We start from the raw sequence: 72,089 nt of genomic DNA, 5'->3' as shown, positions 1-72,089 counted from the left end.
AATTCTAAAGGAGATCATCCCTGGGTGTTCTTTGGAAGGAATGATGCTAAAGCTGAAACTCCAATACTTTGGCCACCTGATGTGAAGAGTTGACTCATTGAAAAGACTGATGCTGGGAGGGTTTGGGGGCAGGAGGAGAAGGGGAAGACAGAGGATGAGATGGCTGGATGGCATCACTGACTCGATGGACATGAGTTTGGGTGAACTCCAGGAGTTGGTGATGGACAAGGAGGCCTGGTGTGCTGCGATTCATGGGGTCTCAAAGAGTCGGATATGGCAGAGCTACTGAACTGAACTGAATTGAAACAATCTTTTGGGTTTCTCTGGTAGATTACTGGTAAAGAATCCACAGCCAGTTCAGGAGATGTGGGTTTGATCACTGGGTTGGGAAGATCTCCTGGAGAAGGAAATGGGTACCCACTCAGTATTCTTGCCTAGGAAGTCCCATGGAGAGAGGAGCCTGGAGGGCTATGGTCCAAGGAACAGCAAAAGAGTCGCACATTACTTAGCCACTGAACAAAAAAAACAAATATCTATTCAGTTAGTTCAGTTCAGTTGCTCAGTCATATCTGACTCTTTGCAACCCCATGAATCGCAGCACACCAGGCCTCCTTGTCCATCACCAACTCCTGGAGTTCACCCAAACTCATGTCCATCGAGTCAGTGATGCCATCCAGCCATCTCATCCTCTGTCTTCCCCTTCTCTTCCTGCCCCAAATCCCTCCCAGCATCAGAGTTTTTTCCAATGAATCAACTTTTCACATGAAGTGGCCAAAGTATTGGAGTTTCAGCTTTAGCATCATTCCTTCCAAAGAAATCCCAGGGCTGATATCCTTCAGAATGGACTGGTTGGATCTCCTTGCAGTCCAAAGGACTCTCAAGAGTCTTCCCCAACACCACAGTTCAAAAGCATCAATTCTTCAGCGTTCAGCCTTCTTCACAGTCCAACTCTCACATCCATACCTGACCACAGAATAAACCATAGCCCTGACTGGACGGACCTTTGTTGGCAAAGTAATGTCTCTGCTTTTGAATATGCTATCAGGTTGGACATAACTTTCCTTCCAAGGAGTAAGCGTTTTTAAATTTCATGGCTGCAGTCACCATCTGTAGTGATTTTGGAGCCCAGAAAAATAAACTCTGACATTGTTTCCACTGTTTCCCCATCTATTTCCCATGAAGTGATGGGACCAGATGCCATGATCTTCGTTTTCTGAATGTTGAGCTTTAAGCCAACTTTTTCACTCTCCTCTTTCACTTTCATCAAGAGGCTTTTGAGTTCCTCTTCACTTTCTGCCATAAGGGTGGTGTCATCTTCGTATCTGAGGTTATTGATATTTCTCCTGGCAAATTTGATTCCAGCTTGTGTTTCTTCCAGTCCAGCATTTCTCATGATGTACTCTGCATATAAGTTAAATAAACAGGGTGACAATATACAACCTTGATGTACTCCTTTTCCTATTTGGAACAAGTGTGTTGTTCCATGTCCAGTTCTAACTGTTGCTTCCTGACCTGCATACAAATTTCTCAAGAGGCAGATAAGGTGGTCTGGTATTCCCACCTCTTTCAGAATTTTCCACAGTTTATTGTGATCCACACAGTCAAAGGCTTTGGCATAGTCAATAAGGCAGAAATAGATGTTTTTCTGGAACTCTCTTGCTTTTCCCATGATCAAGCGGATGTTGGCAATTTGATCTCTAGTTCCTCTGCCTTTTCTAAAACCAGCTTGAACAACTGGAAGTTCATGGTTCACATATTGTTGAAGCCTGGCTTGGAGAATTTTGAGCATTACTTTACTAGCGTGTGAGATGAGTGCAATTGTGCAGTAGTTTGAGCATTCTTTGGCATTGCCTTTCTTTAGGATTGAAATGAAAACTGACCTTTTCCAGTCCTGTGGCCACTGCTGAGTTTTCCAAATTTTCTGGCATATTGACTGCAGCACTTTCTCAGCATTGTCTTTCAGGATTTGAAATATCTCAACTGGAATTCCATCATCTTCACTAGCTTTGTTGGTAGTGATGCTTTCTAAGGCCCACTTGACTTCACATTCCAGGATGTCTGGCTCTAGGTCAGTGATCACACCATCGTGTTTATCTGAGACATGAAGATCTTTTTTGTACAGTTCTGTGTATTCTTGCCACCTCTTCTTGATATCTTCTGCTTCTGTTAGGTCCATACCTTTTCTGTCCTTTATTGAGCCCATCTTTGCATGAAATGTTCCCTTGGTATCTCTAATTTTGTTGAAGAGATCTCTAGTCTTTCCCATTCTGTTGTTTTCCTCTATTTCTTTGCATTGATCACTGAGGAAGTCTTTCTTGTCTCTTCTTGCTATTCTTTGGAACTCTGCATTCAGATGCTTATATCTTTGCTTTTCTTCTTTGCTTTTTGCTTCTCTTCTTTTCACAGCTATTTGTAAGGCCTCCCCAGACAGCCATTTTACTTTTTTGCATTTCTTTTCCATGGCGATGGTCTTGATCCCTGTCTCCTGTACAATGTCATGAACCTCTGTCCATAGTTCATCAGGCACTCTATCTATCAGATCTAGGCCCTTAAATATATTTGTCACTTGTTCTGTATAATCATAAGGGATTTGCTTTAGGTCATACCTGAATGGTCTAGTGGTTTTCCCTACTTTCTTCAATTTAAGTCTGAATTTGGTAATAAGGTGTTCATGACCTGAGCCACAGTCACTTCTGTGACTGGTTTTTGCTGACTGTATAGGGCTTCTCCATCTTTGGCTGCAAAGAATATAATCAATCGGATTTTGGTGTTGACCATCTGGTGATGTCCATGTGTAGAGTCTTCTCTTATGCTGTTGGAAGAGGGTGTTTGCTATGACCAGTGCATTTTCTTGGCAAAACTTGATTACCTTTGCCTTGCTTCATTCTATATTCCAAGGCCAAATTTGCCTGTTACTCCAAAACAAATATCTATGTCAGCCCCCAAATATGCATTATATATCCAGATTTTTCAGTCTTCAAGATAGATGGTATCATGATTATTTTATGAGAGTTTAATTATTCAATTTTCACATTGTTAATCTTTCATTTAGAATACACAATATGGAATACTTCCATTTATTTATAATTCAGTTCAATCACACAGTCATGTCCAACTGTTGGCAGTCCATGGACTGCAGTATGCCAGACCTCCCTGTCCATCACCAACTCCTGGAGTTTTCCCAAACTCATATCCATTGACTTGGTGAAGTCATCCAACCATCTCATCCTCTGCCATCCCCTTATTCTCCTGCCTTCAATCTTTTCCTGCATCAGGGTCTTTCCAAATGAGTCAGCTCTTCCCATCAGGTGGCCAAGGTATTGGGGTTTCAGCTTCAACATCAGTCCTTTCAATGAACTAATTTCCTTTAGGATGGACTGGTTGGATCTCCTTGCAGTCCAAGGCACTCTCAAGAGTCTTCTCCAAACTATAGTTGAAAAGCATCAATTCCTAAACACTCAGCTTTCTTTATAGTTCAACTCTCACATCCATACTTGAGTACTGGAAAAACCATGGCCTTGACTAGATGGACCTTTGTTGGGAAAATAATGTCTCTGCTTTTGAATATGCTGTCTAGGTTGGTCAAAACTTTCCTTCCAAGGGGTAAGCGTTTTTTTTTCTTTCTTTTTTTTTTTTTCATGGCTGCAGTCACCATCTGCAATGATTCTGGAGTCCCCCAAAATAACATCCCTCACTGTTTCCACTGTTTCTCCATCTATTTGCCATGAAGTGATGGGACCGTATACCATGATCTTAGTTTTCTGAATGTTGAGCTTTAAGCCAACTTTTTAACTCTCCACTTTCATCAAGAGGCTCTTTAGTTCTACTTCACTTTCTGCCATAAGGGTCGTGTCATCTGCATATCTGAGGTTATTGATATTTTTCCCAGCAATCTTCATTCCAGCTTGGGCTTCTACCAGCCCAGTGTTTCTCATGATGTACTCTGCATATAAGTTAAATAAGCAGGGTGGCAATGTACAGCCTTGATGTACTCCTTTTCCTATTTGGAACCAGTCTGTTGTTTCATGTCCAGATCTAACTGTTGCTTCCTGACCTGCATACAGATATATCAAGAGGCAGATCAGGTGGTATTCCCATCTCTTGAAGAATTTTCCACAGTTTGTGGTGATTCACACAGTCAAAGGCTTTGGCATAGTCAATAAAGCAGAAATAGATGTTTTTTCTGAAGCTCACTTGCTTTTTCAATGATCCAACAGATGTTGGCAATTTGTCTCTGGCTCCTCTGCCTTCTTTAAAACCAGCTTGAACATCAGGAAGTTCATGGTTCACATATTGCTGAAGCCTGGCTTGGAGAATTGTGAACATTACTTTGCTAGTGTGTGAGATGAGTGCAATTGTGCGGTAGTTTGAGCATTCTTTGGAATTGCCTTTCTTTTGGATTAGAATGAAAACTGACCTTTTCCAGGCCTGTGTCCACTGCTGAGTTTTCCAAATTTGTTGGCATATTGAGTGCAGCACTTTCACAGCATCATCTTTTAGGACTTGAAATAGCTCAACTGGAATTCCATCACCTCCACTATCTTTGTTCATAGTGATGCTTCCTAAGGCCCACTTGACTTCACATTCCAGGATGTCTAGCTCAAGGTGAGTGATCACACCATCGTGATTATTTGGGTCATGAAGATCTTTTCTGTACAGTTTTTCTGTGTTTTCTTGCCACCTTTTCTTAATATCTTCTGCTTCTGTTAGGTCCATATCATTTCTGCCCTTTTTTGAGTCCATCTTTGCAGGAAATGTTCCCTTGGTATCTCTAATTTTCTTGAAGATATCTCTAGTCTTTCCCATTCTATTGTTTTTCCTCTATTTCTTTGCACTGATCACTGAGGAAGGCTTTCCTATCTCTCTTTGCTGTTCTTTGGAACTCTGCATTCAAATGGGTATCTCTTTTCTTTTCTTCTTTGCTTTTGGCTTCTCTTCTTTTCACAGCTATTTGTAAGGCCTCCGCAGACAGCCATTTTACTTTTTGGCATTTCTTTTCCTTGGGAATGGTCTTGCTCCCTGTGTCTTATACAACGTCATGAACCTCCATCCATAGTTCTTCAGGCACTCTGTCTATCAGATCTAGTCCCTTAAATATATTTCTCACTTGTTCTGTATAATCATAAGGGATTTGTTTTAGGTCATACCTGAATGGTCTAGTGGTTTCCCTACTTTCTTCAATTTAAGTCTGAATTTGGCAATTAGGAGTTCATGATCTGAGCCACAATCAGCTCCTGGGATTTTTTTTTTTTTTTTTTTCTGACTGTATAGAACTTCTCCATCTTTGGCTGCAAATAGTATAATCAATCTGATTACAGTGTTGACCATTTGGTGATGTCCTTGTGTAGAGTCTTCTCTTGTGTTGTTGTAAGAGAGTGTTTGCTAAGACTAGTGCATTCTCTTGGCAGAACTCTGTTAGCCTTTGCCCTGCTTCATTTTGTACTCCAAGCCCAAATTTGCCTGTTACTCCAGGTGTTTCTTGGCTTCCTCCTTTTGCATTCCAGTGCCCTATAATGAAAACGACATCTTTTGGGCGAGTTAATTCTAGAAGGTCTTGTAGGTTTCATAGAACCATTCACCTTCAGTTTCTTCAGCATTACTGGTCAGTGCATAGACTTGGATTACCGTGATATTGAATGGTTTGCCCTGGAAACGAACAGAGATCATTCTGTCGATTTTGAGATTGCATCGAAGTACTGCATTTCAGACTCTTTTGTTGACTATCACAGAAAAATAACCAATCTAATTACATGGACCACAGCCTTGTCTAACTCAATGAAACTATGAGCCATGCCATGTAGGGCCACCCAAGATGGATGGGTCATGGTGGAGAGTTCTGATAAAATGTGGTCCACTTGAGAAGGGAATGACAAACCACTTCAGAATTCCTGCCTTGAGAACCTCATGAACAGTATGAAAAGGAAAAAAGATAGGACACTGAAAAATGAACTCCCCAGGGCAGTAGGTGTCCAATATGCTACTAGAGATCAGTGGAGAAATGACTCCCAAAAGAATGAAGAGATGGAGCCAAAGCAAAAGCAACACCCAGTTGTGGATGTGACTGGTGATAGAAGGAAGGTCTGATGCTGTAAAGAACAATATTGCATAGGAACCTGGAATGTTAGGTCCATAAATCAAGGCAAATTGGAAGTGATCAAACAGGTCATGGCAAGAGTGAACATCGACATTTTAGGAATCAGTGAACTAAAATGGACTGGAATGGGTGAATTTAACTCAGATGACCATTCTAATTATTTTATGCTAATTAAATTTTGGTTTTAAGATGTAAAGAATAATGAAATAAAATAGTTCAACATTGTGATTAACACCAAATATGCACATGAGAAAAAGCAAAAGCATAGTCTGCGCATAATCCTATACAAAAAACATATATATATTTCTCTTCTATTCTTTTAAATTTATTAATAACTGGTACATCTCATGTTGTTGTTGTTGTTCAGCCACTCAGTCATGTCTGACTCTTTGCAACCCCATGGACTGGAGCATGCCGGCTTCCTTGTCCTTCACTATTTCCCGGAGTTTCCTCATAACCATGTCCACTGAGTCAATGATGCCATCCAACCATCTCATCCTTTGTTGCCCCTTTCTCCTCCTGCCCTCAATCTTCCCAGCATCAGGGACTTTTTCAGTGAGTTGGCTGTTCCCATGAGATGGCCACAGTATTGAAGCTTAAATGTGAACGTTAGTCTTTCCAATGAATATTCAGGGTCAACTTCTATAGGATTGACTGGTTTGATCTCCTTGCTATCCAAGGTAATCTAAAGTAGCTTCACCAGCACCACAGTTGAAAAGCATCAATTCTTTGAAACTCACCCTTCTTTATGGTCCAACTCTAACATTCATATGTGACAACTGAGAAAACCTCAGCTTTGAGTAGACAGACATTGTTGGCAAAGTAGTATATCTGCTTTTTAATATGCTGTCTAAGTTGATCATACCTTTTCTTCCAAATAGCAAGGGTCTTTAATTTCATGGCTGTAGTCACCATCCACAGTGATTGTGGATCCCAAGAAAATAAAGTCTGTCACAGTTTCTATTTTTTTTTCCATCTATTTGCCATGAGATGATGGGACAGCATCATCAAAAAAGCAAAAGAGTCCCAGAAAAACATCTATTTCTGATTTATTGAATATGCCAAAGCCTTTGACTGTGTGAATCACCACAAACTGTGGAAAATTCTGAAAGAGATGGGAATACCATACCACCTGACCTGCCTCTTGAGAAACCTATATGCAGGTCAGGAAGCAACAGTTAGAACTGGACATGGAACAACAGACTGGTTCCAAATAGGCAAAGGAGTATGTCAAGGCTGTGTATTGTCACCCTGCTTATTTAACTTATATGCAGAGTACATCATGAGAAACACTGGGATGGAGGAAGCACAAGCTGGAATCAAGATTTCTGGGAGAAATATCAATAACCTCAGATATGCAGATGACACCACCCTTATGGCAGAAAATGAGGAAGAACTAGAAAGCCTCTTGATGAAAGTGAAAGGAGAGTGAAAAAGTTGGCTTAAACCTCAACATTCAGAAAACTAAGATAATGGAATCCTGTCCCTTCACCTCATGGCAAATAGATGGGGAAAGAGTTAAAACAGTGTCAGACTTTATTTTATTGAGCTCCAAAATCACTGCAGATGGTGATTTCAGCCATGAAATTAAAAGACGCTTGCTCCTTGGAAGGAAAGTTATGACCAACCTAGAGAGCATATTAAAAAGCAGAGACATTACTTTGCCAGCAAAGGTCTGTCTAGTCAAGGCTATGGTTTTTCCAGTAGTCATGTATGGATGTGAGATTTGGACTGTGAAGAAAGCTGAGCACTGAAGAATTGATGCTTTTGAACTGTGGTGTTGGAAAAGACTCTTGAGAGTCCCTTGGACTGCAAGGAGATCCAACCAGTTCATCCTAAAGAAAATCAGTCCTGGGTATTTATTGGAAGGACTGATGTTGAAGCTGAAACTCCAATACTTCAGCTACCTGATGAGAAGAGCTGACTCATTTGAAAAGACCCTGATGCTGGGAAAGATTGAGGGCAGGAGGAGAAGGGGACGACAGAGGATGAGATGGTTGGATGGCATCAGCAATTCGATGGACATGGGTTTGGGTGGTCTCTGGGAGTTGGTCATAGATAAGGAGGCCTGGAATGCTGCAGTTCATGGGGCGCAAAGAGTTGGACACAACTGAGCTACTGAACTGAACTGAACTGATGGGACAGGATGCCATGATCTTAGTTTTCTGAATGTTGAGTGTTAAGCCAACTTGTTCACTCTCCTCTTGCACCTTCATCAAGAGGCTCTTTAGTTCCTTTTCAGTTTCTGCCATATGGGTTGTTTTCAACTGAATATTTGAGATTATTTATATTTTTCCCGGCAATCTTGATTCCAGCTGAACTTCAACCTGCCCAGCATTTCATGGGATGTACTTTGCATAGAAGTCAAATCTAAGCAGGGTGACAATATGCAGCCTTGATGTACTCCTTTCCTTATTTGGAACCAGTCCATTGTCCCATGTCCAGTTCTAATCGTCACTTATTGACCTCCATACAGGTTCCTCAGGAGGCAGGTAAGGTGGTACAGTAGTCCCATCTCTTTGAGAATTTTCTATTTTGTTGTGATCCATGCAGTCAAAAGCTTAATATAGTCTATGAAGCAGTAGATGTTTTTCTGAAGTTGCTTAGCTTTTTCTGTGATCCAGTGGATCACAATTGGATCTCTGATTCCTGTACCTTTTTAAAATCCAATTTGCACATCTGGAAGTTCTTGCATCACATACTTTTGAAGCCTAGCTTGAAGCGTTTTGAGCATTTCCTTTCTAGCATGTGAAATTAATGCAACTATGTGGTAGTTTGAACATTTTTTTCATTGCCCTTCCTTGCGATTAGAATGAAAACTGACCTTTGTCAGTCCTGAGACGACTGCTGCATTTTCCAGATTCACTAAAATATTGAGTACAGCACTTTAACAGCATCATCTTTTAGCATTTGACATAGCTCAGCTGGAATTCCATCACCTCCACTAGCTTTGTTTATAGTGATGCTTCCTAAGCACACTTGACTTCACACTACAGGATGTCTGCCTTTAGGTGAGTGATCACACCATCGTGGTTATCTGGTTCATTAATATCTTTCTTATATAATCCTTCTGTGTATTCTTGCCACCTCTTCTTAATATCTTCTGCTATGTCCATACTATTTCTGTCATTTATTGTGCACAACTTTGCATGAAATGTTCCCTTGGTATCTCTAAATTTCTTGAAGAGATCTCTAGTCTTTCCCATTCTATTCTTTTCCTCTATTTTTTTTTTTTTTGCATTTTCATTTAAGAAAGCTTTCTTATCTCTCCTTGCTATTCTTTAGAACTCTGCATTTAGATGGTATATCTTTCCTTTTCTCTTTTGCCTTTTGCTTCTCTTCTTTTTCAGCTTAACTTATAAGGCCTCCTCAGACAATCATTTTACCTTTCTTTTTCTTGTGAATGGTTTTGTTCACCACCTCCTCTACAATGTTCTGAACCTCTACCCATAGTTCTTCATGCATTTCGCCTATCAGATCTAATCCTTTGAATCCATTTATTATTTCCACTGCAAAATCATAAGAAATTTGATTTAGGTCATACCTAAATGGCTTAGAGGTTTTCCCTACTTTCTGCGATTTAAGTTTGAATTTTGCAACAAGGAGTTTACAGTCTGAGCCACAGTCAATTCCCACTCTTGTTTTTGCTAACTGGATAGAGCTCTCCATCTTTGGCTGAAAAGAGTGTAGTCAGTCTGAATTTGTTATTGACCATCTGGTGATGTCTATGTGAAAAGTCACCTCTTGTGCTGTTGCAAGTGGGTGTCTTGTATGACCAGTACGTTCTCGTGGCAAAACTCTGTGAGACTTGGCCCTGCTTCATTTTGTACTCCAAGATCAAACTTGCCTGTTACTCCAAGTATCTCTTGACTTCCTACATTTGCATTCTAATCCCCTATGATGAAAACGTCATCTTTCTTTGGTGTTAGTTCTAGAAGGTCTTGTAGGTCTTCATAGAACTATTCATCTCATGGAGGCCTCCACATTACAATTCAAACAGACTTCAAAAGCCCACTGAGGACATCCCAGAGCCTGGTCACTTGAGGCTAGGAGCATTTCTGATGACCACATAACCTGCAAAGAAACCCTAAGGATTTGGTTTTCTAATGGGGATTTATTAAGGGAACTGTAGGTTATCAAGTAAATTAAACAAACTCATCTTCATAAATATATGAATCAGGAGATACTAACAAAAATCCTGTGGGACCATTTATTATATTGTTCTTTGTTTTGTTTTCCTAGAAGCATGCAAGATAAATTGTCCTTTATTCTGTGCATAAGCATTATTTTTGTAGCATTCACGAGTTACTACATTGGGAATAATTAGTAGAAGCTATTATCTTCCTAATTAATTAATGCAAAAAATGTGCTACAATGTGCTGTAAAGGCACTTACAAATCCTTGCATACATTTAAATTTTTCAAATGCTCTCTAAAGGACAAATTTTTTATATGATTTATATTCCTCTAAATTATGTAAAGTATTTTACAATAGTTTAATGACATTAAAATGCTAATTAATGATACTTAACAGAAATCAAGGGCTTTCATACGATGGGCTCAAAGTGGTAGGAAACTAGCTAACTTATTAGAGCATTATAACTCTAATTTAAAATGGTATTTTTAAACATAACTTGGGAAGAGTTAGGCATGATGAATGTAAAATAAAATTGCTAAAGTTTTATATCACTAAGAATGAAAGTTTCAGAAAAATAGAGGAAAGAGAAGTATCATTTACCTGTTATTCAAACACCCAAAACAAGGTTTTTTTTGATGTCTCTGATACTTAATTACCATTTTGTTTTGATAAAATATGATGTGTTTGAAAGAGAGATTTTCTATGACGTCACAATGAAATAACAGTTACAAGTAACATTCAAAGTATCTGCCATCAGCAATTTTTCACTTATTTTCTAAAAATTAACCTTTTCAATAAAACCATGACAATTGAAGCTAACTATGAGTATAAATATCCATAACAATAGATAATTGGATATATATATATATGATATCAATATTAAAAATGCAAGTGTGTTGTAATAATAGACAATTGACTTAGGGTAAGAAGAAATGATTTAAACTGCTTATCAATTCTATGACTTTAAGTAAGAAATATAATGTCTCTGTTCTTTGAGTTCATCATCTTCACAGTACTATAAAGATTAGCTGAGTTTGAATGCAGATATGTTGACTAATGATATACCATGGGTAAAATCAATTTGGGCATTGCAAATAGCTACACAAAGTAAAATATTTTACTTATTATTTTTAAGAGACTGTATGAACTTATAAGTGTTATTAGATTATAGCTAAATAAACTTGACCATTAAAAAGTGTATTGAGATTATTTTTTGAAAGGAGTTTTAGGTTGATAGAATGACTGGGAAGAAGTTACAGTGATTTCCCATATAGCATTTCCCCCTCACATGCATAGTATTAGTAGCTCAGTCTAATAGCCTTGTAGGCTCCTCTGTCCATGGGATTCTCTAGGCAAAAATACTGGAGTGGGTTGCCATTTCCTTCTCCAGGGGACCTTCCCAACTGTACATAAAGGAGATTTCATTAATGTGCATTAGAGGATACCCCAGGTTAACCTGTTAGAGAAAACTGTCTCTTGAGTCTTTTAAATTCTATACCAATTCTGTACCTCTGGGTGGCCAATCGTTTGTTTCTTTATTTAGGTTTTAAGGTGAATGACCTGGGGCTATTTGTTTCCATCAGCCCGATTGCGAATCAAAAGGCACAGATGAAATGTTTATTTTTCTTGCTATCCTCAGAACAGACTGCTGCAAAGCTACTCTATGATTCTTATTCTTTTCAGCTTACAATGCAAATAGCTTATGGATAGCCTCTTTCATTACTTATATCCCCCAGCAGGGGGGTACCTTTGTTACAACTGATACATTATCCATTATTCACAACATTCAGTTCAGTTAGTTCAGTTTAGTCACTTGGTCGTGTCCGACATTTGCAACCTCATGAATTGCAGCACGCCAGGCCTCCCTGTCCATCACCAACTCTGGAGTTCACTCAGACTCACGTCCATCGAGTCAGTGATACCATTCAGCTATCTCATCCTCTGTCGTCCCCTTCTCCTCCTGCTCCCAATCCGTCGCAGCATCAGAGTCTTTTCCAATGAGTCAACTCTTCGCATGAGGTGGCCAAAGTACTGGAGTTTCAGCTTTAGCATCATTCCTTCCAAAGAAATCCCAGGGCTGATCTCCTTCAGAATGGACTGGTTGGATCTCCTTGCAGTCCAAGGAACTCTCAAGAGTCTTCTCCAACACCACAGTTCAAAAGCATCAATTCTTTGGCACTCAGCCTTCTTCACAGTCCAACTCTTACATCCATACATGACCACAGGAAAAACCATAGAATATATATTTATATTTATATATATTCATATATTTAATATTGTTGCTGTTTAGTCACTAAGTCGTGTTTGACTCTTTGTGACCCCATGGATTGTAGCCTGCTGTGCCTTCTGTCCATGGGATTTCCCAGGCAAGAATACTGGAGTAGGTTGTCATTTCCTTCTCCACGGGATCTTTCTGACCCAGGTATTAATTGCATCTTTTGCATTTGCAGGCAGATTCTTTACCACTGAGCCACCTAGGAAGCCCATATTTAAGATAATATGTTAAATCTTTTTTTTTAATTTAAAATTAAAATTTAAGTAGCATATCAAGTTTTTCTAAAAGTTATTATGTAAAGTATTTGGAAGGAATGCTGTCATGATCACAAGTATCAATAGCTTCTAGAAATAGTTCTGTTTCCCTAGCCACTTCTTACCCTCTCCATGGAAACTGTTAGGATATCTCCTTAAAAACTTGTTTCACTTCTCTCTCTACCTTTTCCTCATCAGTGATGTTTCTTCCTATTTCACAGAGAAAACAGATGTCTTGTGTACCTAAAACATCCTTCCACTAACCTACTGCTGGAGATGTTGTCCTAAATTGAAAAATCATTATGTAAATGACTCTGATTAAAATCTTTGAATTGTGACTCTTTATAGGTATAGGATTGTTGCATGTGCTGTGGATGGAATCATGCAAAACATGTTCCAACTACCTTGCTTGTCTTTATTGAAGAAGCTGTGTCATTGAATGTTAAGATACCATCTCTTTCTCAGGTAAATAGCAATGTAATGTTTTTCTGCCCATGAGATATAGGAAAATCCCTGGGTAGAAACAATGCCTCCTCTCTTCTAAATTGAAGAGCAGAGTTTTGGATAGAGGAAATGTTTTCAATCTGTCTCCCATAGGTTTTAAAGTGTCCCTGGCATTGTGTTGATGTACTTCTATGCTATATCACACTACTGTCACATGAACTTTAGAAAGTTGAGATACTCTTACTTCAGTTTTACACTTGAGAAAATATAAATTTGAAAAGAAGTTAGCAACTGGCTCAAGGACACTCAATTAATAAGTAACAAATTTGGCAACACATACTCATAACAATATGACTCTAAAATTCATATATATATAGATATTCTTCAAGTTGATGATGGTTTACTAGTCATTTCATGACTTGTCCCTTTATACACCCCTCAGTATTCTTCTGACAGCTCTCACTCTTATATCCTTTTTCTTAAATTAATTAATTTATTTTAATTGGATGCTAATTACTTTACAATATTGTAGTGGTTTTTTGCCATACATTGACATGAATCAGCCATGGGTGTACAGGTGTTCCCCATCCTGAACCCCCCTCTAACCTCCCTCCCCATCCCTTTCCTCAGGGTCATCTCATTCTCTTACATTCTTAACATCTCTCTCTCCTCTATTTTTAAACAGTATTTGCATATCTCTCCTTTCCTTTAATAAACCTACACTCTCTTATTTTTTGATTTGCAGATAATGATTGTTCTTCCTCACCTCTTCCCTTTCCATCTGGTAAATATCCTGTTGTGTTGCAAAGTGCCTTTACAGTTGCTTTTAAATAGATTGGCCCCAAATTTTTCATTTCCTTTCCAAAGTGCTGTATTGATAGCACTATTTAATTGAAAGTGAAAGTGAGTCATCCAGTCGTGTCCAATTCTTTGTGACCCTATGGACTGTATAGATAATAAAAGTACTATAACACTTAACACTGTCACACTGTTCGAGATAAAATTTCTTTTAATACACTGACATCCAAAGCAAGTCAATGGGATATATCTAGAGTAATTGTCTTTCTCAAGAACATCATATATCTAGGTCTAAATCAATATAAATAGAGATAAGTAGAGAGATACATAGATACATATTACTCTGTGTGTATATATATGTGATATATATATATGTGTGTGTGTGTATATAGTGTTATCTATATAACAGCTCTGTAAAACTTGAACTACATAGTTTGTAGGAACTAGAAAATTAAAAATAAACTACATAAATTATATGAATCTTTAATATTTATAAGTTAAAGGCAAACAAAAGTGAAAGCCAGCATGGCTTAAAGTTAAAAATACAATTAAAACTTTTATCATAGTACTTCATTTAACCAAACAGAAAGTCTAAATAAAATGGGTTAATCATGGCTTTAAAAACACCTTTACAAAACCAAAATTTAAAAAAAAATTAATTCCAGAGTTTTTATACTTTTTAAATTTAAACATTAATTAACATGAAGAAAATTTGTTTTTATATCCCCTAGAGTCAAGGTTAAGTTGAATTTCACCACCCAAATCATTATTTTTTAATGAAATGAGTAAAAGTATTATAGTATTTTTACATGCAGAAATTCATTTCTATATTAAGCTGATTAAAAACTAAGTGGGCCACATAAAAATACTTTTATGCAAAGGATTAGAGTATTTGGGGATATTAAAATCATGTTAATTATAAAGTTAGGATTTCAGTTAGCTAAAAATGTTTTACATTTATACAAAATTTAATAATTTTACTAGTATCACATATGTTACTTGACATGTCACTCTATGAAATTTAAGACATGGTGTGATTTAGGTGTATCACATGCTTTATGTAAACATTACATGCCTCATAGAGACACTAGAAAGTAGTTTTGATGTACTTTTGTATCATGGTCCCTATAATACATCCTCAAGGAAATTATGAAAGTCATCATATTTTAGCAATAATAAAAGATGAAGCTTAATGACAAAAAGTATCTTTATTAGAAGCCTATGTGAAGAAAAATAACTATTTTGTAACTTTAATACAGGATAATTTGGTATCACTTAGCCTGGTGGGCTGCCGTCTCTGGGGTCACACAGAGTCGGACACGACTGAAGCGACTTAGCAGCAGCAGCAGCAGCAGGGGGAAAAAAAGCTGAGTGCTAAAAAATTTATGCTTTTGAACCATGGTGTTGGAGGAGACTCTTGAGAGTCCTTTGGACTGCAAGGAGATCCAACCAGTCCATCCTAAAGGAGATCAGTCCTGGGTGTTCATTGTAAGGACTGATGTTGAAGCTGAAACTCCAATACTTTGGCCACCTGATGTGAAGAGCTGACTCATTTGAAAAGACTGTGATGCTGGGAAAGATTGAGGGCACAAGGAGAAGGGACAACAGAGGATGAGATGATTGGATGGCGTCACAGACTCAATGGACATGAGTTTGAGTAAACTCTGGAAGTTGGTGATGGACAGGGAGGCCTGGCATGCTCCAGTCCATAGGGTTGCAAAGAGTTGGACATGACTGAGCAACTGAACTTAACTGAACTGAACAAACAACTTGGAAACACAATTACATATAGGCCTCATATGAAGATAATCAGTTGTGGAACTGCGACCTGATTTCATTCCCTTCCTAAATCAAGTTAGAACATTGGAAAGTAGCTTCAGCTTAATAGTTTAAAAATTATACTGACAATATTACAAAAACTTATTTTCAAATCTGTAATAACCATGCTTCATAATAAGAACTGGCCCTTTATGACTGGCATGGAATACAGAAAGCATATATATATATATATATATGAATTTCATAATAAAAACTGGCCCTTTATGACTGGCATGGAATACAGAAAGCATATATATATATATGTATGTATATATGAATTTCATCATATATGAATATCATCATAAATTTCATCAAACTATATTTTTCTGTTTGGCTTCATTTTTGATGTTTTAAAAGTATTTTGATTTTACTTTTTATTTAAAAAATATTTTCTCTACTGAATTCCAAACTACTTCTCATTTTACAAAAAAGAAACCTAAGAAACAGAGAAATTAAACAAAAGGGCATAATAGTAATGATGTTTATGTTTTAGCTGTGATTAAATATAATTTCTTACACCTTTGAGTTTTTTTAAGCTTTCACATACTGTGCTGTTTTTATTACAAAAAGTTTCACTTATTTTGCTCAGTAACCACCCTATTGCTTTGTTTCAGTAAAAATCATTTTTTGTCCATGCACCTGTATTCTCTGTCCAGTGGAAGAATTTAACATACAATAGCTATCTTTCAATATTATGGAATATGAACTAAATACTGTGGTATGTTTAATTTTTTCATGTTCATAAAATCCAAGGATGCTAAACAAATATGTGGAGATTATTTAAATTGTTTTATTAGTAAACATTTGAAGATTTTCTAGTTACTAGTTATGTATTATTAACTGAAAATTAATCAAGATGCCAGGCATTTTTCATAACAGCCTATGTCAGCTCTTCTGCACGTCCTACTAGTATAAGTATATATTGAGCGCTACCAACTGTTAAAACATTTAATGTATTTTTTGCATTATATATTAACAGACTCCTTTATTAATAATAAGTATTTGTTTTCAAAATAGAAAATTCCCCCAAATATAGATTGTTTTATCAGAAATAAATCTTCACTTTGGATAATAGATCAAAATTAAATTTGAAGATTAAATTCAATAACAGTTTCATCTATATTTTTCTTTTATTCATTTACATATATCATGGAATTTTTCTTTATGTTTTTACTGTATGCCTCCTTGGTTTCCCTAAAGAAAAAAACAGAGTAAATATTCTAAATGAAGAAGTAAACTAACAGGAAATCAATGTTTATGGTATACAGAGAATATAAGTGGCTCATTTTGTTTTAATTTTATTTTATTTAACTTTACAATATTGTATTGGTTTTGCCATATAGCAAAATGAATCTGCCACAGGTATACATGTGTTCCCCATCCTGAACCCTCCTCCTTCTCCCTCCCCATACCATCCCTCTGGGTCGTCCCCAGTGCACCAGCCCCAAGTATCCAGTATCGTGCATCAAACCTGGACTGGCAACTCATTCCATATATGATATTATATGTATTTCAATGCCATTCTCCCAAATCATCCCACCCTCTCCCTCTCCCACAGAGTCCAAAAGACTGTTCTATACATCAGTGTCTCTTTTGCTGTCTTGTATACAGGGTTATTGTTACCATCTTTCTGAATTCCATATATATGCATTAGTATACTGTATTGGTGTTTTTCTTTCTGGCTTACTCACTCTGTATAATAGGCTCCAGTTTCATCCACCTCATTATAACTGATTCAAATGTATTCTTTTTAATGGCTGAGTAATACTCCATTGTGTATATGTACCACTGCTTTCTTATCCATTCATCTGCTGATGGACATCTAGGTTGCTTCCATGTCCTGGCTATTATAAACAGTGCTGTGATGAACATTGGGGTACACATGTCTCTTTCCCTTCTGGTTTCCTCAGTGTGTATGCCCAGCAGTGGGATTGCTAGATCATAAGGCAGTTCTATTTCCAGTTTTTTAAGGAATCTCCACACTCTTTTCCATAGTGGCTGTACTAGTTTGCATTCCCACCAACAGTGTAAGAGGGTTCCCTTTTCTCCACACCCTCTCCAGCATTTATTGCTTGTAGACTTTTAGATCACAGCCATTCTGACTGGCCTGAAATGGTACCTTATATTGGTTTTGATTTGCATTTCTCTGATAATGAGTGATGTTGAGTATCTTTTCATGTGTTTGTTAGCCATCTGTATGTCTTCTTTGGAGAAATGTCTGTTTAGTTCTTTGGCCCATTTTTTGATCGGGTCATCTATTTTTCTGGAATTGAGCTGTAGGAGTTGCTTGTATATTTTTGAGATTAGTTGTTTGTCTGTTGCTTCATTTGCTATTATTTTCTCCCATTCTGAAGGCTGTCTTTTAACGTAAGACCAGAAACTATAAAACTCCTAGAGGAGAACAGACAAAACACTCTCTGACATACATCACAGCAGGATCCTCTATGACCCACCTCCCAGAATATTGGAAATAAGAGCAAAAATAAACAAATGGGACCTAATTAAACTTAAAGGCTTCTGCACAACAAAGGAAACTATAAGCAAGGTGAAAAGACAGCCTTCAGAAGTGGCTCATTTTAAATCAGGTGCCCAAAGTATTGGAGCTTCAGCTTCAGCATCAGTCCTTCCAATTAATATTTAGGACTGATTTCCTTTATGATTGCCTTGTTTGATCTCCTTGATGTTGGAGGGATTCTCAAGAGTTTTCTCCAACACCACAGCTCAAAAACATCAATTCTTTGGTGCTCAACTTTCTTTATGGTCCAGCTCTCACATCATATGTGACTACTGGAAAAACCATAGCTTTGACTTTAGGAATCTTTGTCGGTAAAGTAATGTCTTTGCTTTTTAATATGCTGTATAGATTGATCATAGCTTTCTTCAAAGGAGCAAGCATCTTTTAATTTCATGGCTACTGTCACCATCAGCAGTGATTTGGGGCCCCAAGAAAATAAAGTCTGTCAGTTTCCATTGTTTCCCCGTCTATTTGCCATGAAGTGGTGGGACCAGATGCTATGATCTTCATTTTTTGAATGTTGGGTTTTAAGTCTTTTTTTTTTTTTTATTTAATTTTATTTTTAAACTTTACATAATTGTATTAGTTTTGCCAAATATCAAAATGAATCAGCCACTGGTATACATGTGTTTTAAGTCTTTAAAATTGCACCCAAAATACAAATTAGTGACTTTGGGGGAAAAGTTTTAATATATAAATATTTTTACACTCATTGATTGATTACACAAGTTGCTATCAATCCAAAACCAATTGCAATCTTTTAATGATATGGTGAAAAAAATGAACCACAGATATGTGTGAGTTTTAGTAGTTTTCAAATTCAGTTGACTCAGTATAATTAATCATTTCAAGTTTCTGCAGGTTTACAGGTTTGAAGTCAGAAAATAACTAGAAAGAATTCAGAGTCTTAAAGCAGGCAAAGAATAAATCATTTGGTCCAGAATTTGTGATATTTTTAGGAATTATATATTTAATCTGTTATTAATGTTTAAATGAATATATTACTATCTATATTTTATGCATACATTTAAGTAAGGAGAAAATACGGTCACAGACATGTTTCTTATTCTGAAAATATTTGGTGTTTGGATGAAAATAAGTGCTTCATAAATTAAGTTTGGAGAGGTAAAATTGAGATATTTTTATTTACTCTAGTTTTCCTTTGGGTGTTTGTCCTTTATACAGAACCCAATATAGTAAAGTAGTTATTTAAAGAAAATAAGCAAGTACCTTTACCTGAGTAACAAATAATTTTTGATAGTAGTTTTAGTAAGGATATAAGAATTCTGATATATTGGATATCATAAGAAATATTGTCTTAGAACTCTAATTTCCCATTTCTGAGAAATCATGTTTGTTATTTTAACTTTTAATAGAGTGATTGAGTTAATTAAATTCCTAGGTTTCTGATGGGCTGCTATTGGTACACTCAGTTTTGCCCTTATTCAGCTCTAAGACTTCATTTCTTCCATCTACTTCCTTTCCTTTTCTTTCAAAAGTAGCTAATTTAATGTAATACATCTTTGCAAATGTGCATATGTGCATTTTTAATATAAAAGGGCTATTTCCTCAAGCAGGTAGGTATGAGGGATTTTTTTTTTAATTTAAAATATTGACTGCTCTTTTAAAATTCTTCCAAATTTGTGAAATAAATAAACTTATATAATGTAAAATATTTAGCCCATTTTCTAAGCTTGTTAGGAAATAGGATAATTTTTTTAAATATTGTGGTAATACATTTTTCTAAGGAATTTTGAAATCCATTTTCTGAAGAATTATGTCTTAGAGTGATGTTGTCTAATAAAACCTTCTCTAATAATTGACATTTCTATAATATGTGCTAGCCATACACGTGCATGTGAAATGTTACTTGTGCAACTGAAAAAGTGAATTTTTACTTAATTTAATTTTAATTTTCATAGTCATAGTTGAATAGAACAGACATAATATACGTTGCTTAAGATACGTGTATATATTATTCACATTTAATTTCTGATAGATGGATTACAAAGGAAGAAGGACATAATGTAAAATATTAATTTTATGTCAGATGTCCAGCAGGATGTTGTGTATTGTGATAATAAACTAATCAGTAAGAGGAAGAGCTTGATATAAATTAATACTTGGCTAATTTTTCTTTGGACTATATTCAGTAATACATTTTCAATCAAATATATTATATACTGCTTCATAGTCTATTAACCTGTGAACTGTTCAATATTCTTCATGTTTGGCCAAGAAAACATTCCTACACATACATATGCAAACAATACACTGACTACAAAATGTGTTTATAAAATGCTTGAAAATGTTGGCAATTCTCAGTTAGAGAAAGGTAAGCCTTAATTTTCATACCAGAAAAACTAGAAATGTCTATGCAAAGGATCAGATTAATTCAATAGAATATTTTTACCTCCTGGAAGAAACTGGAAAAGTCTTTTCTGAACACCCTAAATCTTATGCCAAGTGTGCCAACTGGCACACTTCTGAACAAACACCAACATGGTTGATTTTGAGAAACACACTATCAACTGATTAGTTACAAAAAAGTTGAAAAATAATTTGGCCTTTTTGTATTTGGGGATTAGTTATCAACATGTTTTTTCTTTTGTAAACACAAAGTTTTGAATGTTCTTTATAGAAAACCCGAAAAAGCAAAATAGCAGAAAAAAAAAAAAAAAATCACACGTACTTGTGTATATGAAATTTTCCTCTCCTTGTTTCAGGCTAAAGCATATAAAAACTGAATATTAAAGGTAAATTATTCTGACCCAGGATTAGATGGGTTAAGCATAATTCTTTTGCTATGTAGTCTTATGAGACATCATTTAGCATTATTAAATTTGCTGTGAGCCTGTTTAAAGAACTACTTTTGTAAGTGGTTCAGGAATCTACAAATGGAAAAATGGCTACACAGTAAATTAGCACTGGAATTCAGGTTCTCACTGGCTGAAATTTGGCACTAGTACTGGCATTTCTGGCAATTCTAATGAAATTTTTGTAATCTAAAATAAATTGATAAACTGCCATAAAATCACTTTCTAATATCTCACGGATGGCTCTGCATGCCTTGTTGAAAGTGAAAGTCACTCAGTTGCGTTGGACTCTTTGGGACCCCGTGGACTATACAGTCCATGGAATTCTCTAGGCCAGAAGTGGGTAACCTTTCTCTTCTCCAGGGGATCTTCCCAACCCATGGATCAAACCCAGGTCTCCCTCATTGCAGGCATATACTTTATCAGCTGAGACACAAGCCCAAGAATACTGGAGTGGGTAGCCTATCCCTTCTCCAGCAGATCTTCCTGACCCAGGAGTCAAACTGGGGTCTCCTGCATTGCACGCGGATTCTTTACCAACTGAGCTATCAAGGAAGTGTGCATGTCTTGTTAGTGAAGACATGTAGACTCCAATTTTCTTATAGTCCTGATAAAAATATTATTTGCCATTCAAATATTAAGTTATCCTACCTATTTATATACCCTTGTTTACCAATCTCTCAGTGCATTTTTTGAAGTATTTGAGCAAATTACTGAAACAAAGTTAAAAACATCTTCTCTAAGCAAATCTTCTTCAGAGGTTCTCATCAATGAATGGTAATGGGAAAGGGGTGGGGTGCATCTCGACTTACTTGGTTAAAGTGAGAATTTTAAGTTTTTCCCTTTTGAGTATCAAATGTATTCATTCATCATTTCTTTATCTAACACTTGATTAAGTCATTCAGAAAACTAAGATCATGGCATCTGGTCCCATCACTTCATGGCAAATAGATGGGGCAACAGTGGAAACAGTGTCAGACTTTATTTTTTGGACTCCAAAAACACTGCAGATGGTGATTGCAGCCATGAAATTAAAAGACGCTTACTCCTTGGAAGGAAAGTTATGACCAACCTAGATAGCATATTCAAAAGCAGAGACATTACTTTGCCAGCAAAGGTTCGTCTAGTCAAGGCTATGGTTTTTCCTGTAGTCATGTATGGATGTGAGAGTTGGACTGTGAAGACGGCTGAGCGCCAAAGAATTGATGCTTTTGAACTGTGGTGTTGGAGAAGACTCTTGAGAGTCCCTTGGACTGCAAGGAGATCCAACCAGTCCATTCTGAAGGAGATCAGCCCTGGGATTTCTTTGGAAGGAATGATGCTAAAGCTGAAACTCCAATACTTTGGCCACCTGATGCGAAGAGTTGACTCATTGGAAAAGACTCTGATGCTGGGAGGGATTGGGGGCAAGAGGAGAAGGAGACGACAAAGAATGTGATGGCTGGATGGCAACACTGACTCGATGGACGTGAGTCTCAGTGAACTCCGGATTTGGTGATTGACAGGGAGGCCTGGCGTGCTGCGATTCATGGGGTTGCAAAGAGTCGGACACGACTGAGCGACTGATCTGATCTGATCTATGGTAAGAACCAACAGGTTAGGCAAAATATTACACTCACATATATACTCTACCAAGTGTAAAATGTTAATTGATAGCTAGTGGGAAATTGTTATATCTCAGGTTGCTCAGCTTGGTGTTTGGTGTTGACCTAGAGGGGTGGGATGGGGGAATGTGAGGGAAGCTCAAGAGGGAAGGGATATATGTATACATAGAGCTGATTCACTTAGTTGTACAGCAGAAACTAACAACATTGTAAAGCAATTATTCTCCAATTAATAAAACAAAAGATTTGGAAGGTGTTCTTGGGCTACAGATGAGTAGAGCATGGAGACAGTTGATTTAAAAGTTTGCTACTGTTTAGCTTTGTGAAATTGACAAGAAAAGGGATTTCCCTGCTGAAGGTGGTTTCCTATAAAGATCTGATTACAGTAGAAGGAAGAACATAAGGGGTTTGGATTGGAGTATAAACAATGATATGGTGAACAGATGCAATGAACAGTAACCAAAGCATTGATTCACACTATTCTCCTCCCTTATCTCTTTCTCTCTCTTTTTTCTTTTGCTCCCTACAAAAAGTTTCCTCCAAAGCTATCAGGCACATTTACTCCTTTGCAGTGGCTTATTTGTTTTCCATTTATTCTCTGTTCTTATATAGCTGGTGCCGGGGACCAGCCCCGGCTGATCCAGGGTATTCGAAGCGGGGATGGCGTCGGCGAGGATCAGGAAACAACTGCTTAATTAAACGTTAATTAAGGATATAAAGAGTAATAGAATGAGGATAGCTCAGTGAAGAAATTCAGTGGAGAAAAGAGGCTGAAATAAGGATAGCTCAGTGAGGAAATTCAGTGGAGAAAAGAGGCTGAATAATTCAGCCAGAAGGTGAGAGAAAGAACGACATGGTGAGACCAAGTTTCGGTGAACAAGGCCCGTACTTTATTTTCCAAAGTAGTTTTTATACCTTAAGTTATGCATAGAGGATAATGGGGGAAGGGGTAGAGTCAGGCAGCAAACCAGGCTTTCTTCCTGCAAACTTAGCATATGCAAAAGTTAGGTGATTTGCATCATCTTCTGGCCCGGAGGCCTGTTAACAATTTAAGACCCTTTCTTCAGAAAACTTATTTTTCTCTAAAGGTGATTGGTCAGGAGCCACCCTCCAAAAGCATTAGATAAAGTTGCATTCCTACAGCGCAAAGGTGTGGTGGGCTATAACAAGAAAAAGAATTAACTCAAGGGTCCCAGGTTACAAACATTAAAGCTACTACTTACACCAATTATATTAATCAATACACTGCCAGGGACACAGCAGGTAAGGGATATGGAGACTTAGCAGCAAACATTGGCCCAACAAGTGAAAATCCCTTCACCAATACAATTTCTAATCAATCTTTTAACTACTCAAAGGAATCTGTGTTTACACAGTTTAGAACATCTCCTGCCTCTCACAGTTGGGAGGCTCTGAACAATCACATGTGGCCGGAAAAACCTATTCAGGCAGGCTAGAGGATTTCCAAAGGAGTTTGTAGGTTAAACACTGTCACACCCAGGAATTATTAACTGGAGCTGTAAGCTAACTCTTTTTTCAGAGAGGTAGTGGGGGACAGCCCCCCGTAAAGTCAGAGGTGTAGGTGAAAGCACAAAGCAGAAAGTAGGCAGACTCTGGTTTTGGGGGTAGATTGCTCGAGAATTTCCAGGGAGACTCCTGAGGCTTGATCCCGCCTTTGCGTATGCCAAGCCTCCTTCCTCATGACCTTTGCCAGGGGCGGAGCTCGCTCCCCGCAGCTGGAACAATAATGAATTAAAAATAAACACAATTTGCAAGAATCTTTTTTTTTTACTTCGTTAACAATACCAGTATAACACAATTCTTCTGAGACACAAAGATCCCAACAGCAATAATATTCCCTTCTCAGAAAGTCTAACTGATGTTTGCAATTGCATGTTTGTTCTGATCTCTTTCTATCATGAAGACATAGCATCATATTATAGTTTTTAAGATGGCCACTGCATACCATTATCAAGGTAGCCAGTTACATTCTCTTACACCTTTTTCATTTTGTGGGAACATTTCACTAATTTGCCACATTTTATTTTAATATCTATATGAGTTATGATCTGCACACCCCTGGAGAAAGAAATGGCAACCCACTCTAGTATTGTTGCCTGGAGAATCCCCATGGACAGAGGAGCCTGGTGGGCTATACTCCATGGGGTTGCAAAGAGTCGGACACAATTCAAAATTGTTTTCCCTCTTTATTTGTAGATAAGGAAATTTCTGAAATTAAAAAGAAACTTTTAAAAGCAAAGCTCACTGTAAATACATGACATTAAATCTAGCATTTGCTTCTACCAATTTCTTGTTTCCAGAAGTCTCTAGGGAAGAATTAGTATTTATTAGCTATTACAGAAAATAATTTTTTGAATATTTAAATAACACATATCACATTTATTTTGTGTATATCAAGTCTAAATTTAGAGAGTTAGAATGATCAGCATGCCATAAAATAGTAATTATCAAAAAATGTTCCCTGAGTCTAAAGTCAGTGAATTTTTCAATATATTTCAATCAGCTGATTTGGATTTGTCAATTTTAGTACAGATATAGGAGATTTATAGTCATATTGGTTTAAGGTGTGGCTCAACCACAGGAATTTATATTAAGAGGTAATGTATGAGTTTCCCTCACATTCTATTATTGTTGGAAAATATTTAAGAAGGAAATAACCAAAAGTGAATAATAATTTTATACTATACATTTTCAGAGTAGAATTAGGTAACTTGATGAGCAGAAAGTAGCAGAGAAAATGTTTAATGTTAATTATAGCTACAAAATAAAGATACTTTGTGTTATTGCTTGGTAAGAATTTCATTCACTAAAGCTTTCCAAAATAGAATAATTCCCAGTAAAATGAGGTTTCGTGATATTGGAAGAAGCATACTGGGAAATTATTGTGTGAAAATATTAAAAGATAGACTTCAAAGTGGGCAGCTTGGAAATCAAACCATTCAGCTTAGAAATCAATTTAAGGAGATCTTGCTTAAATAGATTGATATGCCAAATCATCTCTCATTAAGGATAGGATAGTATATTCCCAGAAATTTGAGGTGATGTTCTTGGCTATGAATCATTAGGATCCCAAAGTAATTCATCTCTTACTTTGAATTAGTTTTATATTTCAGTGATGGAGAAATCTCTTTCTAAAGTTAAACCATTGTATTTTGGAGGCAGTTCTATAAAGATATGATCCAAGGGCATCTGCCATTTTTTTTTTTTTTTCCTTGTAGCTTCCACTTTATGATCTTAATTCTGTCCTCTAAGTAAATAAAGGCTAATTTCAAACCCACACTCTCGGTATCAAAACTCATCAAAATTTGGAAATTCCAAGGATCCTGTAAAAGTCCTGATAATTTTAAGCCATTTTATTACAGTCCTTCCAAATTATTTCTTCTTCAGTTTGGATATCCTTAGATCTTTCAACTACTATTTTAAAATCTCTTTTCCATTTTGGATATACTACTCTGAATAGATCTCAGTTTTTCTCTAAGAAGAGTTGCTGCATCTGTAATTTAAACCTATATCCATGGATTTGCATGTTCTTAGAGAGAGACTATTTTCTTCCTATCATAAATTATCTAAGTCTACATAGAAAGTGTTAACATTTACCTGTTTATTTACCCACTCCCAAGTCCCCATCAGAAGCAGTCATAGGAATTACATTGGTAAGGAACAAGTAAGTTATCACATAAGGTTAAGGGACTCAAACCATAAAGTAGTGGTAATAAATGACAGAAAGAAAGCACATGAAATATTAAGAACTATGAATTATAACTCAGGATACCCATGTTTTATTCTAAGCTCTGTCACAAAAGTATGTGACCTTGGGCAAGTCATTTAACTTTCCAGCCTCTATAAAATGAGGTTTAGAAACATCAGTGATTCTTATTCAAATAAATACTGGTGAATCCCTGTGGGCAATGAAACATATTAATACTAAATGGAAATTGTTTGCATTAGTGCCTCTTCATGAAAGTGAAAGAGGAGAGTGAAAAAGTTGACTTAAAGCTCAACATTCAGAAAACGAAGATCATGGCATCTGGTCCCATCACTTCATGGGAAATAGATGGGGAAACAGGGGAAACAGTGTCAGACTTTATTTTCTGGGGCTCCAAAATCACTGCAGATGGTGACTGCAGCCATGAAATTAAAAGACGCTCATTCCTTGGGGGAAAGTTATGACCAACCTAGATAGCATACTGAAAAGCAGAGACATTACTTTGCCAACAAAGGTTCGTCTAGTCAAGGCTATGGTTTTTTCAGTGGTCATGTGTGGATGTGAGAGTTGGACTATAATGAAAGCTGAGTGCCGAAGAATTGATGCTTTTGAATTGTGGTGTTGGAGAAGACTCTTGAGAGTCCCTTGGATGGCAAGGAGATCCAACCAGTCCATTCTAAAGGAGATCAGCCTTGGGTGTTCTTTGGAAGGAATGATGCTAAAGCTGTAACTCCAGTACTTTGGCCACCTCATGCGAAGAGCTAACTCATTGGAAAAGACTCTGATGCTGGGAGGGATTGGGGGAAAGAGAAAAGGGGGATGACAGAGGATGAGATGGCTAGATGGATGGCATTACAGACTTGATGGATGTGAGTTTGAGTGAACTCCGGGAGTTGGTGATGGACAGGGAAGCCTGGCGTGCTGTGATTCATGGGGTCGCAAAGAGTCAGACACGACTGAGCAACTGAACTGAACTGAACAGAACTGAGAGCACTGCGATGGGAAATACTGGATTGGATAATCTTTAAACCCTTAACAATCCTGGCTTTTATTTAGAATTTTCTTTTCCAGATTCCTCATCAAACATTTTTAACCTACATTTCCCTGAACACCAGTATCTGGTGATAGATTAGTATGTATTTTTCATATATTGATTTCAGTTAAAAAATAATTTTGTTATGCTTCACATGCTCTACCCACCTCTTGGAATTTAGATGATAAGGAAACCTCATCGCTACTATTCTCAGTGGTGGTGTGCTCACACAGTTGTTTACATAACGTCATCACACAGGACACCATGTGTTTTGACTTCATCCTTTCTGTGTAGTCAGACCAATCAAGATGGCTGTTCACCAGCTCTCTTGCTCCATCCGCTGCCCGACCAGTGCCTACTTCAGCTAAATGCTAAGCACAAGACGGACTTTTCTGCATAATTGCCCCAGACCCAGGCTGGTGCTTATTCTAATCAAAGGGGCAGTGAGCTGCCCCAGCCTCTGCTGGTTTCCCTGGTAACTAAAGAGCTCACGTGACATTAATTCCCCTCTAACTGGTAACCTCCCCCTACCCACTGACCCAGGGAGTGAAGGTGACTACTGCATCCTGCCTGCAGTCCACAGCGCACAGTCGGGTGTCGCTCTAGGACTCTGTTTCAGATGTGTGAGAGTGAAAGTCGTTCAGTCGTGTCTGACTCTCTGCAACCCATGGACTATACAGTCCACCCCAGGCCAGAATACTGGAGTGGGTAGCCTTTCCCTTCGCCAGGGGTTCTTCCCAACCCAGGGATCGAACTCAGGTCTCCCGCATTACAGGAAGATTTTTTACCAGCTGAGCCACCAGGGAAGCCCAAGAATACTGGCGTGGGTAGCCTATCCCTTCTCCAGCGGATCTTCCTGACCCAGGAATCCAACCAAGTTCTCCCTCATTGCAGGCGGATTCTTTACCAACTGAGCTATCAGGGAAACTTAAGATGTGTAAGTTCCCCCATTCTTTAAACCATTGATGTCTGTGTTGCTGACTCTGAGGCTCTTTTTCAGTCTCAAATCGGGGCCAGTACAGGCCTTGTAGGTCTGCAGGGTGCAGCCTAACAATTGGCGTAGCAGTCAGGACGCCAAGGGAAGCCCCACGAGTGTAGAGAGGTGGGGAAATACAGGCTGGGAATGGAAAATTGCAGGTTCTGTCCGCTAGTGAGTGGGGCCCCAAAGTTTTAGGGGTGATCCCGAAAGTTGTGGGGGAAATCCTGGGATGGCTATCTACAAGTGTGGGAAGTCTGGGGTGCCCTGTGGTGGCTGGCCTTGGTTAACGGAGGCTGCCAGGAGACCTGGAGAACAGTGGCTTCTAATGGCTCTGCTATTGTGTCAAAGAGAGCCTTCTGTTAAGTGGTTAAGCTAGCTTTCTAGAAGGAATTGGTATTTCTTTTGTGCCTTTGAGATGTGAATGAGCTGGCTTCTCTGGAACTTTAATCTGTGATTTCTAAGAGTAAAGGAGGAAAAAAAAAAAAAAGGAGCTTTTAAATAAACTTTATAGAAACAATTATGTCTGTCTAAAAGAGTCTGTCCAGATTTTGGTAACTTGAAGTTAAATGAAGAGAATTCATGACTATCTGGATCATTTCAAATAGGATACAGTACTGAAATATTGAGGCTTCCTTGATGGCTCAGTGGTAAAGCATCCACCTGTAATGCAGAAGACAAAGGATTGGGAAGTTCCCCTGGAGAAGGAAATGGCAATGCACTTCTTGCTTGAAGAATGCCATGGACATAGGAGCCTGAAGGGCTACAGTCCATGGGGCTGAAAAGAGTCATGTTTGAGAACTAAGACTGAGAACTAAGCTCACACACATGTTGAAATATTAATTGCTGAGCGGGGTCTCACTTTACCTGCCTATGCCTGCTTAGGACAGAACAAGCCTGAAGCATTATGTTTTTCAATCAGGAAATGCACAACTACTTGCTCCTTGGTTTTTGCCTAGGATTAAGGTTTTCAAGAGGTAGGATTTTAATACATCATAGTTCTTGTAACCAATTGTTATTGTTGTTTTTAATCAATTATGTTGTGATCCGATGTTTAACCATGCCTTTTTAAGTCTTTCTGTCATTGAAAGAAAGCTATTGTACTCAGGGGCTTCCCTGGTAGCTGAGCCAGTAAAGAATCCGCCAGCAATGCAGGAGACCCCTGTTCAATTTCTGGGTTGGGAAGATCCCCTGGAGGAGGGCATGGCAACCCACTCCAGTATTCTTGCCTGGACAATCCCCATGGACCGAGGAGCCTGGTGAACTACAGTCCATAGGGTCACAAAGATTCTGGCATGACTAAGCAACTAAGCACAGCACAGCATTGAACTCAGAGGCTTTTACAAAAGAGCTTCATCTATAAGAAGATTCTTAGAAAGGACATTCTGACAATAACAAAGTTAACACAAGGATTAGTTACTGAGTGAACCAGTGACTATGGTTGTCATCTTTATGGGTTTTTTTCTGAAATGCGACTGGTTTTGATCTGGGTTCTCCAGGTATAGAGAAGCCCATCCTCTTAAGTTGGTTTTGATTTATAGCAGTTTGGTAAACTCTACCTGTGAATAGAATTGAAGCATTTTCTTTTGCTTTCTCTCTGGTCCCTCTAGAAATTGGAGACTCTTGGGTTCTGAGCAACTTTATCAGGGGATTGGAAAAGACTGTCTCCTGGCATATGCCGGCATCTCAATATTTTGGGGACTTCTAGAAGAGAAAAACCACCAAGGTAGAGCCTTATGGAATGCCTTTGGCCTGGCTTTCCTGGCCTTGAGGCCTTTCGGGTATTCAGTCTGAGACCCCTGAGGACTTACCCCTCAGCTAGTTTGGAGGCATGTACATGGTCAATCCACTGGACCTGTTTTGCAAGCAAATTAGTTTTGATTGGCTGTGTTTGGTGGATTCAAGAGAATAATATTATGTTTCGATGGGTGTTAAATTCTAGTTCATTAATTGAGGTCTATATGTATTTGTTAGCGATACTTTTGTCCAGGAAAAGAAAATTATCTAGTGAAGTTATCACAGAGTGTAACTACTCATGGTATGTGACATTGCTTGCTTTAAGTTGCGACTAAAAGCGCATGTACAATGCTTGGGTGACAATTGGGTATAAGTGATAAAATGTGTGGCCTATAGTGTATCGCCCTTTACCATATCTGTCAGTAAACATAACTGACTGCCACTGAGCCCCCTGGGCTCTGCTGTGTGGAGTGGAATAGGCTGGCTTCCCAGTACACAAGTCCAGCTCATGGAATTAACTTTTTTTGTCTGTTTGCTTGGAAAGACCTAATGGGTCCAACCCTAAAGGCACCCAACATAACGTGGGGCGGCAGACCTGTACTGTGACTGCTGACTCCTGGCTAGGCCACCGGAGTGCTTCTTTTAAAGCCAAGCCTCCCTCACCCAGCGGGAGTAGCACTGGGTTTGTGAAAACCTGGAGTGGCCTTACCTTCCTTAAAAGAGACAGGGCACTGCTGCTATTGATTCCCTTCCCACTGACCCAGCAAGTGCTTGGCTCTAAAATTTGCCCACATCCTGGCAAATAACTGTTCTGAGCAAACTACGTGTCTTACCCTTGATACCCTTTGGCTGCTGTTCTCTGTGTCTGTGGTATCTGGTTGCAGTGCCCCCTTTCACCTGACCCCAGAGGTATGGAGGAGGGGCGGACCGAAGTTGTCAGGGTTGTGCAGGGTATGTAGGGGTGGGGTGTATGATCAGGCCACTCAACATGGCTGTCCTCAGCTTCTCTGTATGTTTCCTGCCTGACCAGCACCTGCTTCACCTAAACCCCAAGTGCATGACTGGTCTTCCTACATATTTGCCCCAGGCCCCAGCCGGTGATATGTGTGGGCTCAGTAGTTCAGTCGTGTCTGACTTTTTGTGGCCCCATGCAGCCCACCAGGCTCTTCTGTCCATGGAATTCTCCAGTCTAGAATACTGGAGTGGGTTTCCATTTCCTCCTCCAGGGGAATCCTCTAAACCCAGGGATCGAACCTGTGTCTCCTGAGTCTCCGGCATGGGCAGGTGGATTCTTTACCACTAGCACCGCCTGGGAAGACCCCAGCTGGTGATTGTTTTTATCAAACGGGCAGTGAGAAGCATGACCTTCTGCTGGTTCCTCTGGTAACTAGTGAGCCCACCTGACATCAATTCCCTGTAACTGGGTAATCTCCCCTGCCTGCAGGGAGTGCAGATGGGCATCCTGTCCCACCCACTGCCCATAGCATACAGTGGGGCATCGCTCTAGGACCCCACTCAGATGTGTAAGCTCCCCCCATCCACTAAAGCAGCAGTCCCCAAACTTTTTGGCACCAGGGACCTGTTTCATGGAAGACAATTTCTTCATGGGTGGGGGTGAGGGAAGGTTTCAGGATGATTCAAGCACATTTTATATATTGTGCCCTTTGTTTCTAACATAAAGCTACTGCTGATCTGACAGGAGGTACAAGGTTCCCAACCCAGAGCTTGGGGACCCTGCATTAAATGACTAATGTCTCTGTTGCTAAATCTGGGTAAGTGCAGCCTTGTAGGCCTGTGGGGGTACAGCCCAACAACTGTATTACCAAACCACTGAGAATAAAATGATGGTAGTGCATACATTAATCTAAGTAAACAATTTCAGTGCTTCCAGTGTTGGAAGACTTAAAAAGAAGATTAAAAAAAAATAAAACACATTCTCTGTATTTACACAGTGGAATAATGTGTCTGGGGTGTCTGGAATAACTATAGACACAGACAAAAATACAAAAGAGAGCACTAAGGAGTGTGTGCTAAGTGTCCGATGATTGAGGGGTAGATCAGTAAATCCAGAGATAGATTTTAAAGATATAGTGATTTTTCAACTGAAAAATAAGTGGTTTAGAAAAATTTCACATGTACTGTCAGTGTTCAGTCACTCAGTGACTCTTTAAAGCCCAATTGACTGCAGTTCATCAGGCTTTTCTGTCCTTCACTATCTCCTGGAGTTTGCCCAAATTCATGTCCACTGAGTTACGATCCCATCCAGACATCTCATCTTCTGTTGCCCCCTTCTCCTTCTGCCCTTAGTCTTTCCCAGCATCAAGGTCTTTTCGAATGAGTGGGACCTTTGCATCAAGGGGCGAAAGTATTGGAGCTTCAGCATCAGTCCTTCCAATGAATATTCAGGGTTGATTTCCTTTAGGATTGACTGGTTTGATCTATTTGCTGCCAAAAAGACTCTCAAACGTCTTCTCCGCCACCGCAGTTCAAAAGCATCAATTCTTTGATGCTCACCTTTCTTTATGGTCTAACTCTCCTATCCATACACAACTACTGGAAAAACTATAGCTTTGACTATATGGGCCTTTGTTGGCACAGTGATGTCTCTGCTTGTTAATACACTGTCTAGGTTTAAGCATCTTTTAATTCCATGTATGATAATAGTTAAACCATGTAAGAATGGTTAAGAGAGTCATTGTGAAAGCATTCCAGGTGGAAAAAAAAAATTATAAAAGAAAAAAAACTCATGGATTGTTTTGTTATTAGATTCTGGGGTTTTTGTTTGGGTTTTTTTGTTTGTTTTTCCTTTTTTTTTTTTTTTCCATCCAGAGGCTTCCTCTGGGCTTTGCTGCTGCTGCTGCTAAGTGGCATGAGTTGTGTCCGCCTCTGTGTGACCCCATAGACGGCAGCCCACCAGGCTCCTCTGTCCCTGGGGTTCTCCAGGCAAGAATACTGGAGTGGGTTGCCATTTCCTTCTCCTCCTCTGGGCTTTAAGCACTCTCATTCTCCTGAAGTCAAATGTTTTATATTCACATTACAGAGTCTCTTACAGGCAGAAGAGACTGTATAAGGTAGCAAGGTGTGTTGGTCCTTAGGAACAAAATAGTTGTGAAAGGCCTTATAAATAGATCTTATAAAGTTACATAGGAGAGTCTGTCTCTTCTACAAAATAAACTTTTCACTGAAACCTCCAAGTTGGGTTCCTCATTCTTCTAAATCTTCCTAACTTCAAATTTAGGGCTTAATTTCATTGTATTATTTCCCCTACTTCCCTAATCTTGTCATTTCTCCCCCTCAGGGACATTTTAGACTAACTGATGAATCAGTAAACCTTTGCTTCTGCTTTCTCCATGATCCAGGGAATGTTGACAATTTGCAATAGTGTTCTTTACAGCATTGGACTTTACTTTCACCATCAGGCACATCCACAAGTGAGTTTTGTTTCTGTTTGGCCCAGCCACTTCATTCTTTCTAGAGCTATTACTAATTGCCCTCTTCTCTGCCCCAGTACATGTTGGACACCTTCTGACCTGGGGGGCTTATCTTCCAGTGTCATATATTTTTGCCTTTTCATGCTGTTTATGCAGGTACTCATGGCAGGAATACTGGAGTGGTTTACCATTCTTTTCTCCAATGGACCATGTTTTGTCAGAACTTGTCACTATGACCTGTCCATCTTGGGTAGCCCTACACAGCATGGATCGTGGCTTCACTGAGTTATGCAAGACTGTTCCCCATGTCAAAGCTGTACAGACAACATTTGATCTGTGTTTTCCCAGTCTCTCTTCTTGAATTATAGAAATGATTAGCCAAAACATAGTGGACATTTTCACTTGCTATATGCAAACAAATCAAATTTAGAATATCTAAAATAGAGCCATCATCATACCTTCCAAGCTTCTTCTCTTTTAGTTCTAGGTATCTCGTAAAACAGTAACAACCAATACTCATTTTCTCAAGCCAGAAATCTGAGAGTTGTTTTGTTGCCTCCTACTGCTAATTATCATTAAGTCATATTTGCTTTACCCCTTTCTGTAAACCACTTTCCATTCCACTGCTACTCTGCTGGTCCATAACACAATCATCTATTTTCTGGATGATTGCAAATTGGTTCCTCCTGGTTAATCTCCAGTCTACTCTTTCTATTTATAATGTGTTCTTCAAACGGCACCTTGACTTACATTTTTTAAATGAATATATGATTATGTCCTTTCTCCTTACCAAGTTCTTTAGAAGCTTCCCATTCTCTTCTGGCTAAAAGTAAAAAGTCCTGAATACTGCTTGCAATGCCCTGTGTGATTTGTTCTCTGCTCACTATTCTATTTTTATCTCCTGTCAGGTAGAAAATGGCCTCACACATTTATGATCGATTTTGAAATAAATGCATGTTCCCAGCTAGAGCGAGTTCAGTAATTTTATTTGAAGGAATTTTGCTCATTCCTGGAATGAATACTTTTTAACTTTTAGTCATTGAAAATGAGTTCGGCAAAGATAGCTAAGGAATGACTTCATTTCTAAAACATCACCTCAGCATGACATTTCTCTAAGATGGAATATAATAATTTATTCCACTTATGACAAATGTTTTTTTAAAGATATTCATCACCGTAAAGGACATTCTAAATGGGTCCTTGTTTTGAAGAATGCTATTTAGCTTCAGACTCTTTACTTAATCCATATTTAAAAGGAGCTCAAAACATGAACTCAAATACAATTCAATCACCAAAAAAAGGGAATTGGACAAAATTGGTTAATTGGTTAATATATGCTTGGAAATTTGTTTAGGTAGAAAAAATGTCCCACGTACTCAGTGTAAATTTAGAAATGAATGCATAGTCCTGACATGTAAGAAGAAATTAAAAAAAAAAAACAAAAACAACTTAAGTTTTGTAAATGTAAGGCATTAACATAGATGGATTAATTTAATTCCAATAATTATGCACTTACTAACTTCTTTAATATTTACTTCTTTGTGGAAAAGTTATTTTATTATTTTACCTACAGTATTTAAACTATCATATAAGGCATTTGCTAATAATATGCAATAGTATGTAAACTAAGAAGTGTACATCAAGAACTTTATTTTTTAATTTTTAATTCTTTTTAAAACGTTTTTATTTTATATTTCAGTATGGTTAATTAACAATGTTGTGTTAATCTCAGGTGTACAGCAAAGTGATTTAATTATACATATATTATATATCTATTCTTTTTCAAATTCTTACCCCTTTTAGGTTATTACAGAATATTGAGCAGAGTTCCCTGTGCTATACAGTAGGTCCTTGTTGGCTATTTGTTTTATATATTTTTAAAATTAATTTTATTGGTGTATTATGGCATCTAGTCTCATAACTCCATGGCAAATAGAAGAGAAAAAAGGATAAACTGACAGATTTTATTTCCTTGGCCTCCAAAATCACTACAGACAGTGACTGCAGCCACAAAATTAAAAGATGTTTGTTTTTTGGAAGGAAAGCTATGGCAAACTTAGGGTATTAAAAAGCAGAGCCTTCATTTTGCTGACAAAGGTCTATATAGTCACAGCTATAGATTTTCCAGTCATCATGTATGCATGTGAAAGTTGGACCATAAAGAAGCCTGAGCACTTAAGAATTGATGCCAAAGAACTGGTGCTGGAGAAGACTCTTGAAAGTCCTTGGGACTGCAAAGAGATCAAATCAGTAAATCCTAAAGGAAATCAACTTCATCATCAGTGATGATGAAGCTCCAATAACTTGGCCACCTGATGCAAAGCATTGACTGATTGGAGAATACTCTGATTCTGGGAAAGATTGAGGACCAGAGGCGAAGCGGGTAATAGAGGATGAGATGGTTGGATGGTATCAGTGACTCATAGCATCAATGGACATGAGTTTGAGCAAACTCTGGGAGATAGTGAAGGACAGGGAAACCTGGATCTCTACAGCCCATGGGGTCCCAAAGAGTCGGACACAACTTGGCAACTGAACAACCATTGGAGTATAGTTGATTTACAGTAGTGTGTTAGCTTCTGCTGTACAACAAGGTGAATCACTTACACATATACCCTACCCACTCTTTTAGATTCTTTTCCTATATAAACCTTTACAGAATATTAAGTCATGTTCCTTGTTCTGTACAGATGGTTCTTATTAGTAATCTATTGTATGTATAGCAGTGCATGTTTCAATCCCAGTCTCCTAATTTACCCATTCTCCTCCTTCCTCCTTATGTGTGTTAGTCACTCAGTTGTGTCTGACTCTTTGCAACCCCATGGAGTGTGGCCCACCAGCCTCCTCCATCCATGGGATTTTCCAGGCAAGAATACTGGGGTGGGATACCATTTCCTTCTCCAGGGGATATTCTTGACCCAGGGATTGAACCTGAGTCTCCTGTATTGCAGGCAGACTTTACCATCTGTGCAACCAGGGAAGCCCTTCCTCCTTATAATCATAAGTTTGTTTGTTTGTTTTTTTCTACATTTGTCACTGTTTTTTCCATAAATGAGTTCATTTGTACAATTTTTTTAGATTTCACATGTAAGTGATATCATATATTTATTCTTCTCTATCTCACTTCACTCATTATGACAATCTCTGGGTCTATCCATGTCCCTACAAAGGGCAGTATTTCCTCCTTTTCCATGACTTAGTAATACTCCATTGTATATATGTACCACATCTTTTTTTATCCATTCCTCTGTTGATGGACATTTAGGTTGCTTCCATGTCCTGGCTATTGCAAATAGTACTGCACTAGGGTGCATGTATCTTTTCAAATTATGGTTTTCTCTGGCTATATTCCCAGGATTGGGATTGTAGTACCATATGGGAGCTCTTTTTTCAGTTTTTTAAGGAACCTCAGTAATGTACTCCATAGTGGCTATACCACTGTGACATATGATATGACCTAACTTGTGTATTAAAAATATCATAGTGGCTGTACCAATTTGCATCCCCACCAACATTGTAGGAAGGCTCACTTTTCTTCACTTCCTCTCCAGCATTTCTTATTTGCTGGAGAATCAAAAAAAAAACAAAAAGCAAAAAAAAATTTTTGATGATCACTATTCTGACTGATGTGAAATGATACCTCATTGTAGTTTTAATTTGCATTTCTCTAATAATTTGTGGAGTTGGGAGTCTTTTTATGTGGCTTTAGTCATCTATATATCTTCTTTGGAGAAATGTCTATTCAGATCTTCCAATGTTTTAAAGGAATTTGGTTGTTGTTGTTACTGAACTGCATGAGCTATTTATATATTTTGGAGATGAATACCTTGTCAGTTGGTTGCATTGTTGCAAATATTTTCTCCCATTCTGTGGGCTGTCTTTTCATTTTATTTATGACTTCCTTTGCTCTGCAAAAGTTTTTAAGTATAATTAGGTCCCATTGGTTTATTTTTGTTTCATTTTCATTACTCTAGGAGGTGAATCAATAAAGATCTTGCTAAAATTTATGTGAGAGGGCTTCTTTCTATGTTTTCCTCTAAGTGTTTTATAGTACCTAGTCCTATGTTTTGGTCTTTAATTCACTGTTTATTTTTGTGTGTGGTGTTCAAGCTTCCATTGTGGCTCAGCTGGTAAAGAATCTGCCTGCAATGCAGGAGATATGGGTTCGATCTCTAGGTTGGAAAGATCCCCTGAGAAGGGAAAGGCTACCCACTCCAGTATTCTAGCTTAGAGAATTCCATTGACTGTATAGTCCACAGGATTGCAAAGAGTTAGATACGACTGAGTGAATTTCACATGGTGTTCTAATTGAATTCTTTATATGTAGCTGTCCAATTTTCCTAGCACCACCACTTACTGAAGGCAGTGTCATTTCTCCACTGTATATTCTTTCCTCCTTTTTATAGATTAGGTGACCATAGGTTCATGGATTTACCTCTGGGCTTTCTATCCTATTCTGTTGATCTAGATTTCTTCTTTTTGTGCCAGTACCATACAGTTGTGATTACTGTAGCTTTATAGTACAGTCTGAAGTCAGAGCAAGTGATTCCTTTAATTAAGAAAAAAAAAACTCTAAAAAATTAAGGAAAGATATCAAAAAGAGATAAGTCATAAGTGCTTAGAGGAAATTAAAATCATATTCACCATAGGTGGTGCATGGGCTTCCCTGGTGGCTCAGACAATGAGGCATCTGCCTGCAATGTGGGAGACCTGGGTTTAATCCCTGGGTTGGGAAGATCCCCTGTAGGAGGGGATGGAAACCCACTCAGTTTTTTGTGCCTGGAGAATCCTTAAGGACAGAGGAGCCTGGCAGGCTGCAGTCCATGGGGTCGCAAAGAGTCAGACACAACTGAGTGATTCAGCACACAGCACATAGGTGGTGCATAGTTTCAGGAGAGTAGATGTTATGGGGGACATTTGTTTCAAGACAGTGGTAGCTATGTGGACAAAAAGCCATATAATTGATTTCTGTAATGAATGGAACTTTTGTTGTTGTTCAGTCTCCCAGTCACGTCCAACTCCTTGAGACCCCATGGACTACAGCACACCAGGCTTCCCTATCCCTCACCATCTCCTAGAGTTTGCCCAAGTTCATATTCATTGCATCGGTGATGATGTCCAGGCATCTCATCCTCTGACACCTCTTCACCTTCTGCCCTCAATCTTTCCCAGCATTGGGGACTTTTCCAATGAGTTGTCTATTCATGTCTGATGATCTAAACACTGAAACTTCACCTTTAGTATCAGTCCTTGCAGTCAGTATTCAGGGTTGATCTCCCTTAAGATGGACTGGTTTAATCTCCTTGCTGTCCAAGGGAATTTCAGGAGTCTTCTCCAGCACCACGGTTCGAAGGCATCAATTCTTTGGCATTCTGTCTTATTTACAGTCCAGCCATCACAACCATACATGACCACTGGGAAAACCATAGCCTTGCTATACAGACTCTTGTCAGCAAAATAGTGTCTGTTTTTTCAACGCACTGTCTAGGTTTGTCATCGCTTTCCTGCCAAGAAGCAAGCATCTTCTAATTTCATGGCTGCAGTCACCGTCCATAGTGACTTTGACACCCAAGAAGAGGAAATCTGTCACTGTTTTCACCTTTTCCCCCTCTATTTGCATGCAGTAATGGGGCCGGATCGCCATGATCTTAGGTTTTTATTTTTTTTTTACTCTTAAAAGTGTTCTGGTTTTCTTTTTTTTTTTTTTTAATTTTATTTTATTTTTAAACTTTACATAATGGTATTAATATTAAGTCTTAAGCCGGCACTTTCACTCTCCTCCTTTACCCTCATCAAGAGTCTCTTTAGTTCCTCTTTGCTGTCTGTCATTAGAGTGGTATCATCCACATATCTGAGGTTGTTGATGTCTTTCCGCATTGACGTATGGAAGTAGGCCTTTCCAAATGACGACTTTCCAGGCTAACAGCTAAAGGAGGATGATGAAATGAATGTGAAGTTTTGGTTTAGAAAATATGGAAAAGCTCCTAATTAGAACTCATATATTGTATGAGCCTTTTGACCTGTCTCCACTTGGATCAGCTATATGTCTAACTGGATAAAACTCCAGCAGTTCTCTCCCATATGAAATGGTTTATAGATGGATGCCTCTTGCTAAGGAAGGAGAAACAAAGGAGAAACAATCAGTCCTTGATTTTCATCCTTGGAATTAATCTTATGTTTAAATAAAAATTTCTCTTCTTTTGAACTATCATTATGTCTCATATCTGTTCATGGCAATCAAAATAAGTAATACTTATGATTATTTCAAATATTTGATTTCTTTAGTGTCTTTGTGAAATAGATTTTCTTTGGAAGTTTTCACTAAATAAAGTGTATGTGATTCCAAAGTTTAAGAAAGCAGTATGTTTGAATTGCAAAGTCAATATTTCCTCCAATTATTTAATCAAGAAAAATGCCTGTAAATTACTTTTGAGTAATAAGCCATTTGTTTTTTTAGTGTCCTTAATGTATGTTTGTGTTTTTTTTAATGCATTTGCTAATTTTAGGTTTTTATTTTAATGGCAAAAATAAATGGTTTAATTAAAATGTTAAATTCTTTTTAACTGTCTCTAATTTTTTTCTCATTGTTATAAAATATATCCTATTTATTAATACATTGTAATGTATAATAGTTTATCTTCATTGAAAATTGCACACAAGGTATATAATAAAAACAAACATATTTACAATATATACCAAGCACTCTGCTAAGTACCTGACATATATTAACTCCTGTAATTCTAGTGATAATCATTCAAGATAGAACCTAGTTACAGTAGCCCCCATAGGGAGATGAGTAAACTGAAGACCAGAGATCATGTGCCTGGCCCAAGGTCACTCAGCTGCATGTTAGCAAAACTGGAATTTGAGATTATGCATTTAGGCCTCAGAGTCTTCACTCTTAATTACCATTCTCTCAATCCCCACTACCCACCCCAAGCCCGCCCCTCACCTTTCTAGTTCACTCTGCAGAAATGCTTCTTTAACAAGTCCTTAATTATAACATAGCTTGCCACCTACCCAAGGCTCATGGTTTAGATAATACAAGCATCGCTGAGTAGCTCCAGAAGTAACTTAAGGTTTAATTTATGACAATATGAGTAACTCCTTATTAATATCCAGGAAGTACTGACCAGTTTGCAAGGTAATCCAAGTGAATATGTCACTAGAAAATTTCCCTACAAGTTTGAAAATAAATGGGCTGAAACTGTATGTAGTCATGTCTCTAATACTATAAAAAAAATCTTTTTACTTCCTCTTCAGTTTCATTCATTAGCTTTTTGTTTGTATTTTAGTGATCACATAGTAAACGATTATTTTTAGGAAGGCAGTAGCTACAATTAAGAATATTATAGAGGACATAGAGACCAAAGAAAAAGATTGCACATCTTCAGATTATGATTATATTCAATAGGTTTTTAGTACCATGTATTTGTAGATGGTTCAGAAAATCTTTTTCTTCTTTGGTTTACTATTTGTATTGAAGTATAGTTGATTTAAAATATTTAAAGTGTACAACATAGTTCTCCAATATTATTGATTAATACAATCTATAAATAAATCAAATATTCATTTAAATTTATTACAAAATAATGACATTCTTGTGATGTACAACATATCCTTGTAGCTTATTTATTTTATAATAAATAAGTAGCTTATACCTCTTAATCCCCTTCCTCTGTCTTGCCCAACCCGCCTTCCCACTGGTAACCACTAGTGTGTTCCCTGTATCTATGTAGACATAGACACAGACATAAAATTTAAATAGACATAAAATTTATGTCTATTTTTGTTATATTCATCTGCGTGTTTTAATTTTTAGATTCTACCTATAAGTGATAACACAGTATTTGCCTTTCTCTTTCTGATTTGTTTTATTAAACAGAATACCGTCTGAGTCCATTGATGTTGTTTTAAATGGCAAAATTTCTTTCTTCGTTTATGGCTGAGTAATATTCGGTTTTGTGTATGTGCATGTATATATAGATATATACAAAACACCCAGAATTGCCACAGCACTCGAGAAAAAAAGAACAAAACTATAGGTATCACATTCCTTGACTTCACAAGATTCTACAAAGCTCAGTAATCAAAATAGCATTATATATATGGATATATGTACATATATATCACACACCATTCATTTATTTGTGGATTCTTAGATTGCTTCCTTATACTGGCTACTGTAAGTAATGCTGCTATTAACATTGGGGTCCATGTTTAAGCTAGTGTTTTCATTTTCTTCCAATATATACCCAGATGTGGAACTGCTAGATAATATGGTAGCTCTATTTTTAATTTTATGAGGAACCACCGTACTATACCAACTTACATTTCCACCAACACTGTGCTAGGGTTCCCTTTCCTCCACATCCTCTTCAACATTTGATACTTTCAGACTTTATGATAGTAGTCATTATGGTAGGCATGAGATTATGTCTTATTGTGGTTTTGATTTTCATTTCTCTGATGACTAGCAATTTTGAAAATATATTCATGTGCCTGTTGGTCATCTATATACCTTGTTTGAAAAAAAAAAGTTTATTCAGATTCTTTGCCCATTTTTAAAAATTGGGGTTTGTTTGTTCTGATACTGAGCTGTACTAGCTGATTATATATTTTGTGTATTAACCCCTCATTGGTTGTATCATTTGCAAATAGTGTCTCCCAAAAAACACTAAGCTGTCTTTTCATTTTGGAAACATTTCCCTTTGCTGTGTGAAAAGTTTTGTTTAATTGGTCCCATTTGGCTTTTGTTTTGGTTTGTTCGCTTTTGTTTCTTTTGCTTTGGGAACAGATGCAAAAATATATTGCTATGATTTATATGAAAGTGTTCTGACTGTTATTTTCTAAGATTTTTATGATTTTAGATCTTACATTCAAGTCTTTAATCTAATTTGAGTTTATTGTATATACTGTGATAAAATGTTCTAATGTCATTTTTTACATATAGTTTTTCAATTTACCCAGAAACACTTATTGAGGTTACTGCCTTTTCTCTATTTTATATTCTTGACTACTTATTCGCAGGTTAATTGACCATAAATTCAGGTGTTTATTCCTAGGCTCTCTGTTCTGTTTCACTGATTTATGTCCAATTTTTGTGATGGTATGAGACTGTTTTGATTACTTTTGCATTGTAATATTCTGTGACATCAAGGACTGTGATATCTCCAGTTTTGTTCTTTTTTTTCCTCAAAGTTGATTTAGTAATTCTAAGTCTTTTGTGGTTCCATGTAAAATTTAGGATTATTTATTCTAGTTCTGTGTAAAACGTCATGGGTAATGACATTCAATTCAATCCCTATCAAAAAAGGGGACTGCACTAAATCTATAGATTGCTTTGAGTAGCATAGACATTTTAACAATAATTCTTCCAATTCATGAACTTAAGATATTGTGCTATTTCCTTGTTTCATCTTAAACTCCCTCATCAGTGTTTTATAATGTTCAGAGTATAGGTTTTTACCTTCTTGGTTAAATTTATTTCTAAGAATTCTATTCTATTTCATGCAATTTTCATGCAACCCAAAAAATGGATTGTTTTCTTGGTTTCCTTTTGATAGTTCATGATTAGTGTATAGAAAAAAGCAATACATTTCTTTATATTAATTGTATATCCTGCAACTTGAGTGAATTTATTAATTCTGAGAATTTTCTTGGTAGAGAAGTTAGAGTTATCTTTATATAGTATCATGACATCTACATATAGTGACAGATTCAATTCTTCCCTTCTGATTTGAATGGCTTTTACTTCTTTTTCTTGGCTGAATGCTGTGACTAGGATTTGCAACACTAAGTCAGATAGAAGTGCTGGGAGTAATGGTATTATTCCTGATTTTTGAAGAAAACCTGAATTTTTTCCATGGTTGAATATGATGTTAGCTGTAGGTTTGTTATAAACCACCTTTATCATGTTGAGACATGTCCCCTCTATACTAATTTTGATGAGAGATTTTATGGAATCAGTGTTGGACTTTTGTCAAATGCTTTTCCTTTGTCTATTGAAATGATTATATGATTTTAATTCTTTTTTATGAATGAGGTATATCACATTGATCTATGGATATTGAACAATACTTGCATCCCTGAAATAGATTCCACATGATCATGAATTCAGTTTGCTAATATTTTATTTAAGGTTATTGTGTCTATTTTCATCAGAGGTATCGGTCTGTAATTTTCTTTTGTTATTGTATCTTTGTCTGGCTTAACTATCAGGGTAATGCTGGCCCTGTAGAGTCAACTTGATTCCATACACTTCAATTTTTTGAAATAGTTTGAGAAGTATAGATTTTAGCTCTTTTTTATATGTTTGGTAGACATCCTCTAAGAAGCTATCTGGTCCTGGACTTTTGTTTGGAGTTTTTTGATTCCTAACTCAATTTCTCCACCAGTGATCAGCATGTTCAGATTGTCTATTTCTGCCTGATTCAGTCTTACACAGTATCATTCCTTGCCAGTAGTGGGGAGCTGCATCACAGAGCAAGGAGGGCTGTTGCAGGCACTTGGTGGGTCTGGGCAGGCCGTGGTGGGCTCAGCCTCATAGTCCAAGACCACTTCCGATACGCTGCTTGAGAAACATAAGAGGCTGGAGCAGGGGACTGACTAAGCAGAAATACATTTCAGAGAGGTTTTGGAAAACAGCCTTGAGTCCTGCTCAGTTTCAGTCTATTTTCTCTGCCTTGTTTCAGGAGTTAGCAAGTGTGTGCGTATCTTTCACAGACAGAGTCTAGGTTACTTATAGCCATCCTATTAGTCCCACTGGTTTTCTAACCAGCTAAGGGAATCATCTTACTGGTGTTGGACCCTAGGGCTGGAGTGTCCAGTGTATGGTTCAAACTGATCACTCCCCCGGGGGGGATCTCCACCCGTGTAATTCTCCTCTTATTCCATAGCCCCTCCCATGGGCACAATCCTGACACCATGTTTCTCTTCTCTTCATACCACATTCTGTGTGAATATTTCTTACAGTCCTACTTGTATAAAAGTTTTTCTGCCAGTCTGAAGTTAGTTTTCAGCAGGAGTCTCTCCATATGTAGATGTGTTTTTGATGCGTTCATGGGGGAGGTGAGCTCCAGGTTCTCCTATTCCACCTTCTTGATCTGAATCCCTTGATTTGGTTTGGTTTCTCCTTAAAAGAAATGACTTAATTAAGTTCTGTTCAAACCTTACTTTTCAAATGGATATATATATATATATATATATACACATAGTATGTATATGTGTGCATGTGTGTATATATATATATACACATATATACATGTATATATGTGTATATAACACTCTTGTGATACTGTGATTTACAATAAATATATATTTAGTTTTTGTTCGTGGTTTCTGACTCAGGGCTCCAAAAACTCGGGATTTCCTCAGAGTTGAGAGTGATAAAGCTGTCTTTTGTTACATTCGTAAGGTGACTTTGAGAAAGCACTTTAAGTGGGTGCTGATTGCTGCTGGAACCAACCTCATAACTTAATTAGAGGATTGGAAATTTTAGTCCCATCCCCCCCACCACCTGGGGAGGAGACTGGGGGAGAAGGTGGGAGTTAGGTCATTGGCTATTAGCAAAAGATTTATTGACTATCCCTGCATAATGAAGCCTCCATAAGACCCAAAGGACATGGTATGAAGGTTTTTCATGGTAGTGAACAGGTGGAGTTCTGGGGAGAGAGGCATGTTTGGAGAGGACATGGATGTTCTGAGTCCTTTCCCCATAATTTTCCCTTTGCATTCCTTCCATCTGGCTATTCCCAAGTTATAACTCTTTGTAATGAATCGGTAATCTAGTAAGTAAAATGTTTTTTCTGAGTTGTGTGCCATTCTAGCAAACTTAACCCAAGTAGGATGTCATGGGAACCTCTGATTTATAATCAGTCAGAAGCATGGAACCAAGAACAAAGATGGCAGAGTAGAAGGATCTGTGCTCATCTCCTGTGAGAACACCAAGATCACAACTAACTGCTGAACAGCCATCCACAGGAAAATGTTGGATTCCACCCCCACCCCCGCCTGCTGCAAAAGATACCCAACATCCAGGGCAAAGGAGAAGCCCCAACAAGATTGTAGGAGGGGAAACATTGCATTTAGCATCATACCTCAGACTGGCCAGAGACTCTTGGAGGGCACAAACAAAACCTTGTGTGCACTGGGACTGAGGAAAAAGAGCAATGACCCCCATAAGAGACTGAGCCAGACCCCGCTTTGAGTGTTTGAGTGTCTCCTGTGGAGGCACAGGTCAGCAGTGACCTGCCACAGGGACAGGGGTTCTGGCTGCAACAGACTTGGAAGACGCAGCATAAGTCCTCTTGGAGGAGGTCACCATTAGCTCCACTACAGAGCCACTGAGTAGACGACCCACAAACTGGAGAACAATTATACCAAAGAAGTTCTTGCACTGTTGCAAAATTCTAGGGCCCACAACAGATTTCACAACCTGGGGATCAGTCAGAAGGACTGAGAACCCACAAGGAAACAGACTCATCAAGGGTACAATAAAACCTTGTACATACAGGACCCAGGAGAAAGGAGCAGTGACCCCACAAGAGACTGAGCCAGATTTGCCTATGAGTGCCTGGGAATCTCCTGCAAAGGTGTGGGTCAAAAGTGGCTTGCCATGGGGTCAGGGGCATAACTACAACAGTCCTAGGAGCCGCAGCATGCTGGCATAAGTCCTTTTGAAGGAGGTATTATTACCATTACTGCCATTACCCCTACCATAGTTTGGCCAAACTATGGTCAAACTCCAGGAAAGGAACACAGCCTCTTCCATCAGCAGAAAATTGGATTAAGGATTTACTGATCGTGGCCCTGCCCACCCCCCCCCCCTCCCCAGAGCAGATCAAGACCCAGTTTTACCCACATCCAGTCCCACCCACCAGAAAGCTTCCACAAGCCTCTTATCCTTATCCTTCAGAGGGCAGACAGAATGAAAATCACCATCACAGAAAATTAGCCAAACTGATCACATGGGTCACAACCTTGTCTCACTCAATGAAACTATGGGTCATGTCATGTAGGGCCATCCAAGACGGACAGGTCTTGGTGGAGAGTTCTGACAATATATGGTCCCCAGAGAAAGGAATGACAAACCACTTCAGCATCCTTGCCTTGCTGCTACTGCTGCTAAGTCACTTCAGTCATGTCCAACTCTGTGCGACCCCATAGATGACAGCCCATCAGGCTCTCCTGTCCCTGGGATTCTCCAGGCAAGAACACTGGAGTGGGTTGCCATTTCCTTCTCCAATGCATGAAAGTGAAAAGTGAAAGTGAAGGCGCTCAGTCGTGTCCGACTCTGTGCGACCCCATGGACTGCAGCCTATCAGGCTCCTCCACCCATGGGATTTTCCAGGCAAGAGTACTGGAGTGGGGTGCCATTGTCTTCTCTGTCCTTGCCTTGAGAACCCCACAAATCCTTGAGAACCCCACAAACAGTATGAAAAGGCAAAAAGATATGACACTGAAAGATGGACTCCCCAGGTTGGTAGGTGCCCAATATGCTACTGGAAAAGAGCAGAGAAATACTTCAGAAGGGATGAAAAGACTGAGCCAAAGCAGAAACAGTGCCCAGGTGTGTATGTGTCTGGTGGTGAAAGTAAAGTCTGATGCAGTAAAGAACAATACTGCATAGGAACCTGGAATGTTAGGTCTATGAATCAAGGTAAATTGGAAGTGGTCAAAATTCCCCAAGCCAGTCTTCAACAGTATGTGAACTGAGAACTTCCAGATGTGCTGGCTGGATTTAGAAAAGGCAGAGGAACCAGAGATCAAATTGCCAACATCCATTGGATCATAGAAAAAATAAGAGAATTCAAAAGAAATATCTACTTCTGCTTCATTGAATACACTATAGCCTTTGACTGTGTGGATCACAATGAACTGTGGAAAATTCTTCAAGAGATGGGAACACCAGACCACCTTATCTGCCTCCTGAGAAAACCTGTATGCAGATCAAGAAGCAACAGTTAGAAGCAGGCATGGAACAAAGGACTGGTTCAAAATTGGGAAAGGAGTACATCAAGGCTGTCTATTTTCACCCTGCTTACTTAAGATATATCCTGAGCACATCATGCAAAATTTCAGGCTGGATGAAGCTCAAGCTAGAATCAAGATTGCCAAGAGAAATAGCAATAAATTCAGATATGCAGATAACATCACCTTTATGGCAGAAAGTGAAGAGGAACTAAAGAGCCTCTTGATGAAAGTGAAATTTCGAAAGATGGTAACAATAACCCTGTATACAAGACAGCAAAAGAGACACTGATGTATAGAACAGTCTTTTAGACTCTATGGGAGAGGGAGAGGGTGGGATGATTTGGGAGAATGACATTGAAACATGTATAGTATCATATATGAAATGAGTCGCCAGTCCAGGTTTGATGCACAATACTGGATGCTTGGGGCTGGTGCACTGGGACGACCCAGAGGGATGGTACAGGGAGGGAGGAGGGAGGAGGGTTCAGGATGGGGAACACATGTATACCTGTGGCGGATTCATGCTGATATATGGCAAAACCAATACAATATTGTAAAGTTAAAAAATAAAATAAAATTAAAAAAAAAAGAAAGTGAAAGAGGAGAGTGAAAAAGCCAGATTAAGATTCAACATTCAGGTTTTGGTATTAGGGTGATGGTGGCCTCATAGAATGAGTTTGGAAGTTTACCTTCCTCTGCAATTTTCTGGAAGAGTTTGAGCAGGATAGGTATTAGCTCTTCTCTAAATTTTTGGTAGAATTCAGCTGTGAAGCCGTCTGGACCTGGGCTTTTGTTTGCTGGAAGATTTCTGATTACAGTTTCAATTTCCGTGCTTGTGATGGGTCTGTTAAGATTTTCTATTTCTTCCTGGTCCAGTTTTGGAAAGTTGTACTTTTCTAAGAATTTGTCCATTTCTTCCACGTTGTCCATTTTATTGGCATATAATTGTTGATAGTAGTCTCTTATGATCCTTTGCATTTCTGTGTTGTCTGTTGTAATCTCTCCATTTTCATTTCTAATTTTATTGATTTGATTTTTCTCCCTTTGTTTCTTGATGAGTCTGGCTAATGGTTTGTCAATTTTATTTATCCTTTCAAAGAACCAGCTTTTGGCTTTGTTGATTTTTGATATGGTCTCTTTTGTTTCTTTTGCATTTATTTCTGCCCTAATTTTTAAGATTTCTTTCCTTCTACTAACCCTGGGGTTCTTCATTTCTTCCTTTTCTAGTTGCTTTAGGTGTAGGGTTAGGTTATTTATTTGACTTTTTTCTTGTTTCTTTAGGTATGCCTGTATTGCTATCAACTTTCCCCTTAGGACTGCTTTTACCGTGTCCCACAGGTTTTGAGTTGTTGTGTTTTCATTTTCATTAGTTTCTATGCAAATTTTGATTTCTTTTTTGATTTCTTCTGTGATTTGTTGGTTATTCAGCAGCGTGTTGTTCAGCCTCCATATGTTGGAATTTTTAATAGTTTTTCTCCTGTAATTGAGATCTAATCTTACTGCATTGTGGTCAGAAAAGATGCTTGGAATGATTTCTATAACACATGAAAAGATGCTCAACATCACTCATTATCAGAGAAATGCAAATCAAAACCATTATGAGGTACCATTTCACGCCAGTCAGAATGGCTGCGATCCAAAAGTCTACAAGCAATAAATGCTGGAGAGGGTGTGGAGAAAAGGAAACCCTCTTACACTGTTGGTGGGAATGCAAACTAGTACAGCCACTATGGAGAACATTGTGGAGATTCCTTAAAAAACTGGAAATAGAACTGCCTTATGATCCAGCAATCCCACTGCTGGGCATACACACTGAGGAAACCAGAAGGGAAAGAGACATGTGTACCCCAATGTTCATCGCAGCACTGTTTATAATAGCCAGGACATGGAAGCAACCTAGAAGCCCATCAGCAGATGAATGGATAAGAAAGCAGTGGTACATATATACAATGGAGTATTACTCAGCCATTAAAAAGAAAACATTTGAATCAGTTCTAATGAGATGGATGAAACTGGAACCTATTATACAGAGTGAAGTAAGCCAGAAAGAAAAACACCAATACAGTATACTAACGCATATATATGGAATTTAGAAAGATGGTAACAATAACCCTGTGTACGAGACAGCAAAAGAGACACCGATGTATAGATCAGTCTTATGGACTCTGTGGGAGAGGGAGAGGGTGGGGAGATTTGGGAGAATAGCATTGAAACATGTATATCATGTATGAAACAAGTCGCCAGTCCAGGTTCGATGCACGGTACTGGATGCTTGGGGCTGGTGCACTGGGACGACCCAGAGGGAGGGGAGGGGAGGAAGGTGGGAGGAGGGTTCATGATGGGGAACGTGGGTATACCTGTGGCGGATTCATTTCGATATTTGGCAAAACTAATACAATATTGTAAAGTTTAAAAATAAAATAAAATTAAAAAAAAAAAAGATTCAACAGTCAGAAAAGTAAGATCATGGCATCTGGTCCCATCACTTCATAGCAAAGGAGAAACAAAGGAAACAGTGATATACTTTATTTTCTTGGGCTCCAAAATCACTGCAAATGGTGACTACAGTCATGAAATTAAAAGACACTTGTTCCTTGGAAGAAAAGCTATGATCAACCTAGACAGCATATTAAAAAGCAGATATATTACTTTGCTGACAAAGTCCATATAGTCAAAACTATGGTTTTTCAGTAGTCATGTATGGATGTGAGAATTGGACCATAAAGAAATATGACAAATTAATGCTTTTGAGCTGTGGTGTTGGAGAAGACTCTTGAAAGTCCCTTGGGCTGCAAAGAGATCAAATCAGTCAATCCTAAATAAATCAATCCTGAATATTCATTAAAAGGACTGATGCTGACGCTCCAAAACTTTGGCTACCTAGTGCAAAGAGCCGACTCATTAGAAAAGACCCTGATGCTGGGAAAGATTGAAGGCAGGAAAAGGGGATGACAGAGGATGAGATGGTTGGATGGCATCACTGACTCAATGGATATGAGTTTGAGCAACCTCCAGGAGATGGTACAGGACAGGGAAGCCTGGCATGCTGCAGTCCATGGGGTCGCAAAGAGTCGGACATGACTGAGTGACTGAACAGCAACAACAAACTCCAAAGCACAGGTTACAACCTAGAATTGAAACTTACATCTGAAATATTTGTGGAGGTAAAATCTTGTAGTGTTGTACCCTTAAGCACTGGGATCTGATGCTACCTCTGTATAGAGAGTATCAAAATTGAGTCAAATTATAGAACACCTGTCTGGCGACTGAGAACTGCTTGGTGTTGGATAGGAAGCCCCAATCTCACCCAACCCTGTACCACACATGTTGAAATTAGATCCAGGAACCAAAAAGAAGTCCCTTCCTACGTAATTTTACTTTGATCATAATTGCCATTTTAACTAAGAAATGTGGCTACCTAATATTAATAAGTGTTCTGAGTTAAAGTAAGGGATTCCTAAACCTATGCCTCCCCACTTATTCTACCTACAGTCATTTATCAGGATACCATTCAATACCGTGTTAAGTTGGTAACAAATATAGGTACAAACCTAATAAATAATTTAGAGGTGATAAAATATTTTAAACATTTGTTTCACTTTCATTAAAAAAGTAAATATTTCTAAAACTAAAAGTGCTTTAGCTTGATTGTGACATCTAATAAAATCCTAAACTCTGTTTATCTAATATGTTTATGTTTCTATTGTTTATTTCAATGTAAGGTCCCTGGTGACTCAGACAGTAAAGAATCCACCTGGATTGTAGGAGACCAGTTTTGAACTGTGGGTCATGAAGGTCCTCTGGAAGAGGGCATGGCAACCCCACGCCAGTATTCCTGCCTGGAGAATCCCATGGACAGAGGATCATGGTGAGCTACAGTCCATGGGGTCGCAGAGTCGAATATGACTGAGTGACTAACACTTTCACTTTTTCAAGGTTATAGGAAGGCAAAAAAGAAAAAAGAAAAATTCATTATTTACCATGCAGAAGCATTGAAATAGAAAGATATTTCACAATTGTTAGAGAAATCAAAAGATAAATAGCAACTTTCCAGACTTTTATGATGGTGTAGAAAATAAGTGTGTATTTGAAATTTCAGATTGGCTCTCTCCAGATGACTATATTCTTGATAATTCTATAATTCAAGAATTGATGAGTGAAAATACATTTCTAATAAGTAAAATAAAATACTTTATTCTTAGTTATTCAGTGGTAATATTTTAGCATGCAGAATTTTACAATAAGTAATTATTAATGGAGTTCATCTGTATGGTATTATTGGCAGTAACATTATTTTATGCTTTTGTCAAACTCATAGAAATGTACGCTACAGAGAAGAAACTTTACAAAAATACATTTTAAAATGAGGCTGCTGAGGAAACAGTAATGAATGCACACTATGAACAATGAAACTAATTTTATTACAAGTATTTAACAAACTCATGGAAGCTGATGGGAATGAGACCTGATTTTAACTTTTTTCTTTTAAAGAGATACTTTTTTAAAAGTTAAAATGCTGGATATTTTAAGTCAAAAGACAAAAATAACTGTCCATGATGGAATACTTTAGTTGGTAGATTTGCTTCTTACAGGTTTATATTTTTGAAATTCTGGAGTTACTTTGCATGTATATAATGATTGAGCAGATAAGTATATATATATATATATATATATATATATATATATATATATATATATAGACCATAATGATAATAAGGTTTCTCATTGTCAGACAGAAATTAAAAATAATCAAGAAGCAGAATGTTGGAATGAAACTTGTGGTTTCAGATTAGAATTAAAAATTACATATGGACATATTTAATTCAATATGTATATATGTATGTGTGTATATAAACGTATATATAAGTAGAAAGATACAAAAATAATGTAGATATATGTATGGACATGGATTTGTATATTTATATGCATGTATTTCCAGCAAATTTGGAAAACTCAGCAGTGGCCACAGGATTGGAAAAGGTCAGTTTTCATTCCAATCCCAAAGAAAGGCAATGCCAAAGAATGCTCAAACTACCGCACAATTGCACTCATCTCACATGCTAGTAAAGTAATGCTCAAAATTCTCCAAACCAGGCTTCAGCAATACATGAACCGTGAACTTCCTGAGTTCAAGCTGGTTTTAGAAAAGGCAGAGGAACCAGAGATCAAATTGCCAACATCCGCTGGATCATGGAAAAAGCAAGAGAGTTCCAGAAAAACATCTATTTCTGTTTTATTGACTATGCCAAAGCCTTTGACTGTGTGGATCACAATAAACTGGAAAATTCTGAAAAAGATGGGAATACCAGACCACCTGACCTGCCTCTTGAGAAATCTGTATGCAGGTCAGGAAGCAACAGTTAGAACTGGACGTGGAACAACAGACTGGTTCCAAATAGGAAAAGGAGTTAGTCAAGGCTGTATATTGTCACCCTGCTTATTTAAATTATATGCAGAGTACCTCATGAGAAATGCTGGACTGGAAGAAACACAAGCTGGAATCAAGATTGCCGGGAGAAATATCAATAACTTCCGATATGCAGATGACACCACCCTTATGGCAGAAAGTGAAGAGGAACTAAAAAGCCTCTTGATGAAAGGGAAAGTGGAGAGTGAAAAAGTTGGCTTAAAGCTCAACATTCAGAAAACAAAGATCATGGCATCCGGTCCCATCACTTCAAGGGAAATAGATGGGGAAACAGTGGAAACAGTGTCAGACTTTATTTTTCTGGGCTCCAAAATCACTGCAGATGGTGACTGCAGCCATGAAATTAAAAGACCCTTACTCCTTGGAAGGAAAGTTATGACCAACCTAGATGGCATATTCAAAAGCAGAGACATTACTTTGCCAAGAAAGGTCCATCTAGTCAAGGCTATGGTTTTTCCTGTGGTCATGTATGGATGTGAGTGTTGGACTGTGAAGAAAGCTGAGTGCCAAAGAACTGATGCCTTTGAACTGTGGTGTTGGAGAAGACTCTTGAGAGTCCCTTGGACTGCAAAGAGATCCAACCTGTCCATTCTGAAGGAGATCAGCCCTGGGATTTCTTTGGAGGGAATGATGCTGAAGCTGAAACTCCAGTACTTTGGCCACCTCTTGCGAAGAGTTGACTCATTGGAAAAGACTCTGAGTTGGGAGGGATTGGGGGCAGGAGGAGAAGGGGATGAGAGAGGATGAGATGGCTGGATGGCATCACTGACTCGATGGACATGAATCAGAGTGAACTCCAGGAGTTGGTGATGGACAGGGAGGCCTGGCGTGCTGCGATTCATGGGGTCACGAAGAGTCGGACACGACTGAGCGACTGAACTGAACTGAACTGATGCATGTATTTCCTAGTTAGTCCACTGAGAAGAACTAGAACTAAGAATTTAGTTTCTTAAAACCATTCTCAGATAAAAGAAGAATTGGAGTATTAACAGTAATGTTTTTAAAAATAACCATGAATCCAAACAGACACAAATAAATGATTGAATAAATAAATATATCTAGCAGAAGGAAAAGACCCTCCTTACAGATAAATGTATACCTTAAGGAATGAGAGAATTAGAAGATCATGTTAGGGCATTATAGTAATAATTGCTGGAAGCAAGATACACTGACGGATGATGCTAAACTTAGTGAAATTTGAAGAAATAGAGTATCTTCATAGAGACAAATTTTAATTCATATAATTTAATAAAATCTGTGCTTGGTTTGAACACATTACCACACATTTCTAATATACTCCTCTAGGAGATGAAGCTTGGCTTTCCTCCCTTTAAATGTGATCTACACTTAGGGATTTGTTTCTAAAAAACAGGGTACAGGAAGGAAAAGACTAATTTTTTAGAAAAGAAACCTGGAAGATGCTATCTGAATTGAGTGAGCAAATTTAGCAACACCTGTAGTAAGTCACACTGATCTATGCATCCCTTGATGTGATGCAAAATGAAGGCCCTTCACCTCTGTGGCCTTCTACAGAATCTGTATTCCATCACCAACTCCTGTAGCTTACTCAAACTCAGGTCCATTGAGTCAGTGATGCTAATAACCATCTCATCCTATGTCATCCCATTCTCTTCCTGCCTTCAATCTTTTCCACATCAGGGTCTTTTCAAATGAGTTACTTCTTCGAAACAGGTGGCCAAAGTATTGGAGTTCCATTTTTAGTATAAGTCCTTCCAATGAATATTCAGGATTGATTTCCTTTAAGATGGAATGGTTGGATCTCCTTGCTGTTCAAAGACTGTCAAGAGTCTTCTCCAACACCATAGTTCAAAAGCATCCATTCTTTGGCACTCAGGTTTCTTTATAGTCCAACTCTCCCATACATACATGACTACTCGAAAAATCATAGCCATGAGTAGGATCGAGTTTGAGTTGGATCTCCTTGCAGTCCAAGGAACTCTCAAGAGTCTTCTACAATAGCACAGTTCAAAAGCATCAATTCTGTGGTGCTTAGCTTTCTTTATAATCCAACTGTCACATCCATACATGACTACCGGAAAAACTATAGCCTTGACTAGACAGACCTTTGTCAGCAAAGTAATGTCTTTGTTTTTTAATATGCTCTCTAGGTTGGTCATAACTCTTCTTCCAAGGAGCAATCATCTTTTAATTTCATGGCTGCAGTCACCATCTGCAGTGATTTTGAAGCCCCCCAAAAAAGTCTCTCACTGTTTTCACTGTTTCTCCATCTATCTGCCATGAAGTAATGGGACCAGATGCCAGGATCTTAGTTTTCTGAATGTTGAGTTTTAAGCCAACATTTTCACTCTCCTTTTTCACTTTCATCAAGAGGTTCTTTAGTTCTTCTTCACTTTCTGTCATAAGGGTGGTATTGTCTGCATATCTGAGGTTATTGCTATTTCTCCCAGCAATCTTGATTCCAACTTGTGCTTCATCTAGCCCAGTATTTCACATGAGGTACTCTGCACATAAGTTAAATAAGCAGAGTGACAATATGAAGCTTTGATGTACTCCTTTCCCGATTTGGAGCCAGTCTGTTGTTCCATGTCCAGTTCTAACTGTTGCTTTTTCACATGCATACATATTTCTCAAGGGGCAGGTCTGGTGGTCTGGTATTCCCATCTCTTTCAGAATTTTCCACAGTTTGTGTTGATCCACACAGTCAAAGGTTTTGACATAGTTAATAAAGCAGAAATTGATGTTTCTCTGGAACTCTCTCGCTTTTTCCATGATCCAGCGGATGTTGGCAATTTGATCTCTAGTTCCTTTGCCTTTTCTAAAACCAGCTTGAACATCTGGAAGTTCATGATTCACATACTGTTGAAGCCTGGCTTGGAGAATTTTGAGCACTACTTTACTATCGTGTGAGATGAGTGCAATTGTGCAAGTAGTTTGATCATTCTTTGGCATTGCCTATCTTAGGGATTCAAATGAAAACTGACCTTTTCCAGTCCTGGAGCCACTGCTGGGTTTTCCAAATTTGCTGGCATACTGAGTGCAGCACTTTCACAGCATCATCTTTTAGGATTTGAAATAGTTCAACTGGAAATCTATCACCTCCACTAGCTTTGTTCATAGTGATGCTTCCTAGGACCCACTTGACTTCACATTCCAGGATGTCTTGGTCTAGGTCTGATCATCTGATCATACCATTGTTATTATCTAGATCATGAAGATCTTTTTTGTATAGTTCTGTGTATTTCTTGCCACCTCTTCTTAATATCTTCTGCTTCTGTTAGGTCCATACCATTTCTGTCCTTTATTTAGCCCATCTTTGCATGAAATATACCCTTGGTATCTCTAATTTTCTTGAAGAGATCTCTAGTCTTTCCCATTCTATTGTTTTCCTCTATTTTTTGCACTAATCACTGAGGAAGGCTTTCTTATTTCTCCTTGGTATCCTTTGGAACTTTGCATTCAAATGGATACAGCTTTCATTTTCTCCTTTGATTTTCACTTCTTATCATAGCTGTTTGCAAGGCCTCCTCAGACAACTGTTTTGCTTTTTTGCATTTCTTTTTCTTGGGGGTGCTCTTGATCCCTGTCTCCTGTACAATGTCATGAACCTCCATCCATAGTTTATCAGGAACTCTATCAGATCTAATCCCTTGAATCTGTTTCTCACTTCCACTGTATAATTGTAAGGGATTTGATTTAGGTCATACCTGAATGGTCTAGTGATTTTCCCAACTTTCTTCAAGGTAAGTCTGAATTTGGCAATATGGAGTTCATGATCTGAGCCACAGTCAGCTCCTGGTCTTGTTTTTGCTGACTATATAGAGCTTCTCCATCTTTGCCTGCAAAAAATATAATCAATCTGATTTTAGAATTGACCATCTGGTGATGTTCATGTGTAGAGTCTTCTCTTGTGTTGTTGGAAGACAGTGTTTGCTATGACCAGTGTGTTCTCTTGATCAAACTCTATTAGACTTTGGCCTGCTTCATTCTGTATTCCAAGGCCAAATTTGCCTGTTACTCCATGTGTTTCTTGACTGCCTACTTTTGCATTCCAGTCCCCTATAATGAAAAAGACATCTTTTTTGGGTGTCCTTTTCTGATATTTAATACTATAATTTTATATGATACAAAAGGATAGATTTATCCTAAAATACCATGTGTCAGATTATTTTTCTCAATCAAAATTATAACAAGCAAATAATGAAAAGAAAGGAGTATGATTAGCTATACAAAAATATTATGATATGTACATTTATTTTTGCCATGTAACTCCATAGATAATCCCTCCAATTATTATGTTTGGGTGCACATAGGGGAAATCCAGAGAAGTTTAAATATAAATAAGATTTCTTTCATAAATAGTTTAGCATGCTCTTGAATAGAAACATGTCATATGTAAATATATATGTACATATATATCTATATACAATATAAAAGTTTGATAAATACATATGTATCTGTCTGTTTGTGTGTACAGGTGTGTGTGTATGTCTGTGTGTATGTAGCTCCTTTGTCCATGGGATTTTCCTGGCAAGGGTACTGGAGTCAGTTCCCATGACCTCCTCCAATGGATCTTCCTGATCCAGGGAGTGAACCCATGTCTCCTGCATTTCCTGGATTGTAGGCAGATTCTTAACCTGCTGAGTCATCAGGGAAGTGTGTGTGTGTGTGTGTGTGTGTGTGTATAAATGCATGTTCCAAACAATATATTGCAGAGTCAACTATCTTATGTCTTAATAATGCAAGGTATTAAGTTCATGCAAGCTAACTCATAGTTTAAAAAATATAATGTCTTTTCTTAATCAAAGGCTTAAGGGATTTTTAGCAATTATTTAGAATTCATCAGTTTTGAGGCAAATTAAGTAACATCTGAATAGCAAACAATTTGTCCTCAATCTCTGATATCTACAGTCTAGCTAGAAATCAGACCTTGTCCTCTTGTGCAGAATATTGTTCACCACAGATTATTTACCACAGCACTGAAGAATTAATGCTTTTGAACTGTGGTGTTGGAGAAGACTCTTGAGAGTCTCTTGGACTGCAAGGAGATAAAACCAGTCAATCTTAAAGGAAATCAGCCCTGAATATTCATTGGAAGGACTGATGCTGAAGCTGAGGCTCCAATTCTTTGGTGCGAAGAACTGACTCACTGGAAAAGACCCTGATTTTGGAAAAGATCAAAGGCGGGAGAAGGGGACAACAGAGGATGAGAGGGTTGGATGGACATGAGTTTTGAGTGAGCTCCGGGGCTGATGATGAACAGGGAAGCCTGGAGTGCTGCAGTCCCTGGGGTCACGAAGAATCAGACATGACCGAATGACTGAATGAACCGACAGATCCAGAGGCCAGGACAGCTTTCCAGATTACCAATTTGCAGCCTTCCATTATTATTTGGAAAGAAACTATTTTCTCTGCCGTATCTTGAAATTGGTGGACAGTCTCAAAAATTGTGTTATATAAAGGCAATAATTAAGTCATAAACAAGTTTTGAGGAGAAGGTTTCCAAGTATATTTACTATTACTTGACCGTTGAGTAGGTGGCACTAGTGGTAAAGAACCCATCTGCCAGAGCAAGAGAAGGAAGAGACTGGGGTTCAATCCCTTGGTCAGAAGGATCCCCTGGAGAAGGAAATGGAAACATGTTCCAGTATTCTTGCTTGGGAAATCCCATGGACAGAGGAGCCTGATGGACTACAGTCCATGGAGTTGCAAAGAGTCAGACACAACTGAAGTGACTTTGCTCATGCTACTGTTTACTAACATGCAATTCATTTATACATAAGTTGGCTTTCCAAGATTATCAAAGAGTATATGGACTTCCCTTGGTCCAATGCTTAAGACTCCAGGTTTCCACTATAAGGGGCATGGATTCAATCCCTGGTCGGGGACTAAGATCCCCAGATACCATGGCCAAAAACATAAGACATTCAAGAGTATCTGTAAAGACTAAATTCTAGACAGTATGAAAAGCAGTATATTGAGGTCAAGCATTATTCTATATATTTCTTCTATAGCTGTCTCTCCAGATATATATATATATATATCTGATCATTTTTCACAAAGTATGTGAAAGAATTGTTCATTTCAGTTAGCATAGGATTTAGAAATTCATATGAATTGTACCAGTGAAGAATTTTACCATTTTGAATGTTGCTAACAACTCTATTTTAGGATTTTTTAAAAATATTAAATAACAATTAGGTTCTAAAATGACTTTAAAACCATAGCAGAATCTGAGCAGTATAAAAAAGAAACTTATGAATTACATGGATCAGCAAAGGGTCAAATAATTGTGGTAAAGAAAGTGGGTGGCCATCTTTCATCTCTTGACTGGTCTGTTTCCTAGGAAACAAAGACTGAATGATTGCACAAATGACCCTGTGCCTGTGGATTTAAATTGATGAAATTATATAGGACTGTGCTCTATGCAGGACAAGAATGGTAATTGTTAGGAAGACTGTATATTAGGTAAAATAGAAAAGTTTAAAATACTTATGTTACTTTGCTAGAGTTTAAAAAAAAATAAATTGTTAAAAATCTTTTGTCTCTATATCTAAAGTCCATATCCTGTGAAATCACGTTTGTAATACAGTCGGTCAACAAGCATGCTGATTAAACTTTTGTTTAAACATAACTGTTCAGGAAGCTATTGACTGACTCAACTCTGGCTCCTACCGGTAGAGCTAAACTCGATTCCAGCCGACATCCAGATGGTCTCAGTAGGATATCATTTTGGCTAGCAGCAAAGAGTTGATTAAATGGCCTCTGTCTGCTGGACTTCCAGCAAAACTAATCCTGCATAAGCAACCACAGAGTGCCTTCACAGAGTTTGACAAATACATCTCTCTCATAAATTTTACAGCATATAAGAGCCTGGTGATGCATTACCTATGATCATTATAACCCTCTGTGAAAATATCAAGCAGTCACTAAAAGAAGAAAAGCATTTGTCTCCTCTTGAGAAAATCACCTTGGACTCCTCATAGAAATTCTTGTAGCAATTTAAAGAGCATATCTTCTCACAGAGAGGATTTCCGTTCCAGGTTTGTTTCTACAAGAATCGTTAATGTTTCTAGTATATCGTTTCCTCTTTGAACTCTATTTGTGTCATTATAAGACAATTGAACAAAACACTGTGAATTAACTATGATGAGGATGATAAAAGCTAGATAATAAAAGACCTTACATCTATCAATAGACTTGTTAGAAATGTTAATAGGTATATGTTTAAATGTAATGAAAGTAATAAAATGTAATAATAATTAGTACAAAAACAGAATGTTATTTGTTCCTTCAAAAGTATGTATATGAGAAACACTGTTCTGGGTTCTGGAAGAATATATCGATATATCCATATCTCTATGCATCTATCTTCCCTGGTGTTTCAGGTGGTAAAGAATCTCCCTGCAATGCAGGAGACCTACGTTCAATCCCTGGGTCTTGAAGACCCTCTAGAGAAGTGAATCCACTCCAGTATTCTTGCCTGGAGAATTCCATGGACAGAGGAGCCTCGGGCCCTATAGTCCTTGGGATTGCAAAGAGTCTGACAGAACTGAGCAACTATCATTTACTTACTTATACATGTATATATATTTGGGCTTCCCTGTTGGCTCAGTTGGTAAAGAATTGCCTGCAATGTGGGAGACCTGGGTTTGACCCCTGGGCTGGGAGGATCCCCTGGATGACGGCATGGCAACCCACTCCAGTATCCTTTCCTGGAGAATCTCCATGGACAGAGAAGCCTGGTGGGCTACAGTCCATGGAGTCACAAAGAGTGGGACATGACTGAGCAACTAAGCACAGCACAGCACATATATATATATATATATATATATATATATATATAATCTGTAACAAATTTAGAGATGAATATTGATGTTATATAGATGAATGAATACATATAGAAAATATTAGTTGTACATACATGTGTATATGTATGGCTGAGTCCCCTCACTGTTCACCTGAAACTATCACATTGTTAATTGGCTGTACCGCAATACAAAATAAAAAGCCAAGAAACAAATTTAAAAAGGAAACAAATGATCTGATTATTTATATCAATTGCTATTGTGAGATAGCAGTTAAATACTTGATATAATTCTTAGATGAATATATTTTACCAACTCTATGTAGCTTGAAATACCCAATATCAATATACCTGGTGATCTTCCCTCTCTCTTCCTTTTCCACCTTGTATGTAAGAAATCACAGTAAAATATTTGGTGGTGAAAATAACTGAAGAGAAGAAAGGAAATATATTCACCTGTTATGATGAAACATTACAGTGTAAAAAAAAAAAGGAAGATTTGGACATATAAACAATTACAAAAATAGTGCAGAGTTTCCATGCACCATGTGCTCACTTTTCTCTGTTATTACTCTTTTGTCTTACCATGATACATCTGTGACAATCAAGCAGTATCCATACATTATGATCAACTAGCATCCATATCTTATATTTCCTGAAGTGCTGCCTGTTCAGTTGTGTCCGATACTTCACAACCCTATGGATGAAGATTTCCTTAGTTTCTAGCTAATGTACTTTTTCTGCTCCAGGATCCTATCTAGTATACCACATTACACTTAATTGTCATGTTTTTTTAGGCTCCTCTTGGCTGTGGCAGCTTCTCAGATTATTTTTTTTCTTTTTGTAACCTTGACAGTTTTGAGGATTACTGGTCAGATTTTTTATTTAATGCCACTCAATTGGAATTTGATATTTTCTCTCTAATTAGAATGGGGTTTTGAATTTTTTATAAGGAGATCAGAGAGGTAAAGTTCCAGTCTCATTTAATTATTTCAAGGATACTTTTAAGTGCTGTTTCTACTTACACCCACGCTTCTGACACTAAATATGTGATGGTCTTCCACACTGAGCTAGTCTTTCCTTCGTTAAGGACACAAAGTGTTCGTAGTTCAGTTGAACACTAAGGACTTGAAGTTAGCTCAGACTGCACAAGTTAAGGGCTCAATGGTAAGACTACCCTCAACTACGAACATCAGTTTCAAGGGATCCCTAGGTTCCCTACACTCTTATGTCTAATTTTACTACACTTCTCCCTCCTCAGGTTTGATAATTTGCTGAAACATCTCACGGGATCCAGGGAAACACTTAGGTGTTTGCTGGCTTATTGTAAAGTATATTATAAATGCTCCAGATGAAGAGTCAGGTGACAATGCATAAGGTGAGGTCCACTAGAGAGGCCTCTATTCCCTTAGAGTTGGGGTATGTCACCCTCCTAGCACAAGGGTTCACTTACCACCTGGAAACTCATCAGATCTCCTTGTTCAAGCTTTTTTTTAGAGAGCTTAATCCCTCCCCAGAGGTCAGTGGGCAAGACTCAAAGTTTCAATCCCCTAATCACTTGGTCTTTCTGGGGACCATTTCCATTGGCTCTACCCTTAAGCATAAAGTCCAGTGTGATTTAAAAAAAAAAAAAAAAAGGATCCATATGAATAAAAAAACAATAGTCCTATCACTTAGAAAATTTTAAGTGTTTTAGGAGTGCTGTGTCAGGAGCCAGGAGAAAGACCAGATACATTTCTCACTGTACATAGATCTTAATTTCAGTGTGACATCACTGTTGTTATGTTTGATCTGCTGACTGAGAATTTCTTGTGCTTTGTCCATGGTAAAGTTCTCTTTTTTTTTTTTTTCTTTTGTGTATCATACACTTTGGAAAGAAGACACTTTGCCCAGCCCTTATTCATAGAGTAGGAATTTTTGTTTCTTCTCCTTAAAAGTGGAGTGTCTACTTGTGGTTATTTGAAAATCTTCTGCATAGAATATTTGCTTGTTTCCCACACTTATTTATTTATTCAGCATTTTAAAAGTATCAGTATTGTAGGTCTTTCCATTGGCTATTATGTCTTACTGAAACACCTCCATTTTGTATTTACTTTCTGGGACTCCCAGATGCCCCAGGCCCATATTGTACCATTTTTTGTCTTACTATAAATCTTTTTTTTTTTCCTCTCTTTTTAAATTTAAAATTCAATTGTCCATTACTGGTATAAAAAAAAAGAATTGCTTTTTGCTTATTAATCTTGATTTCTGTGAACTTTCTATATTCTCTCACTATTTCAAGGAGTTCATGTGTTGGGAGATTTTTTACATGGCCAAATATGCTATCTGTTAAAAAAATTTTTTCAACCAAGGAAATTTAAAGATCTAATTGGCTTTATTAAACAATTCATAAATCAGGCAGCAGCCCATCTTGCACTGTAGAGAAGAAAAGGTTTTTAAAGAGGGAAAAGGGATTGGAAAAAAGGAAGCTATTAGCAAAGTATGAATTCTTTCAGGCGAAGTTGCCCTTTTAACGGCATCTGGTGCTGGCCAGGTAATTCCAGGCTGACTGGTTGAAGGTTCCATTCCTAGAGGGTTGACACAAGCAGTTAGTTTGGTATTAAATCTTGGTTCCTGGACCTGGGGTTTAGTACAGGTAACTCCATTTTGGGCCTGTTGTCTCTTTTTTAAAACTATTTGCCCCTTTTGATCAGGCTCTTAGCCTAACATGAGAGATGTGATCGAAGTTTAAGGCATTAGCACCACTCTCAGCTATCTCTGAAATTTTCACAGTTTCTGTGGATCCTTTTATGACATTTCTGCTTAATCTCTGTGACCTTCTCAGGTCTTGTTTTCAAGTTCATAATCTTTAAGTAGATCATTCCCTTCATTCCTTTCTGACATTCCAGTCTAGGGGAGATCATTTGCCAGGTGGTTAAAGGCATGCAAGCTAAGCCACTTCAGTCACGTAGGATTTTTTGCAATCCTACGGAGCATAGCCTGCCAAGCTACTCTGTCCATGGGATTCCCCAGGCAAGAATTCTGGAGTGGGTTACCATTCCCTTCTCCAGGGAATCTTCCTGACCCAGGGATTGAATCCAGTCTCTTATATTTCCTGTACTGATGGGTGAGTTCTTTACCACTAGGGCCATCTGGGGAGCCTGATTAAGGGTTGTGGCCACATACTTGAAACTGTTGAGAGAATACAGCATACCAAGGAGATTATTACAGTTACTATAAGCAGGATAATCCCCAATGTCTGGAATGCACTTAAAGTCAGAGCCATGCTTCTTAAGATCCAAACCAATTGCAATCCCACTGCTGGGCATACACACTGAAGAAACCAGAATTGAAAATTACATATGTTAAAGAAAGGCCCCTCTAGGAGTCACTTGTTCCTTAAGGCAAGTGGTTTGCTCAGTGATCTTTTCAATTTCCCCAGGAGTGTTCTTCCAGGGGTAGCAGGTGGTATTGACCACAGCACAGATACCTCTTTGCTGAGCTAAAAGATAATTGAAGTCTCTCCTATTATTAAGAATGACTTTGACTAGAGAATCTAAGGGTTTTGTATGTTAACTATTGTCTTAACAAAGGGTTCGCAGTATTTTTGAGAGTTAAAGAGAGATTTCTGATCATATTCTCTTTCACCTTTATTCCTAACTAGGAAAACATAGCCTTGCCAGAGGAAGTGATTCAGAGTTATAATTGCCTCCTAGTCATTTCTTTCTCACCCAAGGAAAGACATTCAGGGGAGCAAACTAGTGAGGGGTTTCAGTTTGTTTGTGAGAAGTTAGGAGTATCGTAAGATAATCTAAGAGGCATTTTCCAGTAATTCATCAGGTATCTCAACATTCATTGGTCCAGAGGGAATGATAACCACTGCAAAGACAAATCCTGTCAGGGCAAAAACATTTCCATTAATGTGGCCCTGCTAATGAAGTCATTCACAGGAATTGTTATATTTGTCCATTCAAGCTAGGGGTCAGTTAGGTTTTCAGTACATACTGTGTGGATCAGTATCACACACAGTATCAGAATACTGATATAGATGGGATAGAGATAGAGATAGGAATACCAGACCACCTGACTTGCCCCTTGAGAAACCTGTATGCAGGTCAGGAGGCAACAGTTAGAACTGGACAAGGAACAACAGACTGTTTCCAAATAGAAAAAGGAGTATGTCAAGGCTGTATATTGTCACCCTGCTTATTTAACTTATATGCCGAGTACATCATGAGAAACGCTGGGCTGGAGGAAGCACAAGCTGAAATCAAGATTGCTGGGAGAAATATCAATCACCTCAGATATGCAGATGACACCACCCTTATGGCAGAAAGTGAAGAAGAACTAAAGAGCCTCTTGATGAAAATGGAAGAGGAGAGTGAAAAAGTTTGCTTAAACCTCAACATTCAGAAAACTAAAATCATGGCATCCAGTCCCATCACTTCATGGTACATAGATGGGGAAACAGTGGAAACAGTGGCTGCCTTTGTTTTTCTGGGCTCCAAAATCACTGCAGATGGTGATTGCAGCCATAAAATTAAAAGATGTTTACTCCTTGGAAGGGAAGTTATGACCAACCTAGACAGCATATTGAAAAGCAGAGACAGAATTTTGTCAACAAAGGTCTGTCTATTTAAGGCTATGGTTTTTCCAGTGGTCATGTATGGATGTGAGAGTTGGACTATAAAGAAACCTGAGCACTGAAAAATTGATGCTTTTGAACTGTGGTGTTAGAGAAGACTCTTGAGAGTCCCTTGGACTGCAAGGAGATCCAACCAGTCCATCCTAAAGGAAATCAGTCCTGGATGTTCATTGGAAGGACTGATGTTGAAGCTGAAACTCCAATACTTTGGCCACCTGATGCAAAGAGCTGACTCATTTGAAAAGACCCTGATGCTGGGACAGATTGAGGACAGGAGGAGAAGGGGATGACAGAGGATGAGATGGTTGGATGGCATCACCGACTCAACGGACATGAGTTTGGGTAAACTCCAGGAATTGGTGATGGACAGGGAGGCCTAGCGTGCTGTGGTTTATGGGGTCACAAAGAGTCAGACACGACTGAGTGACTGAACTGAACTGAGAAGTAAATCTTCCTAGCCTGAAATAAAGAATTGTTCTAAATTCCAGAGGTTACCCTCTTAGTTTTCTCTTATATTTCTTCAGTTCATATAAGCACTTATTTCTTAAGCCAATGAAATAGAACATTTTTATAAATTATTTTTGGCAGTACTATTTGGAGGTATAAAAATACTGCATAGCACATATCTACAATGCATATATAGACACACATTTGAACAGATGAAACCAGAGATGTTACAGTTTTGCTTTAAAGTAGTAGCCATGAGGGCTTCCCAGCTGGCACTAGTGGTAAAGAACTTGCCTTCCAATGCCAGAGATGTAAGAGATGCAGTTTGGATCCCTGGGTAGGGCAGATTCCCCTGGAGAAGGAAATGACAGCCCATTACAGTATCCTTGCCTGTAGAATCTTATGGGCAGAGGAGCCTGGCGGGCTATGGTCCATAGGATGCCAAAGAGTCAGACATGACTGAAGTGAATTAGCACTGGTAGCCATGAGACAGATACAATTATGTAAAACTCACTAGTTAATGAAGAAGTTTGATCTCAGTGGTTTTTCTGATGGATGGAATCAGTTAAGGTTACCTGCTTAAACAGCTGAAGCCCTTCACGGAAGTGAAGTGAAGTCGCTCTGTCGTGTCCAACTCTTTGTGACCCCGTGGACTGTAGCCCACCAGGCTCCTCCATCCATGGGATTCTCCAGGCAAGAATACTGGAGTGGGTTGCCATTTCCTTCCCCAGGGGATCTTCCCGACCCAGGTCTCCCACACTGCAGATGCTTTAACCTCTGAGCCACCAGGAAAGCCCAATATCTGTGGAGAAGCTCTTAAAATAGTTTCCATTTGCCCAAGTTTCAAATGACCTTTCCCTTTGTTTGTTGTTCTTCTGATAAGAAAGTTCTCCCTAAACTTTGTACTTTAGCTTTCGTATCTCAAAGGCACTGAAAAAGAATGCAAGTTACATGCTTCTTTATGATAAATAAGGAAAGTTTGAAGATTAGTAAAGGGATTGATTCTAGAGCTGTATTTCTAATTCTAAACAAATTTATCAGAAAAGATAGTTGTTTTTAATTCCTCAAGGATTTGGATTATAGCCTTGAAAATAAAACACTGGCATACCCATCCACCCACGTTGGATTGTTTCTTTTCCTCTGTTTTCATCTAGCTTAGAGGAGAAAGGCTAAACTTTTTTTTTATTAGACTCTGAGTATCAGCTTCCAGTTTGAGCACATTTCTGATTATGAAGTTATTAAATCCTTTCATATTTATTTATTTATATTATTACTAATAAATAAATCATATTTATTTATTCATTAACCCTTTCATATATATTTATGAAGGGATTTATTAAATCCTTTCATATTTCAAAGTATCATATTTCAGCCAGGACAAGCAGTAAATATTCTGGCAGTATTATGTAACTCCATGGACTCAACAGGTGTTCTCAGAGAGGGTGCAGAATTATTTCCCTCACAAGATCCAGAGTCATTGCCAAAGAGAGCCAACAGAAATAACCAAAAGCCAAACCAAATTCTTATGACACAAACCAAAGCACTCAAGAAGGCAATAGCTATCTCTGGGAGAGAAATAAATAATAACAAATTGGTTTGGATTTGGAAAGGAAGGAACAATATTACATTTTGTTTTCTTCTCTCAACAGGGTACTACGGACAAAGATTCAGAAAGCCTGACTCTGGTAAGAGTTCTTGTACTTTGCACACTTCTTCTAGTTCTAGGATCCCACCTACTGGCTCTGAGTGAGGTCTGAAATGTAGAGAATAGCTCTGATATTTATCAATATTTGACAAGGTTTTATTTTATTATTATTAATTTTACTTTTAGTTTCTCCTTGACTAGTAAGTGGAATAATGAAGCCATTTACCAGAAAATCCCCCAGAGGTTAATTGGCTCTGGGAGGAACCCATTAGGAGACCCTCCTTTGAAGGCAGAGATGGAGATGTTTGAGTTGATGTTGAAAAATTTGCATAGGCCATTTGAAGATAATTTCTTTTCCAGAGTCCCTGTTGATTACAAATGAGACATCAATTTCTGGACCAGACTTTTGATGATGGATTGTTTGGAGGGTGTAACAGAGGAGGCTTTGGTATTGTTTTGAGGTGCCTGGCCTTGAAGCTGCTGTAGCTGCAAGGCTAATTGGCAGACTTTGATTTTGATCTTGTGTCTTTAAACTGTCATTAACATTTTTCAATAAGTTTTTTAATAAAGCCATTTTGGAATTTTTGAGACTTTTGGAAGTTCCTGTGTATCAATAAAAATAGGTATCCCATTCTGCTTGTGTGATACCTAATTTCAAGTACACTTAAATGAATGATATTGTCTAAAAGGTTTCTCACAATGGCTATTGTAATTCTTGATTGTATAAGAATTTTGTCATCTTTGTATAGAGCTACAGCTTTTGGAATTACAGTTCTCAGACAGAAAATAGGCAGGTTTGCCAGAAGATGGCACTTCACTCTTTGAATTTTAAGGATCTCATTTAGTATTATTATTATTGTTATTATTGATTGATCGATTTTAGCTAAGCCTTTGGGTCTCTCAAAGCCAAACTAATACATAAAAGGGACGTGCTGCTAGATTGAAAATGGTATGATGTAACCTCACTGCATGAAAATTTTCTTGAGGTTGGTGGTGACATACTGTTTGCAGTATTCTGTTTGTATTCTTCTCATGATAATGGATTCTGCAGTAATGAACTCTTTTTAACTTACGATATTGGTAATTTGTGTCTTTTTCTGTTGGTTTATCTGGCTAGAGCTTTATCAAATTTATTGATCTTTCAATTTCATTGATCTTCCTCTATTTTCCCATGTTTATTTCCATTGATTTCTGTTCTAATTTTTATTATTTCTTTTAGTCTGCTTGCTTTAGACTTAAAATGCTTTTTTTTTTAAGTTTAGATTATTGACTTTAGATTTTTCCTGTTTTCAGTTATATATATTTAATGTCATAGTTTTTCCTCTAAGCACTGCTTTCTCTGTATTGTGCAAGGTTTGTTATGTTCTAATTTAATTTTAACTCAGTTCAAAATGTTTTTTTTTTTCAAAAAACTTAAAATTTATATATTGACATGTGTTATTTAGAATTTTGAAGTTTGATATCCAGCTATCTTTTTGTTATTGATTTATGTTTAATTTCATAATGATTTGGCAACACACAATATGATTTGTCAAATGGGAAACACATCTGGACTTAGGTAAGGGGACATTTTATTTGAAAGTATTGGAAAAGACCCTGATGCTGGGAAAGATTGAGGGCAGAAGAAGAAGGGGACAACAGAGGATGAGATGATTGGATGGCATCACCGACTCAATGGACATGGGTTTGGGTAAACTCCAGGAGTTGGTGATGGACAGGGAGGCCTGGCATGCTGCAGTTCATGGGGTCGCAGAGTCAGACATGCTTGAGTGACTGAACTGAACAGAACTGATTATTGTAAAAAAGTAAAACCAAGAGAAATGTAATAGGGATAATGGGATAACTGCAGTAGGATGATTCAGACTGAAATATGTAAAAGTTTCAAAGGTCAGGTAGGAAATTCTCCTATATAGTGAGTCAGTAAACAAGGCTAGGAAGAGTCCCATGTGAGGAAGTGGTATGACCAAGGATGTAAGATCAGAGAGAGGTCAGCTGCTTAGGAGTCATTAGGAATGTCTTGTATGCTGGCTCAGCTTGACAGTAGATCAAAGTTTAGGAGCCTGGTGAGTGGAGAAAAACAACCAAATTGTGGTTAAGAAGCATTTTGTTCAGATTGATGGGTGGATATAATAGGTCCAGGTAATTATGTGGCAAAGATGAAAATTTGAAGGGTCATTTTCTGGCTTTGTCATAAATAAATAAAAGGGACAAGGGGCATCCATCAATCTTATCTGAGTCATACGGGTAATGCTATTTTTTATAATAAGGGATATTTCCAATAAGCTATTTCCCGCAAGAGAAAATGACAGAAGTAGTGGGGGGATTTATTAATTGTCACTATTTTCTGATAGCACAGGGCTTAGAAGAATTCAGCCTTGTCAACTTCTACTCTTTTAATTTGGTCAAGTGTGTATATCTTATGGCCCACAAGATGGTCTGTCTTGCAGAAAACCCCATGTAAGCTTCAGACAAATGTGCTTTAAGTTGTCATCGTGTGGAGCATTCTATAAATTTCTATTAGATTAACCTGACTGATAGTGTTATTCAAATCAACTAAATTCTTATTAATTCACTGAGTGTTAATTTGTCAGTTATGTGTAGAGGGGTCTCCAACTGTAATAGTAGTTTTTTTAATTTGTATTTTCAGTTTTACCCATTTTTGTCCCACACATTTTATACTCTCATGTGCATATAACTCAACTGTTACATCTTCTTGAAGAATTGACTCCTACATCTTCATGTAATGTCTTCTTTGTCTTTGAAAAATTTTCCTTTATCTGAAGCTAGCTTTGTGTGAATTTAATATATATTTCCAGATCTCTTTTCATAAGCATTAGCATGGTGTATGTTCCTCTGTCTCTTACTTATATCTTGTTTGTGCCTTTATATTTGAAATATTATAGAAAATATTTATTAGTGTCTTTATCTTTTCTAAAAATTGCTATATTTTATTGATGTATGTAGATATTAACATATGAAAGGATTTAAAATACATTTTGATTAATATCTACCATGTTTTAAAATCTTTTCTAATCATTGCAGTTATTTATTTTCTCTTGTCTTTCTTCTTTGGATTTAAATGAACCTTTATTTGATCTCCTTTTTTGTCCACTCTTAGGATATCAATTATACATTTAAAAAATAGTGGTTATCTTTGAGTGTGAAATCTACATTTATAACTAATCTAAGTCTACATTTCAATAATACTAAACCACTTTATGTTTAGCCCAGATCCTTGTAGCAGAATATACCTAACACCTTCCTCCTGTCCTTTGTCATCCATTAAAAATAAGGGAAATAAAATGTTCTATTTTACCTTCATTTTTTCCTTCTCCATTGTTCTTTCTTTCCCTATGTAGATTCAAGTTTCTGACCTGGATTATATTTCTTTTCCCTAAAGAATTTCTTTTAACATTTTTGCAAGTAGGTCTGTTGGTTATTTCTGTTTTTTTTTTTTTTTTTTTTTTAATGTCTTAGAGATTATTTTTCCTTCCCTTTCATAGGGTGATTTCTCTGCATTCAGGTTCTATAAGCAGTAATATTTTGCTGCCACATTATTCTGACTCATTACCTGGCATTAGCCAAACTACTAAGTCTATTCAAGACTTTTCATAGCAAAAAAAGAATTCAGAGGTTTCTCAAAACCACATTCAGATTTCACAATTTGTTATAAAGATTCATAGTACTTACTGAAACACTATTTTTATGCATGCATTCATTACAGAGAAAGGGTACAAATTAGAATGTGCCAAAAAAAAAAAGAAAAAGAAATGCAAAGGGAAGAGATTACAAAAGGACCAAACACGGAGTTTCTGGTCATCCTCTTCCATGGAGTCATGGACAGCATTATTTACCTCTAGACATACAATGGGACTACATACACAGATTATTGCCAACCAGGGAAGCTCATCCAGTCTTTGAGGTTCAGAGTTTTTACTGAATTTTCTGTACAAAGCCATGGTTAATTGGTTGATTTGCCATGTGATTGAACTCAGTCTCCCCAACTATAGAAACGACTATACATACCTGGGGAATCTACCTTGAGCTACCTCCTGTCACTATCAGGTGTGATCCATAAATGAGAGACACTCATATCAGTGGGGAAATTCTAAGGGTTTAGAGATTACCTCCCAGGAGCTGGGACCAAGGGTAAACCTTTCCTTTTTGGTTGAGACCAAATTCTTCACAACAAAAAGTCTTCACAGGCTTCTCAATTTGGTTAATTTGATTATCGACAAATAAGTGTAGAGTATAGAAAGATGAATATATCTGCTTAATAAGCTAGTTAACTAGTAATAACTTTCAACTTGGAAATCCTATTTTTCAGCTATATTTCCAAACAGTGGCACAGGGAAATAGTGAAAAAGCAGAAGACAGCACTCTCTGGGTGGAGGAGAATATAGTTGTGGTTTGAATTGCTGAGGGGAAATTTCTAGAGAGCATATAGAGCAAAAAAATACCTCAAAATCTACACTATTATTTCTATTAGTTCCATACATGTTCAGTGCTCCAAAAACTATTTCAGA

General features: G+C 37.9%; 1 long non-coding RNA gene across 5 annotated transcripts; it reads left to right on the top strand.

The window, feature by feature from the left end:
• Positions 1–27,935: 27,935 nt before the first annotated feature.
• LOC147356951 (uncharacterized) lies at positions 27,936–68,153 on the top strand. Of its 5 annotated transcripts, XR_015142840.1 has the most exons (6): positions 27,936–28,452; positions 29,377–29,468; positions 51,356–51,501; positions 59,903–60,083; positions 67,568–67,603; positions 67,924–68,153. It is a non-coding gene; the product is annotated as an uncharacterized LOC147356951 (long non-coding RNA). The 5 variants fall into 5 exon arrangements; XR_015142837.1 differs by lacking the exon at positions 59,903–60,083 and having other exon boundaries at positions 28,011–28,452; positions 29,414–29,468; XR_015142836.1 differs by lacking the exon at positions 59,903–60,083 and having other exon boundaries at positions 28,012–28,452.
• The last annotated feature ends 3,936 nt before the right edge of the window (positions 68,154–72,089 follow it).

The sequence above is a fragment of the Bos grunniens genome, chromosome 16 (assembly GCF_055505025.1).
Source record: "Bos grunniens cultivar Pamir isolate PY7600 chromosome 16, Bosgru_T2T1.0, whole genome shotgun sequence".
Classification (NCBI taxonomy): Eukaryota; Metazoa; Chordata; class Mammalia; order Artiodactyla; family Bovidae; genus Bos; species Bos grunniens.
The sequence above is the reverse complement of the archived record's forward strand: the minus strand, read 5'-3'. Positions and strand labels throughout refer to the sequence as shown.